Source organism: Bufo bufo, chromosome 11, assembly GCF_905171765.1.
Source record: "Bufo bufo chromosome 11, aBufBuf1.1, whole genome shotgun sequence".
NCBI lineage: Eukaryota > Metazoa > Chordata > Amphibia > Anura > Bufonidae > Bufo > Bufo bufo.
In genome coordinates, this window is record NC_053399.1 from 88683753 (window position 1) to 88755841 (window position 72089).

Below are 72089 nucleotides of genomic sequence, written 5' to 3' on the forward strand. Positions count from 1 at the left end.
CTGGGACATGGGGGGAGGAGAGGCACTTGATACTGGCACTTTGGGGGGGGGAGATGGCACTATGATACTGGGACATGGGGGGGAGGAGAGAGGCTCTTGATACTGGCACTTTTTTTGGGGGGGGGTGGCACTGATACTGGGACTGCCATACATACGTGTAATTTTAGTAGAAAACTGTGGCTGAAATGGCCTTTAGCAGCGCTCTCTGAAATGAGCGTTGCTAAGGGCCACCCGTCTTCTATTTGAAAAGGGGAGACAGGCTGTGCGGGCACTGTGCTTCTGCCTCCTGTGCCTCCGCGGTGGCCACAGGCGTCTTAAAATCTAATTCTCGGGTACACTAACTAACCTGCCTTCCCTGCGATAATTACTCACGAAGACAGATGGACCTTAGCATTTCAGGGGGCCCAAGGAAATTCTTGCCCAGGGTCCAATCAATATTAAAGACGGCCCTGCACACAACAATGCCATTCGAGGCCGGCTGCGTGGTCCCACAACAAGTAAGTTCCATGTCTTTTTCTGCCTTCGGACCCGCTCACATGGCTCGGTCATCTGTGGCTCGCAATACAATTTTCTTGTGGTGGCTCGCACGCATGGCTTGTGCCATTAGAGTCTCACTCACGTTTGTGTTTTCCCTGACTTTTTTTATTTTCTAGGTTCGGTTTTCATTGTTTTTTTTTTTGTTTTTTTTTCCCATTGTTTTCTTTATAACCAATCATCCCAAGCCTGCCTTTTGCGGACATAATCTTCTCCCAGGCATGCTTACTTCATCTACAAACTGGGGCCGAGGGTGTTGGTGTCCGGCCTAAGTCCTGGATATCGGTCCATCTTCCAGTAGAAGGTACAGTAATAAGGCGCAGCTTACGAAGTCTGTCATGTCTTCTGACACAACAAGTCCTATCACGACTACAGGCGCAGCATACATAGTTTATCACGACCTCAAGCTTATTTTCTGTCACAACTGCAGGTATTATGTGTACGTTCTGTCCTTATTACAGGCAACATTAGCTCATTAATCGAAATAGCCATGTATTCCTGTGGATGGTTCCCCAGGCCTGGTGAGTTTACACATTTCACTTAATTTACTACTTCAGTAAGACGGCAGATGCCATGTTCTGACTTTTGGGCCCTTAATAGAAAGTGTGGCCTAGGGAATAAGTAGAGGTAAAGTATTTTGCCACCAGGAACAGTTGGTGCCCGATCAGGGCCCTTGGCGGATGGTTGGAGTTCATCTAGGCCCTTCCAACAGATTCACCATTGTTTGTTTCAGTCTGCAGCTCTCAGGATTCAGACCTTCTCGTTATAGGGTCATATGTTAGTCAATATAGGAGTAAATCGTTCCTGGTTACTGGCCACTCTTTCAATCGCATCCGCATTAACCATATCCAAGAACGATGTGGCGGTGCACATGACAAAGAGGTAAGGTAGATGGAAGTCACTGATATATACGGTATATTCCGCACCTTCATCGTGAAAGATCTTTTCCGTTCAAAATCGGGTGTCGTAACGGTATGTATATATTACTCTAAACTAAGGTCTGCTCTTTTTGGCCCCTTTAGGCTGCCCTACTACAGCAGTTATGGCATAACTCTACTGCTTGTTGTAGAAAGGGTTAGATAGGTTAGGTTCACCTTTCTGATAGCCGATCCGACCACAAACTAGATTATTTTATGTCATGCAAGTTGTATGAGGACCATAAAATATATTTTGGCTTCATAGACCTGAAATAGATGTATAACGAAGAATATTTGGGAGACCTGCCTTGTAGACCTACAGATACTGTATTTTTCTGTGTGACCATACCAGGGCATAATACCAAGTGTATGTTTACATGACCTCATGTAAATCTCAGGAAACATCACAGGACAAGGATTCCTAATGAGGAAATTATCCATACATTCCCTCAACCCAGGAAACTATATACACAGTTTATCTTGGGGTCACTGTGACCATGTTAAATACATCTATCAAGTAAAGTTTAAAGGGCATTGTTAGAGGGCTGGGATGTGCCACTCCATAAACTTCCCCATACATTAAAAGACATGGCCAAGAACAGGAAGGATTAAGGAAACTGAGTTAATAAAAATAGTTAAGCCAAAAGGTTATACGCTAAAGGTGGAACGTGATGCAAAGCATTTACTTCCCTCAGTTTCAACAGGGAAAAGCTAAAGTGTCCCCTCAACTTTATTAATAGGCTCCAGTGAAAATCCTTGAACTACATATTGGTCCATGAGTCTTATGGCCACACCTCATTGCCATATGGCAGCCAGCAGGTTTGTAAGCCACTGAGGAAGAAGGCAGCTAGCCTTCGAAACGCGTCTGGTGAGGAACAACTGGACCTGATGAAATACCAGCTTTAATTCCTATTATATATTGGACTGAGAAAGCGCTTTCTAAAGGACAACTCTATTGCAGTTTCCAGGAGCAACTGAACTGCGGGTTTTTCTGGATGCACTATACTGATTGACGGGTGAGATCCTCACCACCAGTACTGACCCAGACAGGTGGAACACCCATTCTAATCAGAGAAACCTGACGCAGCTCTGCAGTGTGTTACAACGAAGCACTCCCGTTCACAGTCGGGTGGACATACCACTGCTAGTAGACAAACCTAGCAGATTTTGATTGCGCTACTGAAAGACAAGTTCACCCCGGATCTCTACCACGTGGGACGCCACGGTGAGAGCAGGACTGTACGTGAGTAATCTGGTGCTGTTGCACAATCATCGGCACATTACTGTGGATACATTTATATTACTTCTCAAATTATCTTGCCACAATTGTTGCGGCTGACTCTGTTGAAATCTACTATACTCCTGGTAAATTGCGCGGACCAAGCCGATTTCCAGGCTATATGCTCCAACAGTAAAAGACTGTTTTCTAGGAATAAAACTATCAGTGGGATGCAACAAGTTATTTATTAATGTTGATTCTCCAGAGATTTATTATATTTATATTCACTAATTAATTGTACACTTATATATTTATTTATTTAATATATTTATCCTACAGGTATTTCACTATACGCACTATATGTTAATGTTTTATACCATGCACTATCACTACTAATTTTGATATTCACACGTTTATTGTCCATTTATTTATTAAATTATAGATTCTGGAGATATATCTGCTGTACCACTGTTCTAGATAACAGAATTATATTAGTTTTTTCATATATGCCGGACCGGTTTTCCAGTTTCTATTAGCTATAACAGTGGATGAATTGCCTTTTTAATATATATTTTATGTGAGTTTTAAATATTCTGTATTGGGGACACAGCTATGGTTTAGGTCTTACTACCTATTGCGTATGGTTATAATATTATCGCTACCCATCCGCTTTTATACTGTCCTAAATAAACTAATAAATTGACATATTATTAATATATTGTTTGAGTCGCTTTGCCTATCTTGTGAACTGGATATATGAGTGCCCATTCTATTTTTATTACTATTGTAAGTAAACAAAAAGATCTGGACACATCTACTGTATGTCCATGCAACATGGCCATCAACCACATAGAAGGTCTATTAAAATGTCTAAATAGGCCTATTTCAGCCATGTCGAACTTTGGTGACCATTGTTGGAACATCAACACCAATCAAAAATCCATTCATAGTCTTCATCTGTTGCCCATCTTTCAGTTTTTCCTCTGTATCTGTTTCTCGTATTCTGGACCTTTTGTCCTCTGCCATCCCACACCAATGTTTTTGTTTGTCGACCGGGTCAAGGTTCTAAAAGTCACTTTAGTTTCCCAAATTTTTATTTGGCTATTCTTCAGAGATTCATGCCCTTCAGAGATTTCATCTTTACCATTACCTACCTCCTTCTTCAATTATTAACTAAACCTGCATCTCCTAGACCTTTGCCATCTCTGTCTGCGACTTTCTAGTGGACAGCATTCTGTGGATAACCTACAGCAAAGTCCATACCTACGTGGTCAACACTCATTCATGTGCAGCGAGCCCTTGAGTAGTTGGTGCAGAGGATGGGAGCGGTAGTGGCTCTGATGAGATGTCACGGTGTACTCCCTTAGGCATCCTGGGGTTTGGTGTAGTGAAAAGGTGGTGTGAAGGAATTAGACAGACTTCGGAGAACATCAAATAACAGAGGATAACTTGCGGTACATCCAACCATAGTAGGCACAAGGTGTAGTTTGTGTCACTAGATGATGAGGTATGGTGGCAGTTGATGGCACTTAGAAGTATACTAGCTGACAAAGTCTCTCGGTCCTGATTCCCCTTTACTACAGCTATAAACTGGTACCTGTAGCTGTAGGTGTCCACTATTTAATGCAGGCTTTCAGGTTTGTCTGTCCTGAACTGTGGTGAAGGGTGCCTTAACGTGTTCTCCCTCACCTTTCAGCAGTGTAAAGCTGTGGTAGCTGATTCCTCTGCTGTCTGAAACTCCGTAGCTTGATGAGTTACTGCAGCCCTTGGACCTTTCAGTCTCTTTGGAGCAGTGTTCCTCACAGATGAGCCGATTTCTGGTTAAGGCCCTATGGAGCAGGAGCTGATGGACATGCTACCTGTCTCCTCACTAGCCTAGCTAGCTTTTCTTCCTGACAGGAAGTAGTACCAGCCCACTACTATGAAGGGGGCTGGTACTATACCTATGACCATACCTTATTATTGCTGAAACATACGGCAGATGCACAACATGACATTAATACAAAATATATCAAGCAATTGCAGATATCCCCATGCCATGCGCATGGTTAGACCTACTTCTATGTGCATGCCTAGGCATTTATTGAAATGTTACCCCTCTAGCACTTGTAAGAAGTGTCAGTGGTCATCACCTGGGACAGGAATGGAGCGGCAAAGATTGACAGGCTGTCATGGAAAGTCATGGCAAACTTAATTTTACTCTCATAGAGGTTCTCAAGTAAAATGGATGCACAATGTTGAGACTCTGCTACACATGTACACTTCTTAGTTAAACATCTATTCAGATAGTCCTGTTAATAGTGGTTGTTGGAATACTACAAATTTGAGACCTCCACTTAGTTTGCTCCTAAGTTTTCTGACTGTAGTCTCTTAATAGCAGGAAAACATCTTTCTCCACATCTAACGCAATGTCTCCTAATGGTTGAGGGGACACATTCCTCTCCCACCTGCAACTGTCACCTTTGTGGCTCACTCATCTAGCCATCTCTGACGAAATTTACTAGACCATACCCTTTTCAGCTTTTGCTTCACTGAAGGTATATTTCAGCAATACCTCTCTGGTCCTTGAAAGACGCATTCAACCTATATCTACTATGTAATGCACCCTGTTACAAGACGCTGGACCTGCTTCTGTATCTGGGCCCTATGGTGATGCTTCAAAAGCGCCTTCCATCATAGAGCATAGTCACCATGAAGATACACCCATTAGGAAGATCCTGCTGGTGGGAATGTTACATAGAACTCTTCATAGACAAGGGTCTTGGAGGCTCCAGCAGCATGGTGCACGGATAACCATCTTGGTCCTAGATGCCACAACTTGCCCTCTCCACTAGCACTCGCCGTCAACCAAGCAGGGTACAGAATAGCAATCGTGATAGCAGCACAATAAGCATCATACATAGTGAACTAAAGAAGCATATCCGGGCAATTTACCCTGGTGGTGACCCACCTCAGACATTGATTGGCTAAGCAGGTAGTCCTAGCAATTTCCTGTGGGCTGAGCCTGGGACCCGAGCAGCAGTGAATTGGGGAGTTGGGTAATATTCGAATTTTGAACCCATTGGAAAACCGTTTTAGGTTTCATACACACAGCCGTATATATTTTGCAAACTGCAGTTCCGCATAATCCGCCATTTTTCTAAAGGTACTGCCTATTCTTATCCACAAAACGGACAAGAATAGGACATGTTCTATAATTTGCAGATTGGATGCGGATGCAGCTAGTCCCTGAACAGCCTTTGCAGAGGATGGGAGTGGTAGTGGCCCTGATGAGATGATGTGCCAGGGTGTACTCCCTTTGGCCGTTGCTCCCTGGGGATCAGTGCAGTGAAAAGGTGGTATAAGGAAACGGGCCAGAAGTAGAAGAATAAAAGTCTCTCTTTACTTATAGGAGTTGTAGTACATCCAGCAGTAGTTGTATGCAATGCAATTTCTCTCTCAAGATGAAGAGGTATGGTGGCTTTCAAAGTGACAGAATATGGCACATCTGGTTTGCTATCTTGCTGATGTCTCTTTCCTGAACCTCCTGGCTAACAGCTGTAAGCTGGCACTTGTGGCTGCAGGTTTCCACTCTCTAATGCAGGCTTTTTTAGTTGGCCTGGCCTGGATGTGATCTAGCTGATGGATGTCTGAGTTGTAGTCCCTCACCTGCAGCAGGGTCTGGATAGCTTCAGTAGCTGTTTACTTTGCTGTCTGTCACAATGTAGCTTAGCATAATATCTGTAGTTTTATCTTTGAATAATCTCTGGAGTAGTGGTCTCACAAATGAGTTGGTTCTCTGGTCCCTAAGGAACATGAGCTCCAGTTGTTTCAGGGGGATCCTCCGTTCTCGTGATGGGTGGGGATCCCAGCGGTAGGCCCCCACCGATCTGATCCTGTGAAAAGGAGATAACTTTTACTTACCAGAATACACCTTTTTAATTCAAGGAATATTTTGGAAAGTTTCTAGGGGTGTCCAAACCATGCTGGTTGAAGCCATGTTCTATGGAGACACCACAATATATGCCCCTTTTTAGAGCATGAAGCTCTGTGATTTTAGGCTTTGTGTTTGTAGAAAATAAATAGCCCCATAGTGAGACTGATGAAGAACAGACCCGTCATATAATGTTTGCAGTGATTCCCATGTAAATCCCAATAATGTGCTCATTCATATAGAGAGGCCTAACCTGCAATCTGGAAACATCTGTTGCCTGGTTCTCATTGTCCAAGTGCATGACTATAAAATGTCCCAGTGGGGGATTACCACTTTGCCAGGGGTCCTTCTAGACACAACTGCACTTTCACTAGAGGTCTGTAAGAAGCCCTGTCAGGGCCTAGAGGACCTCTGGGAACAATGCTAAAAGTAAAAGTCTCTTCTCTATGACCCCCAGCATGTTTGTTTCCTTGAAGACCCCTGCTGGTGAGATAACCATTTAGAAGGAGATCGCTGAAACAAGCCGTACACATTACACTACTGATGGTCAAAGCCACCAAATTGAGCAGGACCATCTAATGTGTATGGAGGCCTTCTGACTGTCCCTCATGTTAGATCTCAACATGCCCAATCTTTTTGTGTTCAGGGGAGAAAAGCCACTTCCGGAGTTGTCTACGGAGGCTGAAGACGGTCATACACGTTGTGATGTGATGTTTTAATTTTTTAATTTTAATATTCTAGGGATTTAAGTCAATTTTGAGGAACAGGTGCGGACCCATTCATTTTTAATGAGGCCGGAATAGCTGTCCGCAACCACATTTCCGCCAAAAAATAGAACCTGTCCTATTCTTGTCCGCAATTGCGGACAAGAGGAGGCATTTTCTATGAGAGTACCGGCGATGTGCAGTCCGCAAAATGCGGAACGCACATTGCCGGTGTCCGTGTTTTGTGCATCCACAAAACACATACGGACGTGTGAACGGACCCTTAGGCTTATTACTAGTATGGGACGCCTTCCGTGATCTCAGCCAGGGGAAGGCGGCCCTGGCCAGGAAGTGCGTGGCTCCCAGATGGCGTGGTCACATTTGACCGAGGCATCTAAAGGGTAAAATGTCTGCGATCGGCATTATCGCAAACAGTAGAAACTCTGAGGTTATGGCACCTGCTGGGCTCGAGAGCGGGCCTCATTTTTAAAGATCGGACTACCGCCATACATATACGAAAGAGTTTTTTAAAAATTGCCTGTTCCTGTGCACACATATGTGTCTCCACAGTGACAGACTACTTGCCATCCTATTCCCTTCCATCTGTCCACTATTTCTTGCTGACCTACCAGATTTAAGTTCAGATGAATAAGGGCTTTAAAGGAAAGCAATATGACTACAGTGTTTGTTTGCAGTCTGTTACCATGGAGACAAATAGATCTGCCTAGAAACTAAAGATATTAAAAAATACATTTTTACCTCATTTTTAATTTTAGATGCATTGTCGCAAGTACACAATGGTTGTGACGGTGGACCTTGCTTTTAAGGTGTTGAATAGACTCGCCCTCGAAACAAGACATTGATGTAGGTGGTGTTTCCGTCTATTCTGCCGCCATTACCATAGGACTGACACATTGCATTGCTACTATTTCTGTTCTCCTGTTCATGGATTTATAGCAGATGTTTATGGGATGTTTTCCCTGCAGTCTCCAGTGATATTTCCCCAAAGTCAGATTTTTCTAAAGCAATTATGTATTTATCCTTTAAGTGGCATTGCCTCTTTATATGGCCATACCGCTATTCTAATAACAACGAAGCGCCAAGAGTCCTGTCCTATTTATAACCCCCTGTACCGCTATAATATGGTGATTTGTAGGAAATTCATCTATAACTGCATACAATCTCAGCTGTAGAGCAAAAGTACCCCATCTGCTCTAAACTGAGCAGGGCTTGGTGGGCTAGTGGGGGCAAAGCTTAGTGGTACAATGGTGTGGACCTTAGCAATGCGACAGGGGGCCCCTAGACATGCGAAATCTGCCCCGACCTCTCCTTACAAGTATTAAATGCTTGAAGCATCTTTTCTTGGAACTCAATGTGGAATTCCTCTATTATTCCTCTTGGTAATGTGTTAATAGACTGACAACTGGACATTACTATTCTGCTTGTCAGTAGGATATGTTCTTGTCTTACTATGGGTGACCAACCTAAGGGTACCTGCACACCGTGCGGACTATGTGCCGTTTTCTTCTGGTAAGAGAGTTCAGGGGACTTCCATCCTTAGAGATAACCCAAAGTCAAACCGGTTAGTTGGCACAGGGGTTCCAAAACCACTGCCCTTTACATTATTCAAAAAATAGCATGTATGTGTTTAGGAGATCTGGGGTCTGTATTTAGGGACTCTGGTCTAAGGTCTGTATTAGTCTGGAGTTATTTAGAGGGTCAGATCTGGGTCCGGTGTTTTTAAGGAATTGCCTCTGGGTCTAAATTTACTTAGGGGTCGGGCCTTAGATTGTATTTGTACAGAGGGTATGGTCTGGGGTCTTTATTAGATTAGGGGGATGGGTCTGTATTTAGGTGGTCTAATCTGAGGTCTGAGTTTAGGGAGTCTTTAGTCTGTATTTGTTTAGAGAGTCTGGTCTGGGGTCAGGACTAGTTTAGGCGGTGAGGTCTGGGGTCTGTCTTAGGGGGTCTGTTTTGTATTTATTTAGGGGGTTCTGGTACGGGTCTGTTATTTTTGTGGGAATCTGTATTAGTTTGCTAGGTCTGGTCTAGGGGCTGTCATAGTTTTTGGTCTGTATTAGTTCAGTGGGTTTGGTCTGAGTTCTATATTTATTTAGGGTGTCTGGTCTTGGGGACTGTATTTGTACAGAGGGTATGGTCTGGGGTCTTAGATTAGGGGAATGGGTCTGTATTTAGGTGGTCTAGTCTGAGGTCTGAGTTTAGGGAGTCTTTTTAGTCTGTATTTGTTTAGAGAGTCTGGTCTGGGGTCAGGACTAGTTTAGGCGGTGAGGTCTGGGGTCTGTCTTAGGGGGTCTGTTTTGTATTTATATAGGGGGTTCTGATAGGAGTCTCTTATTTTTATGGGACTCTGTATTAGTTTGGAAGGTCTGTTCTGGGGGCTGTAATAGTTTTGGTCTGCATCAGTTCATGGGGTTTGGTCTGGGTTCTATATCTGGTCTGTTTTAGCTCAGGTGGTCTGGTCTTGTGGCTCTTTTCGTCTGGGGGATCTTCTTTTTTTATTATTAGGAAATGTTTAAGTATTAGGTGAGGGGGTCCAGCCTGGGGAGTATGATGGAGGTCATACGCAGTACTTGGGATTTATATGGCATAGGTAAAAGGTCCCCTAAATAAATGGGGGGGGGGGGTCATACAGGAAGCGGTTTCGAATGACACACTGAAGGCATCTTGACACTTAATAAACCACTTTTCAGTGTCTCCCCAATGTCCCTTCTCAGATGTTTACAGGAGTAAGTGCTCTTCATGAATCTTCCGCTCTCCACGGAGATTCTGCCAACGCATCTGTGCACGGAAAAGAAGAGATGTTATGTCATTACACGTCTCGAACAATCCAAGGCTGAAGATCTGGCCTCAGGGATAATGTACTTCCATGTAATTTGGCTGGAGGCTGACCGCAAATGTTACTGAGGTTTAACCATCGCTGCTCATTACCATACCTAAAGAATGTCCCTGCGGAGAAACGTACGTGCTCTGTGGACCTCCTATGAACACTGGCAGTGAAACTAGAATGGAAAATGACTCTTTTTACTTCTAGGACCTTTCAAAGAATATGTAACTAAGGCAGAAAAATAAGGAGTGCGGATAAGGCTACCTCTGCCCCCCACGTCTGTACAATCACAGAAATCATAACAAACTCTTCATCCAGAAATCCACAATTTAATCCATGGTATAGGTACAAACTACCAGCACTTTCAAGGAGTTTGAGGGTTGTCACCAGCGAAACATTTTCTTTGTTGCTAAGGAACAGTCCAAACACATGTGTAACGCCCCATCCTTGAACGGTGCACCCTGTTTCATCTTACATATTTATTGCCATATCCTGCACAATGTACATTTCTTTTCCTTGCGAATGACTGTTAAAGTGTGATGTGCCTGGTTCACCAGCAGATGGCGGCGATCTTGGCAGAGCTAGTTTCCCTAGAATGGAACCTTCTATCCATTCTAGCCCTCTCTAGAGAGGGAGGTGTTAGTTAGAAGAGAGTTCAGAGAAGCCCCTGTAAGGGGAAGGAGCAGGCCCTCATCTCTCCTGGACGAGCCTGCAGAAGTTGCGAGTACCCCCTGTAAGGGGAAGGCTGCGTGTCGGCCAGCAGAGTACTGCCTGCTCTGCTGAGCATAGAGGCCCAAGCTACAAGCCTCAGAAGCCAGGAGGAAAGGTTCCCTGGACCCAGATACACACAAAGATAAGGATAGAGTCAGACTACAGAAGATTAAGTTGCAGCAGAAAGCAGCAAAAGGAAAAGTTCCTATTTAATCCTGATAACATAGCAGAGCTAAAAGAGTTCAGATGTAGCAGAGCTGAATGTGTTTGCCATCCAAAACTTATGCCAAAATCTGCTGATAACCAAGATATAGTTGGAAGATTGTTTCCTGATGAAAGTTTATGCCAAGTAAAGCTGTTAACTACTTCAATACCAGTATGGACTCAATTTATTCTACTCATTCTTCAACTGTCAACCCTATTAGCACTGCTTCGGACGACCACGCTTGGGGTTCCGGATATCCATGTAGGAGCACCGTGACAAGTGCATCGCTGCACCTACAGTAAAGGGACACTATAGGCAAACCTTACACTACTCCACCATCACCTTCTACATAGGGGGACTTAATCCCCCTTTGCCGAAAGGCAACTGGCATCACGAAAAACTCTAAAAACTCACCTAACACCTGTAGAAGAGACCCCTGCCGTGGGATCGGCCCGCTGCACATGGTCATTACATGGCCAATAACATAGCAGAAAAATTATTTACCAGAAAGACTCCTTTATAGATATTAACAAACAATGGGACAGGTTTCTCATTAAAGGGGCTATCTAACACTGAACAACCCCCCGCAAGGGCCTGCTATTGGCTGCTGCACCCTCCTGTCGATGGATGCTGTTATCTGCACGTAGGGGAAATGCAAAGACGGGCGTGTAGCGATTCGGAAGAAAACTGGCGTTGGGGACCAGGTAAGTATTGTCAGTATCGTGGTTATGGGCATTATTGCGGGTGTTTAAGGCTGGATAACCCCTTTAAAGTGGTTTTCCATGGCTTTAATAGTGATGGTGTATGCTTAAAATAAGTGATCAGCTGAATGAAGTAACCTCAGTGAGCCATCAAGCTCCATGTCCCTTTCATTGTTCACCCAACCACAGTGCCATACACACTGTTGTGGCTGTGCCTGGAACTGCAGCTTCTCCACATTCCAATACCAGGCACAGCCACATGAAGGGGGCACATATCTGGGCATAACTACTGTGAGGGGGCACATATCTGGGCATAACTACTGTGAGGGGGCACATATCTGGGCATAACTATTGTGAGGGGGCCCCTTTTCTGGGCATAACTACTGTGAGGAGGCACATATCTAGGCATAACTTCTTTGAGGAGGCACATATCTGGGCATAAGTACTGTGAGGGGGCACATATCTGGGCATAAGTACTGTGAGGGGGCACATATCTGGGCATAAGTACTGTGAGGGGGCACATATCTGGGCATAAGTACTGTGAGGGGGCACATATCTGGGCATAAGTACTGTGAGGGGGAACATATCTGGGCACAACTACTGTGAGGGGGCACATATCTGGGCACAACTACTGTGAGGGGGCACATATCTGGGCACAACTACTGTGAGGGGGCACATATCTGGGCATGACTTCTGTGAAGGGGGCACCGTGTGGGCATTACTACTGTGTGCTGGCACAAAGGGGAATAATTACTATGTGGGGGCATTAAAGGAACTGGGTATATACAGGGAGTGCAGAATTATTAAGCAAGTTGTATTTTTGAGGATTAATTTTATTATTGAACAACAACCATGTTCTCAATGAACCCAAAAAACTCATTAATATCAAAGCTGAATATTTTTGGAAGTAGTTTTTAGTTTGTTTTTAGTTTTAGCTATTTTAGGGGGATATCTGTGTGTGCAGGTGACTATTACTGTGCATAATTATTAGGCAACTTAACAAAAAACTAATATATACCCATTTCAATTATTTATTTTTACCAGTGAAACCAATATAACATCTCAACATTCACAAATATACATTTCTGACATTCAAAAACAAAACAAAAACAAATCAGTGACCAATATAGCCACCTTTCTTTGCAAGGACACTCAAAAGCCTGCTATCCATGGATTCTGTCAGTGTTTTGATCTGTTCACCATCAACATTGCGTGCAGCAGCAACCACAGCCTCCCAGACACTGTTCAGAGAGGTGTACTGTTTTCCCTCCTTGTAAATCTCACATTTGATGATGGACCACAGGTTCTCAATGGGGTTCAGATCAGGTGAACAAGGAGGCCATGTCATTAGATTTTCTTCTTTTATACCCTTTCTTGCCAGCCACGCTGTGGAGTACTTGGACGCGTGTGATGGAGCATTGTCCTGCATGAAAATCATGTTTTTCTTGAAGGATGCAGACTTCTTCCTGTACCACTGCTTGGTAGGTCTCTTCCAGAAACTGGCAGTAGGACTGGGAGTTGAGCTTGACTCCCTCCTCAACCCGAAAAGGCCCCACAAGCTCATCTTTGATGATACCAGCCCAAACCAGTACTCCACCTCCACCTTGCTGGCATCTGAGTCGGACTGGAGCTCTCTGCCCTTTACCAATCCAGCCATGGGCCCATCCATCTGGCCCATCAAGACTCACTCTCATTTCATCAGTCCATAAAACCTTAGAAAAATCTTGAGATATTTCTTGGCCCAGTCTTGACGTTTCAGCTTGTGTGTCAGCCTTTCTTACCTTGGCCATGTCTCTGAGTATTGCAAGCCTTGTGCTTTTGGGCACTCCAGTGATGTTGCAGCTCTGAAATATGGCCAAACTGGTGGCAAGTGGCATCTTGGCAGCTGCACGCTTGACTTTTCTCAGTTCATGGGCAGTTATTTTGCGCCTTGGTTTTTCCACACGCTTCTTGCGACCCTGTTGACTATTTTGAATGAAACGCTTGATTGTTCGATGATCACGCTTCAGAAGCTTTGCAATTTTAAGTGTGCTGCATCCCTCTGCAAGATATCTCACTATTTTTGACTTTTCTGAGCCTGTCAAGTCCTTCTTTTGACCCATTTTGCCAAAGGAAAGGAAGTTGCCTAATAATTATGCACACCTGATATAGGGTGTTGATGTCATTAGACCACACCCCTTCTCATTACAGAAATGCACATCACCTAATATGCTTAATTGGTAGTAGGCTTTCGAGCCTATACAGCTTGGAGTAAGACAACATGCATAAAGAGGAGGATGTGGTCAAAATACTCATTTGCCTAATAATTCTGCACGCAGTGTATAGTTGAACTTTGGGTAGAGTTAACAGCATAGTCTAGCATGAAAACATTGCCGCATATTATCCCTCTTTGCGATTTTCTGAAGTTGGGAGGTATGGGTGTATCTTTAGTCGCCAGCCGCAGAATGCATGCACAGAATCTTCCCCTCATTTTTGTGCAGCGCACATGGAGAAGATGTCCCATGACAGCCCACCTTCACTAGAAGTTAGCTTTGTAAAGTCTATGCTCATTTAACTTTTGAATAACATTTTAAATAACGACCGGAGATACCCCTCAAACATGGCACCAGTCGCCTGGCCTCGCCTATCCCAGTCTGATATTGCTGAGTTTACTCTGAAATCCTTCTTTTCTTGGGTCTCCCTGACTCATGCAGTCCGGTTTCCTCTGTGGTGGAGTCAGGATGCTTCCGCTGGCGCTGAGGTGCTAATATTAACCACACAGACACATGTTCCTTAGAGCGGATTGTTTGTTTGTGCTCCCAGGGATGGACGATAACCTTGAGATGCGACCGTGAAATGCGCAAGGGTTATCATAAAGAGCTGTGGGAGAGTAATAACCTTATATCCTGCACCGGGTTCTGATTACAGCCATTTAGTAACCGTATGAGCAAAGTTGTTATTATGGAGAATTTTACAGACTTGCACATTTGTAATACTTTTTCACAGTCCTGATGCTACTGGGCCCCAAAGCAAAATCTGTAGCAGAACCCCCATTTACTGTGTGCCATTCATGGTGTTGTCTCATGTGGTTTTGAGCAGAAGCTTACATCCTGCAGGAATGGGATCAATCGTGTTGAAATCCAACCCCATTGGGAAATAAGTCCAGAGAGTCTGTGTGCTTCTTCTCAAGTGCAACCCAATACAGGCAATGCACTGAGCTGGCTTCTCTAGTCTCCTCCAGGCCAGAAGAAGGTTCTGTGCAGAGGAAAGTCCTGAAAGTCTCTCTTTCATTCTCTCTCTCAAAAGGCTGGTACCATGGCCAAAAGGCTGGTGGCCCATGGTCTGTGACTCAGTTGTCCGGTTGGTCATGGGGCTGATGGCCCAGGGTTTGTGGCAGATTACCCCCTTATCAGCATCATCTTCTAGTCATTTGTGCAGTCAGGCAGAGTCTCTTCTAATAAACACTGGTCTCTATCTGTAGACAACTAGGGGCTCTAATTGCTCTCCTTATGTACAGAACCTTTTAGTGGGAGGAGTAGAGAAGAGAATCCAGCCTAAACAGAAACAACGTTGCAATTTCAGTCTGTCATAGGCTTGCATGGAGTTTTAATACAGGTCTATGGGAATAACTAAGCAGTTTTTCAAACATAAACAAGACTTTAGACGTAAACAACAGAGCTAAACCAGGCAGTCAAAGGCCAGTGTGTCTGTTTTTTTCCCTCCAAAACTTTGCATAGTCCCTTATAGTAACTGGGGAAGATTTCTAACTTCTCAGTGCATAAATAGAAAGTCCCCAAAGTCTCTCAGTATTATCTGGTTGAGCATTAACCATTGCAGTGCAGATATAGTCCAATAACCGTGCAATTGAGCAGAACATAATACAATAAACATATAAAATGCAGTTAAACAATATAAAACAGTATAAGTTTAAACAACAGCATAAATCATAGTGCAAGTTAACCCTTCCAAGTGGACTAAAGTAGTGAGTTGATGGCTTGATTTCCAAAGCACCCTTCCTCTAGGGCCCTTCACTTGCTTCATGCTACCGAAGCATAGCCATAGGCATCCATTTAACCCAGTGCTTTTCAAATAGTGGGGCGCACCCCCCAGGGGGGATGCCAGGCTCCGTAAAGGGGGGTTCGTTCAGGGCCGGCCTTTGGGGTGTGCGGCTGCACAGGGCGCCATAGCAACAGGGGCGCCGGGCGGCCGACAGCTCGCAGTGTAATATGCGGTAGGTAGATGAGCGCTTCCATTGTGGAAGCGCTCATCTCCCGTCTGATCAGAGGCCGGCGCAGGCGCTGGACGCGATGTACGGAGCGGGGGCCGGGGGAGGGACTGGGAGGAGGAGCTGGGGGCCGGCAATAGCGGTGGGGCGGTGCGGTCACTGTACTATAGCCCCCCCCCCACCGCTCCCTCCGGTATACTAATATAAAATGTATTATTGAATTAAAAGTTTTAAACATGCCCCCCTCACTCCTAATAGTGCCGTATATCCGAATTTCTTCTGTATAATGCCGGCAGGCAGGCCGGGCGGCCGGCGCGTCCCTCAGTGATGTCACGTGCCTGCGCCGCCTGCTTTATGAATGAAGCAGGCGGCGCAGACAAGTGACGTCATTGAGGGACGCGCCGGCCGCCCGGCCCGCCTGCCGGCATTATACAGAAGAAATTCGGATATACGGTACTATTAGGAGTGAGGGGGGCATGTTTAATAACTTTAGGCGGCGGCGGCGGGCACACGGAATCTGTGGATGGCACAGTTAAGGGGTGGGGGTCTGTGGATGGCACTGTTATGGGCTGGGGGGGCACTGTGGATGGCACTGTTATGGGGTGAGGGGTCTGTGGATGGCACATATATAACAGTGCCAGCCACAGATCCCCCTGTAACAGTGCCAGCCACAGATCCCCCCATAAGTGTCCGTCATCCACAGATCCCACCATAAGTGTCCGTCATCCACAGATCCCCCCCATAAGTGTCCGTCATCCACAGATCCCCCCCATAAGTGTCCGTCATCCACAGATCCCTCCATAAGTGTCCGTCATCCACAGATCCCCCCATAAGTGTCCGTCATCCACAGATCCCCCCATAAGTGTCCGTCATCCACAGATCCCCCCATAAGTGTCCGTCATCCACAGATCCCCCCATAAGTGTCCGTCATCCACAGATCCCCCCATAAGTGTCCGTCATCCACAGATCCCCCCATAAGTGTCCGTCATCCACAGATCCCCCCATAAGTGTCCGTCATCCACAGATCCCCCCATAAGTGTCCGTCATCCACAGATCCCCCCATAAGTGTCCGTCATCCACAGATCCCCCCATAAGTGTCCGTCATCCACAGATCCCCCCATAAGTGTCCGTCATCCACAGATCCCCCCATAAGTGTGTGTCCGATCCACATTTCTTTCTTTTTTTATTCTCTTATACGTTAATAAGGATACAGTGTTATGCAGAGGTGTACTTATAACAATTTTTTAGACAAATGATACTATTTACAGTCTCGCGGGGGCGCGAAATGTTTTCTTCTTCCTAGGGGGGGCATGACAGAAAATAATTGAGAAGCACTGATTTAACCCAACAAAAGCCAGAAGAGTGTAATTTTAGCCTCCATTAGCAAGTCAGTGTCAGCCGACCTTTTTATTTTTTTTAACCTCTTCCTGTACATGTACTGCACTGCAGGTAGAGCACAGTATGTATAGCGCATGTACAGCGCTGCGATGGCGCATGAGCTGTGCCAGCTGTATTATAAAGTCATAGGTTGGACTTCTGACCATGTATAGCAGGCCAGAAACATGAGAGATTAAAGCCTCATTCACACGTGTTTTGGTCAGTAATTGTGAGCCTAAACCAAAGCCTCTGCAGAGATAAGTTATAAGGGAAAGATCTGTGTTTAGAGCCGCACCAGGTTTTGACACAAAATCCCTGATGGAAATCAGTGACGTGGGAATGAGGCATACGTTTGTCTTTTAAAAGCTTAGCATTTTGAGATGGCTGACCTTGAAAGAACCAAGACGTTTCGAGACAGAAGAAGCGTACAGGAAAAATGTATGATCAAGACAGTGTATATATTTAGTCTCCAGGCACATAGAAATAATGGACCACATATCAGATAACAACGTAGATGACAACGGTGGTGGTGGTTACCTTTGAGGTCTTTTACTGCCAACCAAGCAGAGCCTAAATGTGAAAGGTGACAACCCACAATGACTGATTTACCTTCATGAAAGAGTACTGTGAAGTCTGGACAACAGGATACAACATCTAAGACTACCTTAAGCTGGCTTTTGAGACAAGCTTTTTCTGTTGGGAACCGATTTGTTGGACCAGGCCCAAGAGCTGAAAATCTCTCAAACCTTTATAGGCTCCGCACCCAGCATGACACACCTCATAGAGTCTAAAGAGAGTTTAATTGCCCCATTCCCTTCACACTACGATTCACAATTTGTTAGTTTAAGCTGATGAGCATTGAAAACAATGGGAGGTATGTCAACGCAACTCAACGGAGAAGTGATTGTTTCCCGTAGCTCAATGTGTGCCATTATAAGTCCCCAGATGTTTTTTTTTTTTTTTTTGTGTGCATACCCCATATATTTCACCCACTCACTTAACCTGACTTTTCCCAGCTTCCTGTTTTGTTCTTTTTCTCCTTTGTACTTTTTGTTCTTTTTTTCTTTTTTTTTTTTAAAGTTCATTTTTGGACAAAATCAAGGGGAAGCTGCTTCCATCATGGGCAGCATAGTCGGATATTATTCCTTACAAGCTAAAAATGGGCTATAGGCCGGGTGCCATTGTTATCATTGGACATATTTTGCTGAGAGGTTAGAAGAAAAATATCTCATTTGGGGCATCTATGATATTTCATTTGTAAGACTAATTTGAAAAATACAGGGTAAAGAGCCACTAATCTTGAAACACAATATATAAGCTCAACATTAAAAATGTCTCCAAGAATAGGAATATATGAGAAGGATGACTATGTACAATGCATCTTACTTTATATTTCCGAAACTTACGATTTAGCAATTATTTCTGAAGTGTTTTGATGAGGAAGCTTTACCCATAGGTGTGGCTGAGCCCCACAAGTATGGACAAGCCAATACATATAAGATAAACAACATGGTCCAAGCCTTCTGATGATCATTGGAGAGCCTAAAGGTTGGAAACCCACTGATAAAACAATTTGTAGCCTATCCTAGTTCAAAAAATCCTTAAATTCATATATGATTTTTTAAGGAACATCACCTGTAAGGTTTCATAAGGTTGCATGAGACTTGAATGTCTTACTGGCCCACATGATTGTTCAAGATGGTTGTCATAGTGGTGTAAAGAAATTATAACTAGCTTGCCTGGCCACTCAGGTTGGGAGAGTCTTTAGAACCATCAGGTCTTCACCTTTTGACGGGGTTGACCAGCCTAGACACCAACAACCCAGTTGTTTGGAAGGTGGGCCCCATAATGCCTCATAATGCCTTTCAGCAGTCCTGTCATTTCAGTGCTGCCCATTCCCAGCCGTTGGCTTGATCCCATGACAGTTGTAACCAATCGCTTTCCTCAGCGGTCACGCATTCTTGAATGGCACTTCAATGCTAGTGATTGACTGCAGCACTCACGGGACCAAGCCGGGCCTGGAAACGAACCGCAATGGGACAGCAGCTTTTAGACAGCAGGACTGTATACAAGCTATTTTCTTTTTTGGAGGGGGGGGCTGATGTCGCCGTGTGCTCCTTTGTCTCGTTCTCACAACCGAAAACGACCGCCAGAAGTACAATCGGGAAATCCCTGGTGTAGTGTGCGTCGATGTGTGCGCAATTCCTCCAGAATAACATCAGAGACGTTCTCAAGTAGGTTCCAATAATGTGCCTGCCTCCCAGCGGCTAGGCGTGGTTTATTTATACCAGAAGATGAGAGGTGGTCTTACAATCATGACCAATGAAGAGACAGGTTATGGTATGAAGTGATTGGCTGGAAGGCGGTCTTACAATCATGACCAATGAAGAGACAGGTTATGGTATGAAGTGATTGGCTGGAAGGCGGTCTTACAATCATGACCAATGAGGAGACAGGTTATGGTATGAAGTGATTGGCTGGCAAAGATGTGAATGATCGCGCAAACTTATGTTCGCGTGTTCACACACATATTCGCGCCCTTTCCATTGCCGCGCTTATCCTCGTGGATGAAGAAACCCCCGCTCGACAGTCCCCATCCCTCCCTCCTCAGCCGGCGCCATGACAATGGTATCCTGCAGTAAAACCAGGCCGGGCACAAATCGGCTACAGGTCGGGACGACCAGACCATCGTGCGAAAGTCTCTGCGCAGATGCGAATGCGAACGAATCTGCGCATCTCCATAGGATAGATGGAGACCATACGGCGAACAATAATTTTTCCACAACAGGGCAAACCTTCCGACAACTGGGGTTGTCGGCTTCTAGGCTAGACAACTCCTTTAACTATAGAGCTGCACTCTACTGCTGGGAGTTCCCTGAATGTGTCTGTATAGTAGTCGCTGACCCTCAAAAGAAGCAAGGTGGAGAACAAAAAAACTAAATGAAGCCAAGTAGAAGGCAAATAAGACAGTCGGTGCCTATGCAGGACCCCTATTTCCTATGGGCACCCTAGGAGCAAACTAAGACTACCCGGTGTCAACAGTGTTTGGTGGTATTATTTGAGAACTTAATTATAGTAGTATACAGAAAACAGATGGCAGCATTATGTGGGCTCTCTAAGAAACTTTTTAGATACTTTATATTACTGTATTTGGGCACTAGTTGGTGGTGGGCTATGTATGGCATAATTATGAAGGTACTATAATATGGTGGTATCATATTAAATGGCCTGGCAAAACTATCTAAAATTGGCAAGCAGGGGGCATCCTACATTACTTGTTGCCCAGAACTCCATTTTCTGAAAAACTGTCCTTGTCTACAGATATAAGGAAATAAAGCAAAAAGTTTGCAGCCCTATAGTATAGAACTGTGCGAGGCCACGCACGGTGTACATTCCAAAGCTTAAGCCCTTAGCTAGATACCGTCAAAAATACGGAAGCCCTTTATCAACTCATATCTTCCACTTACATCCAAATTACACTTTGCGAGACCTATTAAAGCAAGATAACCCCTTTTTGAGCCGGTGCCACACGGCAGCACATTGACGTCGGATAAGATTGGCCTTCCACAAAAGTTGTTCTACTGATAAAGAAGCTTAAATTAGACCAGGGGTCGACAGTCCCATTGTTTGCCCCGGCTCATATCAGAGTTGGCTTGTTCTTCAAGTGATGTGATGTCTCAGTACAGTTTTGACGCCTACGTCTGTGATGTCAGCCAAGGGGCTTATTTCTGAATCCATCCGGTTTGGGAACTCAGACGATATAAAACTCTTCTTCAGTGAAAAACATGCCCTGCTTATGACCCCCTCTGATTAACTCCTACTACTCGGACACAAGCAAAAGCCCTCCGAGCTTTTACATGTTTCTAATTTGATGTAGCTTTTGGCTTCCATGTAGTACCATGCTGTGTACTGATGAGGGGCGAGAACCCCAAAACAGCCCTCTACAGATGGACGTCTCTTCCTTTTAGTTTGGCTAAAATGCACAGTCATGTTTCAAAGCTTGTTAATGGGTCATACATTGACTTACAAGGGAACTACCTACAGGTGGCACTTGAGAGACAGGTTTCTTCCTTGTAGAAGAGAGCTAATTTGCATCAACTGATATAAACATAGCTTAAACATTTTGGGGGCTATGGGTTGATCCCACATCGGTCTCATTTCTAATAAAGTCAAAATTTTATTACCAATACTTAAAATTTCTGGAGATGTTTCCAATGAGCTTCGAACTTTACGAGCCCGAACTAGTTACTGGAAGACTTCAAAGGAACACTTCCATGAGGAGTATTTTTTAAACTTAACATTAATTAAAAGATTTTAGAATTTTGGGCATTTTTTTAAATTATTACAGAATACTGTCCTTTGATTGCAGTAATCTCAGAGAGATAAAAGTTCTTAATGGGAGGGCAAAGTAATCTCAGTTTATGACTGCTACACAGGAAAAGGAAAATAGATTGACTGAGAATAGCTGGTCTGTTTTCTCTAGAGATAAATATGCAAAATGAGGATTAGTATAGCCCTGACCAATCATACTACACGGAGAGTATAGGGGAGGTGTGGTACTCTAATTCCGTCACCACCCCTCACTCCTCCCTGGTCTGACTGATGGTCTGACAAACAGTGAAAGAGTGTTAAGTGAGACGCTCTGCCATGCTAAATGGCCAGACAGAGAGTCAGGACAGAAACTAGTATACATGGACAAGCTTCAAAAAATGTATCCATAAATCATCTGTGGCAGACTACCCAGGAGAGGAGGATTGGAGTGGTTGTTTCAATCCTGAGGGTGGTAGTAGTACTCACAGTTGTAATTTCCCCATCTCTGGCTCTCCCTGGGGCCACACAGTGACAGAAGGGTGCACCCTTTCTTCCCTCGGGGCACACCCTGGTCCTGTCAGGTTGTGATTGGGGTGCCCTTGATGTAAAGTGTTTTGGCAGGGGCGAGGATAAAGTGGCCGGCAGTTGACGGAGAAGTCAATAACGAGGCCGCAGGATAGGAGGAGTAGTGCATTAAAAGTATCAAGGCACAGTTCCAAGCAGATGGCAGTGCAATTCCTCCCTAATAGCAATGTATGGATAGCAGCGATGATGGGTCTTGTGATATTCCTGCTCTCTGACTCTCTAAAGTCTCTCTCTTTCTAAAGTCTCTATAATTCCCTGGCTGAGGAGTACAGAATTAAGATACTGCTGTCCAAACCGTCTCAAAGCATGGAAGGGTTCCTCGAACAGCAGCAAAGTCTCTTTCTGCCATAAGCAAGCACAGTACCTCGCTGACTGGCCTTGCAGTTTCTGGACCTTCTTCTCTCTTGGGGGCACTTTAATGTGACAATTGTTCTTTAGCTGTAGAAGTCTCAGAGGTGAAGATTATCTGAGCTACAACCTAGTTCTGAGGTGTAAGCACATGTAGGTCCTCTCTTCCCCGGCTAGCACTAGACTCTACTCTAACCAGGGGGCATACCCAGGTCCATCTCCTGGCACCCTAAAGAGGTTGAGTCAAGGTGTTAACCCTGGGTATAAAAATACATACATTCAAAACATTTTACTTAACAATTTAACATTACAACAATTAACCTTTTGCAGTCATCCCATTCTGGGGTACTGCACACCCACCTATTTTTTTAGAAATAAAAATTACATAAAATATGCCGATTATATAAAAAATATAGTGTAAGTGTCCCTTTAAGAGAATTGACACATGGATGACCCAACAACCTTATAGAGATTTGAGATATTAAGCTCATCAACCAACAAACGTCCTATTTAGATTTTTTTTGTTTTTTGGCCAGTTCCACAGCTTCCTGGCAACTAAAATAGGTTCATCCAGCGGTCACATCGAGACATATCTGTCACCTCATAACCACTGTTTTGATTATGGGACAGTTTTATTTTAAGCGCAATATACTAGTTATTAATAGCAGAAATGAGACTACTTACAAAGGGCCTGTGAGGAGGGAATATTGATGTGGCAAGTTACGTCTGGTTTGAGTGGTTTCCATTTACAATTTTATAGGAAATTATGGTAAAATGATACCATTTTCACCTATGGAGGTCACATTACGGTGATACTATAAAGGGGGGCATGCCTTTTAGCTAAATTATTCTCAAATCCCCTTCCAGGTGCTGTTCCTAACCTGTAAATCATAGAGTGCTCTGTGGGCCAGGTCTTCTTCACCACTTTTCAATACTTACTTGATTCACTCTGTACAATGTTCTCCAGGATTGGTTACAAAGATCAACACAAGACCTCTTCCCACCTCATCTTATTCTGCGGGTACAGAGGTGTCCTTTCTTACCTTTCTTCTTGGCTCGAGATATCACGAGATGAGTGGCATGGGATGGCCAGTTTTAAAAGATGATATTGGCCATTGATAGTAACTCATAAGGTTTCTTTTTCTCAAAGCTGGTCATCTCACATCGCTCATTTTAGGATATTGCAAACCGAGGAAAGGTAAGGAAAGACGCATCTTTTCAGACTCTTGGGAAGTTTGCACCCTAGCTCCTAGCTATCATTCTGATATGATAAAATCTGAGACTCTCAGCCAATATATTTTGATCAAAACACATCTGTGCCCGCCTACCAGCCCCAGGGTGGTTTCAGTAGATAACCCTACCTACAGTATGCTGTATGGGCACCTACATTCAGGAGAGCAGACCCTGCACATATAGTGTGCTGCTCCTAGTCACCTCTATGTGCATCAAGCATCCAATGATAAGAAGAGCCCGCACAGCTATATGTACCACCTAATCATGGTCGCCTGTGGGATAGGTGGGGCAAAAGTGTACAAAGAATTCTACTCCCAAGATAAAATATATGGGCTGGGCCTGCTCTCCTGAATGTAGATGCCCAACGGCATAGGTAGGTTTACAGTGGGACCTGCCTGAATGAGACCACCTTGGCGCTGGTAGGTGGGAACATACAGTATGTGTTTTGATCAAAATAGAGTCTCAGATTTTATCCTATCAGAGTGAGGGCTTAGTCCATATATAATGTTTTCATCTTTTGTGTTAGTGCATTATTTTCCATGATATTTATTTTAAAATATAGCCATGCACATCCGCATATTCATTTATTATATCGTGCAGGATGTTTTGTATCTTTTTCCTGCGATTTTTGAATTTTATGATCTAGGTGTGAATGCGCTCCTATTATCTGGGGAGTAGCATTCTTGTGCACTTTTTCCCTCGCCTATCCCACAGGCGACCTTGATTAGTTGGTACATATAGCTGTGTGTGCTCCTCCTCTCATTGGTTGCTTGGTGCAAACAGGGGTAACAAGAAGCCGCACACTATGTGTTCAGGGTCTGCTCTCCTGAATGTAGATGCCCAACGGCATAGGTAGGTTTATAGTAGGACCTGCCTGACTGAGACCACCTTGGCGCTGGTAGGCAGGCAGAGATGTGTTTTGATTCAAATATATTGGCTAAGAGTCTCAGATTTTATCATATCAGAATGAGGGCTTAGTCCATATGTAGTGTTTGCATCTATTGTGTTAGTGCATTATTTTCCGTGATATTTATTTTAAAATGTAGCCATGCCCATCCACATATTCATTTATTATATCGTACAGGATGTTTTGTATCTTTTTATTTGTGCATTATTTTCTGTGATTTTTCTGTATGCTGTCTAGTCCAGGGATGGGCAAACTGTGACTCTCCAGCTGTTGTAAAACTACAAATCCCAGTATGCCCAGTCTGCCTACAGCTATCGGCCTACAGCAGGGCATGATGGGATTTGTAGTTTTACAACAGCTGGAGAGCTGCAAGTTGACCATCCCTGGTCTAGGCTGATACAAGCATTACTTTTGCTTGTGGACCTAAAAGCTCTCTCCGATTATCCTATAGGCCAGTTTTTCCCTCTCCTCTTAGGCCTCTTGCACACGACCGTATGGCTTTATCAGTATTTTGAGGTCCGCAAAATACGGATGACCTCCGTGTGCATTCCATTTTTTTTGCGGAACGGAACAGCTGGCCCCTGATAGAACAGTATTATCCTTGCCCGTTATGCGGACAATAATAGGACATGTTCTATATTTGAACGGAAAAATTGAAATACGGAAACGGAAGACATATAGAGTGCCTTCCGTTTTTTTTGCGGATCCATTGAAATGAATGGTTCCGTATACGGAACACAAAAAAACGGAACGTAAACGGACAAAAAAAAAACTTTGTGTGCAAGAGGCCTTACTTTGACAATTCTATGCTGGACTCCGATACACACTGGGCTATTGTTGGACAACATTGTGATGTGTTTGAGGCGCTCCTTTTCTCCCCTTAGTGTTCAGCTGACAGCCCATTGAAGGTGGATGGGCACCTTGAAAGGGTTTTCCACGACTTATGTATTGATGGCCTATCCTCAGGATAGGTCAATTGGTGGGGACCCAAAAATCCACACCACTACCAACTGTTTCGGGAAGCTGTTGGTGCCAGAAACTATATAGAAGATGAAAGGTTCTGTCCACTGTGCAGTTTCTGGCGCCGGTGTAGTGTAGTTTAGCCCCCTTTGGACTGTATACAAAGTGAACTGGGCCTTCGGCTTCTGGTTCCATCTACTAGCATAGTTTCTGGTGCTGCCAGCTACCCGAAGCAGCAGTTTCGTGGGGGTGCTGGGTGTCAGAACCCACCAACCTACTATTGATGACCGATCCTTAAGATAGGTCATCAATATAGAAGTCCGGGAAAAACACTTAATCTCGGAAGACTCCTTCTGAGGAGGGATATACAGTATGACCTGCTGTATATGAATAATACTAATGTACTGTGACCACAGATGCCTACCATGTTAGCAGTAGTATGTGGCTGCAGGATCAGGCTACACATAGGACTTGCATAAACCTAGAGTACATAGGTTTGCATAGGAACTATATACACAAAAAGATATGATATTTTCACTCAAGAGTTCTTGCAAAGTTGGATAATTTCTTAATTTTGGCTTCGGACAAAACGGCTTGAAAGGTGGGCATAGCCGTTAAGCATCAAAAGAACTGTGTCAACAATTCAACGAGGAGCAAGACATAGAAATACTTGTATGTTTAGTTCGAGTTCTCCATCCCTCATTCAGTTGTGGTCGTCACTGGGGCATGAAATGCGCTGTCAAGTCCTGACATAGAACAGCACTCGCACCATTTGCTATGAAAACAACAGCTAAATCATATCAGTCTGTAGCCCATGGCTTATACTGTCTCATATGCAGCGACCCAGGAGAAGCTGGAGCAGAGGATGGGAGTGGTAGTGGCTCTGGCTTACAGTCAATTACGGTGGCTTTTTTCACTCCATTGCTCCCTAAGTCTGTGCACTGAAAGGAGGACACACCTTTTCTTCTCCGGGGGCACACTCCTGTTCTGGGGCTGGCTCCTTCTTGATAGTAGTTGGGGTGCGTGTGATGTAACATTTTTATATGGGTCCAAGGCAAGACCTGCACAGTGCAATGGACAGGGTATGGTGTATAAGTGTCTCCCTTTACTGTAGTGCATAAATGGGAGTAGTAGTACATCCACCTATAGCAAAACACAGTTCCAACTGTTCACAGTGCAGATCGGAGTTATGGCCCTCTTTCCTCCTTAGCTTGCTAAAGTCTCGCTCAGTAGAATTTATGGCTGGCAACAGTGCTATGCGTGCAATGCGCACGGAGAAGTACAGGCTAAATAATCTACAGGTCACTCCTTAAGTGTGTAGGGTGTCTTAACTGTAATCCCTCCACTGCAGTAAAGTCTGTATTGCCTTCAACTGTAGTTACTTTACTGACTCCATTGCATGGCCATACAGATTTCTCAACCTTTCTCGTCTCTTTCTCTCTTTCTGTAGATCATCCAGAGATCGGCAAGTCTCTGTAGCTTTATTCCAGTCCTGTAAGGAATAGAGTACATAGAGTTGCTTCTTCAATTTTCTTTTGCTGACTCACGACACACACTGACCGAGCTAGGGGCAGATCCAGGATAAAAACCCAGGCTTCCTGTAGTCATTAACCCTGGGTTTGCAATCTATACACAACTATGGTGGGTGCACAATACATAACATAACAATACATTACATGTCATTACCTAACACTTAATTACTCTGGGGTGCTGCACATATACAGTACTACTGCACCCAGCCACATGTCTAAAAGGAATACATCTCAGTAACTGCATAACGCAAAATACAGGCACTAAGGCCGGCCAGTTAGCAAGCTTTGGCACCTGTTGTAATGAATTTCTGTGCCACCTCTAGAGTAAGACGAGAGGATTATCCCTGTCATCTGCTCAATATCTGATTTATTTCTTTCAGAAATTCCTAAGGTGCTTGAAAAATCCCAGAACAAAATGGAAAGTGCAAAAGTAAAACAAGAGGTAAAAATTTATTGTGCCAAAAGTACTTTGATCCACTCTCTTTCAGTAAATCACTGCAGATCCACTCACTTTCAGTATATTATTTGTATAATATTGTGACTCTTTTAAGGGACCTGACAGCAGCATTCACCCCTATAAACTACTCCCATCACCATTTGTAACCCTAACCCCTATAAACTACTCCCATCACCATTTGTAACCCTAACCCCTATAAACTACTCCCATCACCATTTGTAACCCTAACCCCTATAGACTACTCCCATCACCATTTGTAACCCTAACCCCTATAAACTACTCCCATCACCATTTGTAACCCTAACCCCTATAGACTACTCCCATCACCATTTGTAACCCTAACCCTAACCCCTATAAACTACTCCCATCACTACTTGTGACCAGAAAAGGTCTTTCTAAACTCATAATAAATTGTAATACCTCATACATTCCAAAAAGTACGTAGTCGTGTGCAAATGAGGGATCAAGTCACCACTGGGCATATCTAGACCATCTAAGATTAGCTTCACATCTGCGGCAAGGGTCTCGGGATCCAGCACTGCCGGATACTGACGCCTGCCAGCAGTGGTTTTTGTCAAGCCGATTCCTGGCCTTATAGTCCTGGTCAATTTTAAAAAGGTTGCCCACAATTTTTTTTCAGATTCCCCTCCAGTGAAGAGATCTTTGCTCTGGGTCTGTGGATCCTGAGCTGTTTCAAAGTACCGGAATTCAGTGCCGGAACTACTCAATTCTGTCTATGGTGTAGTGGACGGAACTGGTTATCATCCATTTCAATAGAAGCAGCGTGACAGTTACCATATTCGACCACTACACCATGAACGGAGCTGTGAAGTTCCGGCGCCGATCGGTCAGGGTCCAGTCATATCCCCACCAATCAGATATTGATGACCTATCGCATGGATAGACTTCTAATGTCAACTTAGACATTGGTGGCATATCACTATTATATGCCACCAAGGTCAGATAGGTGTGGGTTCCACCTCGGTAACCCCGAAGTTAGGAAGTGTATACCGAGCATGTGTGGAGTGCTCTCCATTCATTTCTATGGGAGTTCCAAAAATAGCGAGTGTGGTCAGCTATTTTCGGAAATCCCATCATAATGATTGGAGACCACGTCATGCAAGCGTGGACACTGCTCCATTCACCTCCACGGGACTGCCGGAAATATCCATACAAGTGCTCTTATTTTCAGAACTCCCGTAGAAATAAATGGGGAGTGTGCCACACGTACGCAGTGTGCACTCCTTCATTTCGGGGGGGGGGCACATTCTGTACACAGGAGCAGGTCCCAGAGTTGAGACCCCCACCTAGTGATAGGTCACCAATATCTGAGGTCACACAACCACTGTAATACATCAAAATCAATATGGAGAAATTCTAGAGCGTGAAGAATATTTCTAGAAATGTCCTAGAAGTCCATGGTCCTGTCTATCGGCCCATCCAAACCTCGTCACTAAAGAGTTCTGGGTGGGCAGCACACATTCATGCAGCTTATATGCCCTCCTATACATGTGTGGATCTCTTCTAGGGTGTCGGTCGGTCTTTATCACTACCACTTACAACCACAAATCCAAAAACAAGCAGATCCAGAAATTTTGGATTATCCGGGCTACTGTAACTTGTTTTTCTCCATTCATTCCAAGCATGTATAGGGTTTCTTGTCCTGAATTCACCCCAATGCTCTTCGAAGTCAGAAGATTTCTAAGCAGGCTAATGGTTGTCCACTCAGGGCATCTTGGAAGGAGGTATCGGCAGTACGTGGTTAACCATTGACCTCCATACCTGTATTTCTTGAACCAGACTCCTTCTGGTGGAGCTACCTCAAGATAGTGGGGCGTCCAATGGTATTCTATCTGGGCTTTAGTTTTCCTTTCTGAATATGTTGGGTTGGGCACATATTTGGGGCATATTGAGTTGCAGTCCCTATGGCAATAACAGGAGTCGGTATCCATAGCGACCATATGGTTTATGTCTCCAGATGCCGGTGACCTTAGTACATACCAGACACTTCACTCCTCTGCAGTCCTATATGGTCCAAGACAACCCTGATGGCTCATAAAGACCCATACAGAGATCACAGAGTCCTGCAGTGGGGTGTAGGTCTACACAAAGCAGAAACTGGAAGTCGAAAAGAAAACCAAAGCCAATGTTATTTCAGGCTGGGAGATGCTATTGAATCTGCCAGAGCTGGGAGAGCACAGAGCATTTCATTTTCTGCAGGGAAATAATGCGCAATGTTTACGCGGCTTCGCTGTTGCTCATTATATTTTATAATGTGTTAGGAAAGCATCGATAGGATTTAGGGAGGATTTTTTTTCATAACATTACACGTGCATAAATAATTGCATTTTGCTTTTAAAGGAAGGATCACAGTCTGTGAGATTAGCAAGGTGTGGCTGCTTTCTTCCAAAAACAGCACCACTCCTGTGGATGGGCTGTGAGCGATATTGCAGCTCAGTCCAATTGATTTAAATGGGGCAGAGTTGCAATACTGCACACAGCCTAATGGACGAGAGTGGCACTGTTCATGGAAGAAAACAGTACTGTTTAGGGCTGAAGCTATCGATTATTTTAGTAATCAAGTATTCTACCGATTAATCCAACGGTACTCTAATAAGACAAAACTCACTAAAAGAACATTTTCCTTTATTAAAAAAAAACTCATCAGTCCCCCCTGCCATCAGCTTCCCCCCAGTGCCATCAGCTCCCCCAGTGCCATTAGCTCCCTCATGCCATCATCTCCCCCCATGTGCCATCAGCTTCCCCCCAGTGCCATCAGCTCCCTCATGCCATCAGTTCCCCATGTGCCATCAGCTCTCCCAGTGCCATCATCTCCTCCCATGTGCCGACAGCTCACCCCAGTGCTATCAGTCCCCAGTGCCATCATCTTCCCTCCAGTGCCATCAGCTCCCTCATGCCATCAGTTCCCCATGTGCCATCATCTCCTCCCATGTGCCGTCAGCTCACCCCAGTGCTATCAGTCCCCAGTGCCATCATCTTCCCTCTAGTGCCATCAGCTTCCCCCCAGTGCCATCAGCTTCCCCCCAGTGCCATCAGCTTCCCCCCAGTGCCATCAGCTTCCCCCCAGTGCCATCAGCTTCCCCCCAGTGCCATCAGCTTCCCCCCAGTGCCATCAGCTTCCCCCCAGTGCCATCAGTTCCCCATGTGCCATCAGCTCTCCCCAGTGCCATCAGCTCACTCCAGTGCTATCAGTCCCCAGTGCCATCAGTTTCATCATGCCATCAGTTCCCCATGTGCCATCAGCTCTCCCCTGTGCCATCATCTCCCCCTATGTGCCATCAGCTCACTCCAGTGCTATCAGTCCCCAGTGCCAGTGAAATCAAATACTTACCTTTCCTGCTAGGGTCGCCACTGACACTCCAGAGCGCTTCCATCGTCTTCTTTCCGCGATGCACTGGGACCTGACATCATACAGCGTCAGGTCATAGTGTGCGCTTACGTGCACTACATCCCGACAATGTGTGTACATCAGGAGGACAGTGCAGCGCGGTGCCGGGCCGCAGGAGACCACAGAGCAGTGAGTAATAGCAAGCTCTTCACTTACGCTCTGTGATCAAATGGTACAAACAAATAGTCTATGCCAAAGATTTGCATTGAGGATTTTTTTGTGTCGGGTTTCTCGATTGATTCGAGTAATCGTTTCAGCCCTAGTTCTGTTTTTTCAACTTTAACCTCTAACTGTATACATGCCCAGAGAGAGCCCAAAATCTCTGTAGCCTAGGGGCAGATTTGGCAGTTATGTTTCGGGGTCCCCCATCGCACCGCCAAGCTCTGCCCCATCACAACTCTAAGCAACCGCCATCACACTGCTAAACTCCACTCTCTTGCACCGCTTATCTCCAAACCATCAGCCCACTAAGCCCTGCTCTCAGCTTACCAGTACGGCCTGGGCACTTCTGCTACTGCTCTACGGCTGGGAAGGGCCCCCAAATCAGGGCCCCTGCACAGCTGAACCAGTTGCATTTTTGCAGATCGGATGTGGCCCTATTCACACCATGTGCTGTCTGTATCCATATGTCTGTTCAACGGCCCTGCAAAAAAGATACAACATGTCCTATTCTTGGCCATTTTGCAGCCAAGGATAGGACATTTCTACAGAAGTTAATAAATGGTGGTGTGCACTCGGACGGGATCCGAGTCTTGCAGATTCACAGACTGCAAAACACTTACGCCCCCATGTCCATGAAGCCTAAAAACGACAAAGGGTTGTGGCTTGCTTAAAGGGAATGACTACATGATTTACTCCTAATATTTTTATAGTATTTTTAGTATGTTATAGATTATCCTATCATTAACGAAACGTGGTATCAGGTCACTTGACCCAGCCTCTACTTCTGTAGGGTGGACCATTAGGTAAGGCAGTGATCACACATCAGTGTTTTGGTCAGGGATTCCCATCAGTGATTGTGAGCCAAAACCAGGATTGGAGCCTCCACAGACATAAGATCTGCACCTCCTCTGTGTTTAGAGCCGAGAATGAGGCATAAGACTACATATGGCTTATTTGTAGTCTGTAACCATGGAGACACAGTAGAAGCTGTATTTAGAAAATAGTAATAGACTTTTTTTTTACCAGGATTATCTAAATAGTGGCTTTATTTTATATTTTTATAGGTATTTAAAAGGGTTGTCCAGATTTTTTATATTGATGAAGTATGCTTAGGCTAGGTTTAGATCATTAGGGGGTCCAACTCTTCCAGCGAACAGTATTGTGTACCACAGACAGTGAGATACATTTTGTAGTGTCTGTAGTGCTGTGCCTGTTAATGAACACACCACCCTGCGCTCTCATATCAGTGATGGTGCCAGGGGTTGATCCTCCACTCATCATCCTAAGAGTAGGTCCTCAATATAAAATCCCAAACAACTTATGTTTGTAAAAGTGTATCTACCCTTTACTGTAACCTTGTCGTCTGATATAGTCTTTATAGTCCTTCATCTGCGTTATTAGATACCTTCACCTTTGAAAGGTCCTCTTTTTTTAAGAGCGCTTCAAGGCTCAGTCGGGATTTGTAACATCAACAGTAACCTTATCTCCATCTACAGCCTGAAGACCAAGTAATACCCAAAGCTCCTCTCTTAACCACATCAAACCTGTCATTTACTGTCAGGAACCACGGATTGTCTTTCTACCATCAACTCAATGTCTTGGAGCCATTGTCGGCTGTAGATGAGTTTTTCTATTCCTTCAAATCTTTATATTTTCCTGCAAGTGGATGAATGGGTTCCTACTTTCACAAGTGCACATTCTGTCTTAAAGGGGTTTTCCATGTGTTTTAATATTGATGACCTAACCTCATGATAGGTTATCAATATCAAATTGGTGTTGATCCAGCTCCCGGAACCTACGTCGATCAGCTCACCAAGCACAGCGCCGTCTATTGTATAGCGGCTATGCTTGGTATTGTAGCCTAGGCCCCCTCACTTCAACTGAGCTGCCCCAAGGCCTGTGATGGCTAACCTCCAGCACTCCAGCTGTGGTAAAACTACAACTCACAAGATGCACATTCAGTGGCGTGTCTAGGGTGTTTGGCACCCAGGGTGGGTCCTTTCTCTGCAGTATATCCCTCATTGTACAACCTTCACACTAGTTTTGTACAGATGTGTGCCCCCTCACAGTAGTTATGCCCACATTGTGCCCCCTCACAGTAGTTATGCCCACATTGTGCCCTCTCATTGTAGTTATGCCCACATTGTGCCCCTAACACAATAGTTATGTCCTCTCTGTGCCCCTGTCACAGTTGTAATGCCCTCTTTGTGCCCCCTTTACACTAATAATCCCCATTGTGCCCCCTTCATAGTAATAATCCCCATTGTGCCCCCTTCATACTAATAATCCCCATTGTGCCCCCTTCATACTAATAATGCCCATTGTGCCCCCTTCATAGTAATAATGCCCATTGTGCCCCCTTCATAGTAATAATGCCCATTGTGCCCCCTTCATAGTAATAATGCCCATTGTGCCCCCTTAACGGTATACATGCCCAGAGGGAGCCCACAATCTCTGTCTGTAGCGTAGGGGCGGATTTGGCAGTTATGTTTTGGGGTCCCCCATCGCACCGCCAAGCTCTGCCCCATCACAACTTTAAGCAACCGCCATCACACTGCTAAACTCCACTCTGTTGCACCGCTTATCTCCAAACCATCAGCCCGCTAAGCCCTGCTCTCATCTTACCAGTACGGCCTGGGCACTTCTGCTACTGCTCTACGGCTGGGAAGGGCCCCCAAATCAGGGCCCCTGCCCCCTGCACAGCTGAACTAGCTGCATTTTTGCAGATCGGATGTGGACCTATAAACACCATGTGCTGTCTGCATCCATATGTCTGTGTGCCCCCTCACAGCAGTTATGCCCACATTGTGCCCCTATCACAATAGTTATGTGCTCTCTGTGCCCCTGTCACAGTTGTAATGCCCTCTTTGTGCCCCCTTTACACTAATAATCCCTATTGTGCCCCCTTCACAGTAATAATCCCCACTGTGTCCCCTTCATAGTAATAGTCCCCATTGTGTCCCCTTCATAGTAATAATCCCCATTGTGCCCCCTTCATAGTAATAATCCCCATTGTGCCCCCTTCATAGTCATAATCCCCATTGTGCCCCCTTCATAGTCATAATCCCCATTGTGCCCCCTTCATAGTAATAATCCCCATTGTGCCCCCTTCATAGAAATAATCCCCATTGTGCCCCCTTCATAGTAATAATCCCCATTGTGTCCCCTTCATAGTAATAATCCCCATTGTGCCCCCTTCATAGTAATAATCCCCATTGTGCCCCCTTCATAGTAATAATCCCCATTGTGCCCCCTTCATAGTAATAATCCCCATTGTGCCCCCTTCATAGAAATAATCCCCATTGTGCCCCCTTCATAGTAATAATCCCCATTGTGCCCCCTTCATAGTAATAATCCCCATTGTGCCCCCTTCATAGTAATAATCCCCATTGTGCCCCCTTCATAGTAATAATCCCCATTGTGCCCCCTTCATAGTAATAATCCCCATTGTGTCCCCTTCATAGTAATAATCCCCATTGTGCCCCCTTCATAGTAATAATCCCCATTGTGTCCCCTTCATAGTAATAATCCCCATTGTGCCCCCTTCATAGTAATAATCCCCATTGTGCCCCCTTCATAGTAATAATCCCCATTCATAGTAATAATGTGCCCCCCTTCATAGTAATAATCCCCATTGTGTCCCCTTCATAGTAATAATCCCCATTGTGTCCCCTTCATAGTAATAATCCCCATTGTGCCCCCTTCATAGTAATAATGCCCATTGTGCCCCCTTAACTGTATACATGCCCAGAGGGAGCCCACAATCTCTGTAGCCTAGGGGCAGATTTGGCAGTTATGTTTTGGGGTCCCCCATCGCACCGCCAAGCTTTGCCCCATCACAACTCTAAGCAACCGCCATCACACTGCTAAACTCCACTCTGTTGCACCGCTTATCTCCAAACCATCAGCCCGCTAATCCCTCTCATTTTACCAGTACGGCCTGGGCACTTCTGCTACTGCTCTACGGCTGGGAAGGGCCCCCAAATCAGGGCCCCTGCACAGCTGAACCAGTTGCATTTTTGCAGATCGGATGTGGACCTATAAACACCATGTGCTGTCTGCATCCATATGTCTGTGTGCCCCCTCACAGCAGTTATGCCCACATTGTGCCCCTATCACAATAGTTATGTGCTCTCTGTGCCCCTGTCACAGTTGTAATGCCCTCTTTGTGCCCCCTTTACACTAATAATCCCTATTGTGCCCCCTTCACAGTAATAATTCCCATTGTGCCCCCTTCATAGTAATAATCCCCATTGTGTCCCCTTCATAGTAATAATCCCCATTGTGCCCCCTTCATAATAATAATCCCCATTGTGTCCCCTTCATAGTAATAATCCCTATTGTGTCCCCTTCATAATAATAATCCCCATTGTGTCCCCTTCATAGTAATAATCCCTATTGTGTCCCCTTCATAGTAATAATCCCCATTGTGCCCCCTTCATAGTAATAATCCCCATTGTGTCCCCTTCATAGTAATAATCCCCATTGTGTCCCCTTCATAGTAATAATCCCCATTGTGCCCCCTTCATAGTAATAATCCCCATTGTGCCCCCTTCATAGTAATAATCCCCATTCATAGTAATAATGTGCCCCCCTTCATAGTAATAATCCCCATTGTGTCCCCTTCATAGTAATAATCCCCATTGTGTCCCCTTCATAGTAATAATCCCCATTGTGTCCCCTTCATAGTAATAATCCCCATTGTGTCCCCTTCATAGTAATAATCCCCATTGTGTCCCCTTCATAGTAATAATCCCCATTGTGTCCCCTTCATAGTAATAATCCCCATTGTGTCCCCTTCATAGTAATAATCCCCATTGTGCCCCCTTCATAGTAATAATCCCCATTGTGTCCCCTTCATAGTAATAATCCCCATTGTGTCCCCTTCATAGTAATAATCCCCATTGTGCCCCCTTCATAGTAATAATCCCCATTGTGCCCCCCTTCTTACTAATAATGCCCATTGTGCCCCCTTAACTGTATACATGCCCAGAGGGAGCCCACAATCTCTGTAGCCTAGGGGCAGATTTGGCAGTTATGTTTTGGGGTCCCCCATCGCACCGCCAAACTCTGCCCCATCACAACTCTAAGCAACCGCCATCACACTGCTAAACTCCACTCTGTTGCACCGCTTATCTCCAAACCATCAGCCCACTAAGCCCTCTCATTTTACCAGTACGGCCTGGGCACTTCTGCTACTGCTCTACGGCTGGGAAGGGCCCCCAAATCAGGGCCCCTGCACAGCTGAACCAGTTGCATTTTTGCAGATCGGATGTGGACCTATAAACACCATGTGCTGTCTGCATCCATATGTCTGTGTGCCCCCTCACAGTAGTTATGCCCACATTGTGCCCCTATCACAGTAGTTATGTGCTCTCTGTGCCCCTGTCACAGTTGTAATGCCCTCTTTGTGCCCCCTTTACACTAAAAATCCCCATTGTGCCCCCTTCACAGTAATAATTCCCATTGTATCCCCTTCATAGTAATAATCCCCATTGTGTCCCCTTCATAGTAATAATCCCCATTGTGCCCCCTTCATAGTAATAATCCCCATTGTGCCCCCTTCATAGTAATAATCCCCATTGTGCCCCCTTCATAATAATAATCCCCATTGTGTCCCCTTCATAGTAATAATCCCCATTGTGCCCCCTTCATAGTAATAATCCCCATTGTGCCCCCTTCATAGTAATAATCCCCATTGTGCCCCCTTCATAATAATAATCCCCATTGTGTCCCCTTCATAGTAATAATCCCCATTGTGCCCCCTTCATAGTAATAATCCCCATTGTGCCCCCTTCATAGTAATAATCCCCATTATGCCCCCTTCATAGTAATAATCCCCATTGTGCCCCTTCATAATAATAATCCCCATTGTGTCCCCTTCATAGTAATAATCCCTATTGTGTCCTCTTCATAGTAATAATCCCTATTGTGTCCTCTTCATAGTAATAATCCCTATTGTGTCCTCTTCATAGTAATAATCCCTATTGTGTCCCCTTCATAGTAATAATCCCCATTGTGCCACCTTCATAGTAATAATCCCCATTGTGCCACCTTCATAGTAATAATCCCCATTGTGTCCTATTCATAGTAATAATCTCTATTGTGCCCCCTTCATAGTAATAATCCCCATTGTGCCCCCTTCATAGTAATAATCCCTATTGTGCCCCCTTCATACTAATAATCCCTGTAACGGACCGTTTCAGCAGACAAGAGGTTAAAATCCGTTTAGGCGATATGCCCCTTTCTGAGAGACAGGCCCAGCTACTGCAGAACACCAAACTCCCGAACTGGATACAAAATAGCACTCCAAACTGGAACCTCACGAATAGCTGCTAGCAGACGAACAGGAATCAGCTTACACTCCTGGCAATCAGTCTCTAACAGCATACAGCGGATCCACCCAATAACGAGACAAGGCTCCGTGTTGAGGGTCAAGCAGTGGTCTGGGGTGCTGGTACACCCAGCCTGGTTTTTATTACAGTCTTTTCAAATACAGGACCGCCCACAGGGAGGTATAAAACAACCAATCACATATCAGTTACATCCCACATATTCCCTCCCCTTATCCTGAGAGGAAACTCAATTACACATACAGTTAAAACATACTTTCTACCTAACTTTCATAACTCTAAAACCATACATCACATTCACATAAAAATTACATATTCACAATCAATCCATTCAGGGGAACAACATATTACAAAATGGCATGAATCAGACCAGGGGTTGAAAAGTTAGTAAAAGTATCTTTTGGGCCCTGGCTGGCAGCATGGCAATCTGGCTCAAGCAGGTTTTACAGAGACAATACATCCCCACAATGCATCATGGTTTCCTCCTCTCTGCCCTGGAGACACCCAAGGCGTAATCCAATTATCTCTCAAGACAAAGAGAAGTCACCAATACACATGTGTAGACAACAGGACAGACATCACCATTTAAACACACAATGGGACAATGGCACAATAGAAACACACCCAGCATATTCCTCCCAAGCTGACAAGTTACACTTATTATAAATTGTTACAACTTTGTGAGTTTACATTGGCCATACATATAACTTACATCAATTTAAACAGTATAACTTGGGGACAAACCTATCCAAAATTCACTTCAATAGGTTCAGGGGTTTAAAAGTTAGTATGGGCCATAATCCTGAGGCAAGAGGCTGATAAACAGGCCTCTCCAAAACCCAGTGGCGAGGTTGGTTTCGCCACACATCTCCCCCCCCTTCCCAGGGAAGACTAACCAGATACCTGACCTCACGCCGGTCGGTACCTGAGTTAGTCTGGCAGCCCACCCACAACCCAATACTAGACCTGTTGCATTTGGTAGCCTGTCTCTGTCCAGTGAGTCCACCAAGGTTATGTTGGAAGCTGGTACTCCCGGTCTCTGTGTTGCTCCCTGGCTTAGAGTCTGGTTGTTGGAGGGGGAGACCGACTGTCTCTACCCCCTGTGCTGTAGGTGCAGAGACCACGGTCCCATCTGCACTGTTGTGGGGGTTACTGTCTCCCCCTGGTGCGTTAAGCGGCCGCTGGGGAGAGGGGGTAACAAGCTCCTCTCCCATACATACTTCCAGCCGCTGGGGAGGGCGACCGACCGTCTCCGCTCCCAATACAGTGTCCTGCTGCTGGGGAAAGGAGACTGGGCTCTCTATTCCCTGCTGGACACTCTGCCGCTGGGGAATGGAGACTGGGCTCCCAATTCCCAAAAAATCACTCTGCTGCTGGGGGGCAGGAACAACTACCTCTGCCCCCTGTAACTCAGCCTGCCGCTGGGGAGGGAGGACGCTGTTCTCCTCTCCCTGCACTTCACACTGCCGCTGGGAAATGGAGACTGGGCTCCCAATTCCCAAAAAATCACTCTGCTGCTGGGGGGCAGGAACAACTACCTCTGCCCCCTGTAACTCAGCCTGCCGCTGGGGAGGGAGGACGCTGCTCTCCTCTCCCTGCATTTCACACTGCCTTCCCCGCATATCACTCTGCTGCTGGGGGGCAGGAACAACTACCTCTGCCCCCTGTAACTCAGCCTGCCGCTGGGGAGGGAGGACGCTGCTCTCCTCTCCCTGCACTTCACACTGCCGCTGGGGAATGGAGACTGGGCTCCCAATTCCCTGCAATTCACACTGCCGGTGGGGAATGGAGACTGGGCTCCCAATTCCCTGCTGGACACTCTGTCGCTGGGGAGAGGAGACTGAGCTCTCTCTGTCCCGCAACTGTAACTTCCGGTGGAGGTCCACCCAACGTGGCAGCTTACCGTCACCTTCTGCCCGGTATAGTAGGGTCTTGAACACTAGACTCCTCACGAACTTCACGTATTTCTCAGCTGGATTGGGTCCGAAGAAGTTCAGCCGCAACCACATCATACGGTCAAATTCCTCCACAGAGTATCTGTACTCCACTGCTGGTTCCATCCTGGTGCTTTTAGGGTCGCTGTACTGAGACATGCGTTGCCCTTAAGTTGTAAAATCCCAAAAAAAATGGTGTCTCCTGTAGCTGTCCTTCTGGCTGTAGGAACGATCCCGCTGCTTGCCACCAATGTAACGGACCGTTTTAGCAGACAAGGGGTTAAAATCCGTTTAGGCGATATGCACCTTTCTGAGAGACAGGCCCAGCTACTGCAGAACACCAAACTCCCGAGCTGGATACAAAATAGCACTCCAAACTGGAACCTCACGAATAGCTGCTAGCAGACGAACAGGAATCAGCTTACACTCCTGGCAATCAGTCTCTAACAGCATACAGCGGATCCACCCAATAACGAGACAAGGCTCCGTGTTGAGGGTCAAGCAGTGGTCTGGGGTGCTGGTACACCCAGCCTGGTTTTTATTACAGTCTTTTCAAATACAGGACCGCCCACAGGGAGGTAAAAAACAAAAACCAATCACATATCAGTTACATCCTACATATTCCCTCCCCTTATCCTGAGAGGAAACTCAATTACACATACAGTTAAAACATACTTTCTACCTAACTTTCATAACTCTAAAACCATACATCACATTCACATAAAAATTACATATTCACAATCAATCCATTCAGGGGAACAACATATTACAAAATGGCATGAATCAGACCAGGGGTTGAAAAGTTTGTAAAAGTATCTTTTGGGCCCTGGCTGGCAGCATGGCAATATGGCTCAAGCAGGTTTTACAGAGACAATACATCCCCACAATGCATCATGGTTTCCTCCTCTCTGCCCTGGAGACACCCAAGGGGCACCCAATTATCTCTCAAGACAAAGAGAAGTCACCAATACACATGTGTAGACAACAGGACAGACATCACTATTTAAACACACAATGGGACAATGGCACAATAGAAACACACCCAGCATATTCCTCCCAAGCTGACAAGTTACACTTATTATAAATTGTTACAACTTTGTGAGTTTACATTGGCCATACATATAACTTACATCAATTTAAACAGTATAACTTGGGGACAAACCTATCCAAAATTCACTTGAATAGGTTCAGGGGTTTAAAAGTTAGTATGGGCCATAATCCTGAGGCAAGAGGCTGATAAACAGGCCTCTCCAAAACCCAGTGGCGAGGTTGGTTTCGCCACAATCCCCATTGTGCCTCCTTAACAGTAATAATGCCCATTGTGCCCCTTTCATTGTAGTAATGCCCTCGTGCTATGTGCCCCCTCCATAGTAGAAATGCTGATTGTGCCCCGTCACATTAGTAATGCCCTCTGTGCCCCCTCTATAGAAGTAATGCCTTCTGTGCCCCCTCCATAGTAATAAAGCCCTCTGTGCCCCCTCCATAGTAATAAAGCCCCCTGTGCCCCCTCCATAGTAATAAAGCCCCCTGTGCCCCCTCCATAGTAATAAAGCCCCCTGTGCCCCCTCCATAGTAATAAAGCCCCCTGTGCCCCCTCCATAGTAATAAAGCCCTCTGTGCCCCCTCTGTATTAAAAAAAAAAACCACAGTAACTACTCACCTTGTCCCGTTCCTGAAGCTCACAGTCCTCTCTTCCCTGCAGGCACAGATCGCTCTGCAGCACTGTGTGGGCGGAGCTTATGCAGATTTACGGGCTGCAGGCTCGTAGCTGAGCGGTGAGTGACAGGACCGCAGTTCCCAGTGCTCCAGCAATGAGCGCTTCCATCTGGCACCCCGGGCGGACCACCCCCCACTCCCCCTCCCTTAGTACGCCACTGTGCACATTTGCTTGGCTGTTCCCAGAACTCCATAGAAATTAATGGAGCATGCTGGGAGTTGTAGTTTTACCACAGCTGGAGTTCCGGAGGTTAGCCATCACTGCCCAGGCCATGTGACCGATGAACATGATGTCACTGGCCTACAAAGAGCGTTGTGGTCTATTCAATCAACTGATCAGTGGGGATGCTCACAGTATGACACCCACTGATCTGGTCTAGTCAAAGAGGAGGAGCTGCTGCCGATACAAGTCAGTATGGCCACCATAATCCTAGACAAGGAACGGCATCCCTAGCCCAGCTGAGATCTCATGCTTGCACTGCTGCGTCTACCTACAGCGCATGCGCAGTGCACCACTGAAGTCTGACTTCTCTGCACATGCACCAGAAGTAAACTAATTGTAGTTGTGTAGTGGTGACCCTTAAGTTGGCCATGTACTCCAGATAGCTGTAGGTGAACGCTCAGTTGACCCTCCACACACCCTCACGGTCAGCTGGGCCAAGTGCATGGGCTTTCAATGGGGACAGGGAAGTAAACTGCCAATAGACTCCTCTGGTGGGGACCCATCAACCCTCAGAACAAAAGAATCAATGTGTTAAAATCCAACTCTTCCTTTCCCTGACATCTGGGGAGACTCGGGGGGCTCCCATATACTTTAGATGGTAGCATTAATCTGATATGTGTGGTCACTTTTAGCGGTGAGAGGCAACCAGGGGTGGATTGGGAACCTAAAGTGGCCCTAGAAAAAATTACCTAAAAGTGGTCCCATGTTACAGGAGGGTGTAAATTGACAGGAGGCATGGCAAAAAAAAGTAGGGGGGTCAGCAATACTATAGCTTGAAATTAGGGATGTCCCGATACCATTTTTTTTAAGACTGAGTACGAGTACCGATACTTTTATTTAAGTACTCACCGATACCAATTACCGATACAAATTTTAACAATAAAATACACACACATGTATTTTCTGACCACTGACCAACCAAAAGGGCCAAAAACAGAACTATAACAATCAAAGGAGACCTTACACTGTATGGGGGCAGCCACAAAGAGACGTTATACTGTATGGGGTCAGCCACAAAGAGACGTTATACTGTATGGGGTCAGCCACAAGGAGACGTTATACTGTATGGGGGCAGCCACAAAGAGACGTTATACTGTATGGGGGCAGCCACAAAGAGACGTTATACTGTATGGGGGCAGCCACAATGAGACGTTATACTGTATGGGGGCAGTCACAAGGAGACGTTATACTGTATGGGGGCAGCCACAAGGAGACGTTATACTGTATGGGGGCAGCCACAAAGAGACGTTATACTGTATGGGGGCAGCCACAAGGAGACGTTATACTGTATGGGGGCAGCCACAAGGAGACGTTATACTGTATGGGGGCAGCCACAAAGAGACGTTATACTGTACGGGGGCAGCCACAAGGAGACGTTATACTGTATGGGGTCAGCCACAAGGAGACGTTATACTGTATGGGGTCAGCCACAAGGAGACGTTACACTGTACGGGGGCAGCCACAAGGAGACGTTACACTGAATGGGCGCCACAAAGAGACGTTATACTGTATGGGGGCAGCCACAAGGTGACGTTACACTGTATGGGGTCAGCCACAAGGAGACGTTACACTGTATGGGGGGACACAAGGAGACGTTATACTGTATGGGGGCAGCCACAAGGAGACGTTACACTGTATGGGGGCAGCCAGAAGGAGACGTTACACTGTATGGGGTCAGCCACAAGGAGACGTTATACTGTACGGGGCAGCCACAAGGAGACGTTATATTGTATGGGGGCAGCCACAAGGAGACGTTATACTGTATGGGGTCAGCCACAAGGAGACGTTATACTGTATGGGGTCAGCCACAAGGAGACGTTACACTGTATGGGGGCAGCCACAAAGAGACGTTACACTGTATGGGGGCAGCCACAAAGAGACGTTATACTGTACGGGGGCAGCCACAAGGAGACGTTATACTGTATGGGGTCAGCCACAAGGAGACGTTACACTGTATGGGGTCAGCCACAAGGAGACGTTACACTGTACGGGGGCAGCCACAAGGAGACGTTACACTGAATGGGCGCCACAAAGAGACGTTATACTGTATGGGGGCAGCCACAAGGTGACGTTACACTGTATGGGGTCAGCCACAAGGAGACGTTACACTGTATGGGGGGACACAAGGAGACGTTATACTGTATGGGGGCAGCCACAAGGAGACGTTACACTGTATGGGGGCAGCCAGAAGGAGACGTTACACTGTATGGGGTCAGCCACAAGGAGACATTACACTGTATGGGGGGACACAAGGAGACGTTACACTGTATGGGGGGCAGCAGCCAGAAGGAGACGTTATACTGTATGGGGGCCACAAGGAGACGTTATACTGTATGGGGTCAGCCACAAGGAGACATTACACTGTATGGGGCAGCAGCCAGAAGGAGACGTTACACTGTATGGGGGCAGCCACAAGGAGACGTTACACTGTATGGGGGCAGCCACAAGGAGACGTTATATTGTATGGGGGCAGCCACAAGGAGACGTTATACTGTATGGGGGCAGCCACAAGGAGACGTTATACTGTATGGTGTCAGCCACAAGGAGACGTTATACTGTATGGGGTCAGCCACAAGGAGACGTTATACTGTATGGGGTCAGCCACAAGGAGACGTTATACTGTATGGGGGCAGCCACAAGGAGACGTTACACTGTACGGGGGCAGCCACAAGGAGACGTTATACTGTATGGGGGCAGCCACAAGGAGACGTTATACTGTATGGGGGCAGCCACAAGGAGACGTTACACTGAATGGGCGCCACAAGGAGACGTTATACTGTATGGGGTCAGCCACAAGGAGACGTTATACTGTATGGGGGCAGCCACAAGGAGACGGTATACTGTATGGGGGGCCACAAGGAGACGTTATACTGTATGGGGGCAGCCACAAGGAGACGTTATACTGTATGGGGTCAGCCACAAGGAGAAGTTACACTGTATGGGGCAGCCACAAGGAGATGTTACACTGTATGGGGGCAGCCACAAGGAGACGTTACACTGTATGGGGTCAGCCACAAGGAGACGTTATACTGTATGGGGGCAGCCACAAGGAGACGTTATACTGTATGGGGCAGCCACAAGGAGACGTTATACTGTATGGGGGCAGCCACAAGGAGACGTTATACTGTATGGGGCAGCCAGAAGGAGACTTTATACTGTATGGGGGCAGCCACAAGGAGACGTTACACTGTATGGGGGCAGCCAGAAGGAGACGTTATACTGTATGGGGTCAGCCACAAAGAGACGTTATACTGTATGGGGCAGCCACAAGGAGATGTTACACTGTATGGGGGCAGCCAGAAGGAGACGTTATACTGTATGGGGGCAGCTACAAGGAGACGTTATACTGTATGGGGTCAGCCACAAGGAGACGTTATACTGTATGGGGCAGCCACAAGGAGACGTTATACTGTATGGGGGGCCACAAGGAGACGTTACACTGTATGGGGCAGCCAGAAGGAGACGTTATACTGTATGGGGCAGCCACAAGGAGACGTTACACTGTATGGGGGCAGCCAGAAGGAGACGTTATACTGTATGGGGTCAGCCAGAGGGAGACGTTATACTGTATGGGGGCAGCCACAAGGAGACGTTATGCTGTATGGGGGCAGCCACAAGGAGACGTTATGCTGTATGGGGGCAGCCACAAGGAGACGTTACACTGTATGGGGGCAGCCACAAGGAGACGTTACACTGTATGGGGGCAGCCACAAGGAGACGTTATACTGTATGGGGTCAGCCACAAGGAGACGTTATACTGTATGGGGTCAGCCACAAGGAGACGTTATACTGTATGGGGGCAGCCACAAGGAGACGTTATACTGTATGGGGTCAGCCACAAGGAGACGTTACACTGTATGGGGGCAGCCACAAGGAGACGTTATACTGTATGGGGCAGCTACAAGGAGACGTTATACTGTATGGGGGCCACAAGGAGCCGTTACACTGTATGGGGGCAGCCACAAGGAGACGTTATACTGTATGGGGTCAGCCACAAGGAGACGTTATACTGTATGGGGGCAGCCACAAGGAGACGTTACACTGTATGGGGGCAGCCACAAGGAGACGTTACACTGTATGGGGTCAGCCACAAGGAGACGTTATACTGTATGGGGGCAGCTACAAGGAGACGTTATACTGTATGGGGTCAGCCACAAGGAGACGTTATACTGTATGGGGGCAGCCACAAGGAGACGTTACACTGTATGGGGGCAGCCACAAGGAGACGTTACACTGTATAACAACAGAATCCTATATCAAGCTCGGAAAACCATCGCTGCTAAATGGATTCAGCCGTGTCCTCCTAGCTTTGCAGAGTTTGTGGCTAGGATGAATGTGGTTATAAGGCTGGAGAGGGGAACGTATTTGAAGCGAAACGGTCTGTTGAAATTCGACTCCGTATGGGGACCGTGGATAGATAAATCTGGGGTGTGCAGTCAATGGCTGTCCTTGCATTGTGGTAGCTGGATTATTCCAGGTCGTTCTTAATGCAGAGGTGGCGCTTGTGCGCTTGCAACTAACAATGTATGAATATCAGTCAAAGAAATGTGTACCGGGAGTGTGCCACTGCCTCCTTATTCTTGAATACAGGGGTTAAGGTTACCATCCGTACATATCACTCAATGTGCTTTGTGGGGGGAGTTTACTGTTATCTCCCTTACCTTCGCTATTGAAACCATAATTACCACCTTGGCTAGTCTGTCCATGGACTTGGCATTGCGGGTCTGCCGGTGTCTCCTAGGTCTCCGCTGTTGAATTCATTACTGTACTCTTTGTATTGCACATATTCTAATGTATTTGACTAATATGTTAGATTTGCTGCTCATCTCCTACAATGTTTGGGTTATGGGGGATTTTGTTATTGTATTTAATGAAAACATTTGTTTTTACTTTTACTTCAATAAAAATTCTGATTTAAAAAAAAAAAAAATATCTCCAAAAGCCTTGCTGTTCATCAGTCCACGGTAAGACAAATTGTCTATACATGGAGAAAGTTCAGCAACTTAGATGAAGATCAGATCACATTTTATGACCAATTTGTGCAGAAATCCATATCATTCCAAAGGGTTCACATACTTTTTCTTGCAACTTATGTACCCAGCCAGCGGCAGAGATGGGGCTTGGACAGCCCCCTGGGGATCGGCCCACCGGGAAATTTCCCTGTAAGGTCTATGGCCAATCTGCCCCTGGAGCCAACTCAAACCACTTTCAACCAGGACCCATAAGGAACACCGCAGCTTTGGTTCTCAAGTCTTGGAGAAAGGTTTTCAACATAGAGTCCTTTAGTTGGCTGCATTGCTATTTTGGAGGACTCTTATCTTTTAAATGAACTTTTAGAACAAGGTAAAGACAATATATGGAGTGCTCCATGAGGCTCTTCAGCAGATCTGAGAGGTTCCTTTAAAAGGAATGTTTTGTTCCAATGTTATTTGATAAATTGATAAAAGAAGCACAATGGCTTATCCAGCGCCAAACCTGATGATTAATCACGTTTCAGAACGTCTTAATCAAGTGTGTTTATGAAGGTAAAGTGCTTAATACACATTCCTACCACCATTATTGAGGAGCAGAATGGTTTAAGAGGTATTGAGCTGACTCATACATCCGTGACCTTACGTTGTATTTGGAGGACCTCTCCTAACATGTCTGTCGCCAATACTCACATTCCCCACATGCTGCGGTATTTCTCCAGTCACCTCTCGGCATGTCTGCCGCGCTGCGGCCGGATATCCGGCCTGTCCCTATTTTAGTAAATGGGGCTAGGGCGGACTTCAGGCAGCACACGTGTGCAAACGTTAGTACGGATCCGGCAGCCTGTTCCCCGAACAGCCTGTCAGACAAGCCTAACGTGAGTGTGAAAGAAGCCTAATACTGATGACCTATCCTCAGGTTAGGTCATCATTATCTAATTGGACCCCCGCCAATCAGCTGTTTGAGAAGGCACCGGCGCACTTGTGAGCACCACGGCCTTCTCTGTTCTTACCCAGCACAGTGCTGTACATTGTATAGCGGATGTGCTTGGTATCGCGCTCAGCCCCATTCACTTGTATGATGCTGAGCTGCACCTAGAACATGTGACCGATAAACGTGGCGTCACTTGGCCTAAGAAAAGCTGAGAGAAGGCCGCAGAGCTACTGTGAGCACCACGGCCTTCTCTGTTCTTACCCAGCACAGTGCTGTACATTGTATAGCGGATGTGCTTGGTATCGCGCTCAGCCCCATTCACTTGTATGGTGCTGAGCTGCACCTAGAACATGTGACCGATGAACGTGGCGTCACTTGGCCTAAGAAAAGCTGAGAGAAGGCCGCAGAGCTACTGTGAGCACCACTGCCTTCTCGAACAGCTGATCAGTGGGGGTCCCCGGTGTCAGACCGCCTCCGATCAGATACTGATGACCTATCCTGAGGATAGGTCATCACTATTAAAGTCTCGGAAAACTCATGTAAGAAAGAAATGCTGGTGGCCACGTCACATGTGTGATGAATTTTATGGAACTGCTATTGTATACTCTATGCAATGGCGGCTCCTCTGGCTCTCCTCCTTTTATGGTCATAATGGACCACCGGTGGACCCAAGCTCTGACAATAATGGACTGCTAATTAAACAGGGCCCTTAATGTCCTGTATACACAGAGTGATGGTGTGTGTGTGTGTGGCCACTTCTGGTTGTGCATCTGATTTTGCTCTCATGATCATCACCTCTTCTTCTGGACAGGTCATCAATATCAGGTCAGTAGGGCCTGACAACCAGCACCTCCCACATCAACTAGCAGGAGCCAAGGACACGAAAACAAACGCAGTATAAGGAGCCTGGGGCAAACAGATCCATACGATGTGTTGTGGTGATGCCAGGGTACTGCAGCTGAGCTCCCGTTCACTAAAATGGAGGCTGACCGGCATTAAAAAGAGGCTTTTGAAGTTTTGATATTGATGGCCTATTCTCAGGATAGGTCATCAGTACCAGATCGGTGAGGGTCTGTCTCCCGACACCCCTGACAATCAGCTGCTTAAAGAGGCTGCAACACTTTGGTGGGTGCTACAGCCTTATTCTAGGCCAGTGACATCACGTTCCTCGGTCACGCGGCCTTGGTGAATCCAAGTGAATAGGCCTGAGCTGCAATACCAAGCACACCCACTATAAGATGTATGGCTCTGTGCTCCGTAAGATGCAAGGAGGACACGGTGCTCCGTCTCTTCAACCAGCTGACCGGGGGGAGTCCAAATCCTGACACCTGAGTTTGTTAAAAACCCAGAAAACCCCTTTAATCCAGTATGGCCTCTACACACTGTACTGCATGGCAGGATAAATACCTATGTGATGCTACTGTTAAAAATATACTATACCCTCTTGGAGATAGCTTTACTTTTTAGGTGCCGACTCCATCCTTCAAGTCATACTTACTTGGTCTCCTTCTTTCCGGAGATCCATGGAAGTCTTCCTATGTCCACCAGATGTTATGTGCTGCCTAGGAACATGTACATGTAACTCTCTATACAAAGTTATGTCTTGTACAGGTTCCCAGGCACCTCCGTATTTGCAGAAACCATAATCCAACTCTGTAAAATAAGATCTCATTCCAAGGAAAAGTACAGAGTGGAGCAAGAACCTATCCAAAATTTACTTCTGACCAAAAATCCTATTAAGTTGCAAGCCAAATAATAAAAGCAATCCACTGCTGGGGATACAGTTTTGATCCTACAGTAATGAGGGTTTATAGATTAAGAACTGGTGTTAGTAGGGTAATATAGATGACTCACTTAGACTGGGCATATCTCCTGAGCCTCAGCATTCGTACAGAGGCGATGGGTGTAACTCATACAGATGTTTTGCAATAAATATATTTGGTCAAGAAGTACATGCCTAAAGGAGATGGCAGTGTTGGAGTGAGGTTCCTTGGGCCCACCAGAGGAAATTATGTTTGGGATCTAACCCCTATATCACCAATAATATCTAATAGGTTTTGAATCAAAGAAATAGACCTGGTAGGTGATAATCTCCAAATGCAGCTCTAAATGGATTTTATTTCTCCTGGACCTTTGGGACCCACTATTGTATAAGAGCTTGGGCCCACTGGAGGATCCTCTGGTGGGCCTTTCCGACTCTGAGGGATAGTATTAGTTGCTATGAATTCTGGGCCATATACCAAAAATATATTACATTTAATGAAGTGAGGTCTATGATACACAGTGAATTCAGTTGTGGTTTGAGTTATCTGGTAAATTTTTATTGGTTTAGGTCACCCACCTTTTATGTTCTACAGTCCGATTCCGAAAACGCTCATTGGCAGCTGGGCCAAAAGCCCTGTAGCAGCTGCCCAAGCTGACCACTTACAGTTATGCCACTACATGAAATATTGGAAGTGGCTGAACAAGAACATACCCACTTTCACAATAGATCCAGATGCCTGGTGAAGACCTCACTACGGGATTGAAACACATTGCATCTTATAAATAAAGACTCCACTTCTTCACAACTCTTTTAGCCCAATTCCACATTTCCAGATACAGTCAGGTCCATAAATATTGGGACGTCGACACAATTCTAACATTTTTGGCTCTATACACCACCCCAATGGATTTGAAAAGAAACAAGATGTGCTTTAACTGAAGAATGTCAGCTTTAATTTGAGGGTATTTACATCCAAATCAGGTGAATGGTGTAGGAAATACAACAGTTTGCATATGTGCCTCCCACTTATTAAGGGACCAAAAGTAATGGGACAATTGGCTTCTCAGCTGTTCCATGGCCAGGTGTGTGTTATTCCCTCATTATCCCAATTACAATGAGCAGATAAAAGGTCCAGAGTTCATTTCCAGTCTGCTATATGCATTTGGAATCTGTTGCTGTCAACTCTCAAGATGAGATCCAAAGAGCTGTCACTATCAGTGAAGCAAGCCATCATTATGCTGAAAAAACAAAGCAAACCCATCAGAGAGATAGCAAAAACATTAGGCGTGGCCAAAACAACTGTTTGGAACATTCTTAAAAAGAAGGAACGCACCGGTGAGCTCAGCAACACCAAAAGACCCGGAAGGCCACGGAAAACAACTGTGGTGGATGACCGAATAATTATTTCCCTGGTGAAGAAAACACCCTTCACAACAGTTGGCCAGATCAAGAACACTCTCCAGGAGGTAGGTGTATGTGTGTCAAAGTCAACAATCAAGAGAAGACTTCACCAGAGTGAATACAGAGGGTTCACCACAAGATGCAAACCATTGGTGAGCTTCAAAAACAGGAAGGCCAGATTAGAGTTTGCCAAACGACATCTAAAAAAGCCTTCACAGTTCTGGAACAACATCCTATGGACAGATGAGACCAAGATCAACTTGTACCAGAGAGATGGGAAGAGAAGAGTATGGAGAAGGAAAGGAACTGCTCATGATCTGAAGCATACCACCTCATCAGTGAAGCATGGTGGTGGTAGTGTAGCGTGGGCATGTATGGCTGCCAATGGAACTGGTTCTCTTGTATTTATTGATGATGTGACTGCTGACAAAAGCAGCAGGATGAATTCTGGAGTGTTTCGGGCAATATTATCTGCTCATAATAAGCCAAATGCTTCAGAACTCATTGGACGGCGCTTTCCAGTGCAGATGGACAATGACCCAAAGCATACTGCAAAAGCAACCAAAGAGTTTTTTTAAGGGAAAGAAGTGGAATGTTCTGCAATGGCCGAGTCAATCACCGGACCTGAATCTGATTGAGCATGCATTTCACTTGCTGGAGACCAAACTGAAGGGAAAATGCCCCAAGAACAAGCAGGAACTGAAGACAGTTGCAGTAGAGGCCTGGCAGAGCATCACCAGGGTTGAAACCCAGCATCTGGTGATGTCTATGCGTTCCGGACTTCAGGCTGTAATTGGCTGGAAAGGATTTTCAACCAAGTATTAAAAAGTGAAAGTTTGATTTATGATTATTATTCTGTCCCATTACTTTTGGTCCCTTAACAAGTGGGAGGCACATATGCAAACTGTTGTAATTCCTGCACCGTTCACCTGATTTGGATGTAAATACCCTCAAATTAAAGCTGACAGTCTGCAGGTAAAGCACATCTTGTTCGTTTCATTTCAAATCCATTGTGGGGGTGTATAGAGCCAAAAATGTTAGAATTGTGTCAATGTCCCAATATTTATGGACCTGACTGTACATCTCCAGGTAAACTTTAGGAACTCACAGCCGTGGTCACTTCGAGAGTAACTCTCCACAGGTATTGACTTGTGCTGCATCACATGCACAATCCACATACAGTACAGACCAAAAGTTTGGACACGCCTTCTCATTCAAAGAGTTTTCTTTATTTTCAGGACTATGAAGACATCAAAACTATGAATTAACACATGTGGAATTATATACATAACAAACAAGTGTGAAACAACTGAAAATATGTCATATTCTAGGTTCTTCAAAGTAGCCACCTTTTGCTTTGATTACTGCTTTGCACACTCTTGGCATTCTCTTGATGAGCTTCAAGAGGTAGTCTTTCAATGTAAAGTCTGGACGGATCCGCTCAGGCTACTTTCAGACTTAGAAATTTTTCTAAGTTATAATGCAGACGGATCCGTTCTGAACGGATGCAAACGTCTGCATTATAGGAGCGGATCCGTCTGATGAAACATCAGATGGACCCGCTCCGAACGCTAGTGTGAAAGTAGCCTGAGTATGTCACTGTATGTGACATGGGAATGATTGATGTGTATGGACCTGGTGACTAGTGAAGACCCACTAGACCAAGTTCCATTCTGGCACAAGCTACTGCAGGCAGGCAGCGTAAATTGCTTAAAAGAAAAACAAAGTTAATGTTGGTTATGGGCCAACTTAGGTCATTTGAGGGGCTTTTTGCTGGGGACAGAGGTCAGTAGGGAGACCATGACTGGTCTGTGGGCTATACAGCCCCATACAGCAAGTCATGATGTCTTATTGCCTTGTGATGTGTTCTTCTTAGGCCACGGCCACCTAAGAACACACAAGGCATCATGACTTGCTGTAGATGGGGCTATATAGCCCACAGACCGGTCATGGTCTCCCTGCTGACCTCTGTGAGTGAAGACCCTAGACCAAGTTCCATTTTTTTTGTTCTATTTTAATAGTATGGGCATTTTCAGTCGGGGTGATACCCATGATGTTTATATTTTATTGTTATTTAGGTATTTATATTTTTAATTATAGCCAGCCCCAGCCCCAGAGCCAGTCAGCTCCAGAGCCAGCCAGGCCTCAGGCCCAGTCAGAGCCAGCCAGGCCCAGAGCCAGCCAGCCACAGGTCTCCAGCCAGCAAGCCCACAGCCTGCCAACCAGCGAGCCCACAGCCAGCAAGCCCAGAGCCTACCAATCAGGAAGCCACAGCCTGCCATCCACCAACCGTAATTAAGGTAGAAGCCAACTTGGCCTAGGTAGCAGTGAGCTATGTTGTGTTGTTATATTGTGAATAGGAACCATAGTGTTGGATAGACCCCCCTCCAGGACCCATTAGAAGCCATTGTAGTCTCTAATGTGACCTGGGGAGGACTCTTTCTAAAACACTCTCTGAGATGTCCTCTGCCAGAAAGGCCGCCCTTGATGGCCCATTAGAAAGAGTCCCCTCCGTTGTAGTCTCTAATGGGGGCTGGAGGGGATTCTTTCTAATGGACACTGAGATGGCCTCTGTTAGAAATACCCCCATCCAAGTCTATTAGACTGACTCCATTGTAATGGGGCCTGGAGGGGATTATTTCTAACACACTCTCTAAAGGACACTGAGATAGCCTCTGCCAGAAAGGCCGCCCTCGATGGCCCACGATCGTTGCCTCTGCCTCGTACACCGCCTCCCTGTTAAATAAAGACCCTTTATTTATTTAACTGATCCCTGCACCAATATCCCTCAGCACTGGGTTGATGCTTCGCACCCTCCGACGTCCCACAACGAGCAGGTGCTAATGCTTGCCAAATGACATGCACGCATTAGATCTCCCAATAGGAAACCAGTGTAGTGCGTGGCTGGAGGCGGGATAGGGGCATGACTGGAGGTGGGGCATGGGCGTGGCTGAAGGTGGAACATGGGTGGGGCCTGGAAGGGGGCCCTTGATTTATTTTGCCCGGGGGCCCTGAGGGTTCTCAGTCCGCCCCTGCGCCCTTAGGAGTAGTCCAAAGTCAAATCTGTTGGTTGACACAGTGGTTCCACAGCCACCAACATTCTCTCTTTATGGGGGTGAATGATCACCCCAGAATAGATCCTGTCACCACTGTTTAAACAAGACAATGTGCTGCCCACAAACCCTTTTAGGTGCTGCATGGAAGATGAAATCACCCTACATTCAAGCGTTCATTGGCACCTTCACACTGGGCAATTGTCAGGAATTTGTATGGAAGTTCATTCCCGATATTCGCAGCCTGTGTAAAATCAGTCCTACAAGAAAGCCAAAAGTCTTTGATGTTTGACTTGCAATCCCCAGACCTGAGTTTTGTAGAAGCATTGTTAGGGTACTGTATGGCATTATTATTTTAGGCACCATACAGGTCTATTAGAGTAGTGGCAGCATTATGTTGTCTGTTGTGCAGCTGTATTATTCATACAGGAAGGGTCCTGTGACTCTCTACGAGGCCTTCAAGTAGTAGACAGCAGGGCCGTATTCCTAGACACTCCACAGGAACAGCGCGCACAAGTGCAGTTGCTATGCTGGAATGCAGCGATGATGTGTGGGTGTGTGGTTTTTTCACAAGGGTGGATTAACACATGGTCCTGAAGAGACTGTGCCAAGGATTCTCGGCCAAGGAGTAAAAACCTGCCAAGCAGGGAGTCCAGATGTCGTCCAGGGGCCGGGCTGGGTCAAACCACATAGGATCCTGCTGCCTAGAAAAAGATGCTCTGTATAAGCACGACAGTCAAAACCGGGCACCATGTATGCGATAATACCACTACATAAAAGTCATGGAGAGGACTGCTTGTATAGTGGCCATCTCTGTACTAACATGCGTACAGGGTTCCCCTTAAACATAAACAATGACTGCCTGTTCCCCTATATACAGTGCCAGACAAAATTATAAGTGGCATCATAAACATGGCATCACAAATAATGCCAGTTAGAGTTTTCTTATAAACGGTGCCTACCGGAGTGCCCCCTTTAAATATTACTAGCCAGAGCTCTCTTGTAAACATTGCCTGCTAGAGTTTCCCTATTACCAGTGCCCACCGCAGTATCCCAGTAATCAGTGCCCACCAGAAATCCCTCATAAACATGGCAGCTCTCCAATGGTCAATGCCAGTGAGACCCCAAGCAGCCAACGAGAATCTCTCTCTCACTAAAGTCTGCCCATCGTTTTAGTGAAATGTCACTTTGATTGGCGGGTGGTCCAGGTACTGAGACCCCCACCAGTTGCTTAAACAAAAAGGGCTGAAGCATTTAGCTGAGTAATGTCGTAGTTGCCATACACTTGCCATGATTGTCCTGGCATGTTGATGGCCAGCTAAAAATGAGCCAAGTTTTTTTTTGGGGGGGGGAGGGGGGGCAAAATTTACCAACATATACAGCCAGGTCCATAAATATTGGGACACAGACACAATTCTAACATTTTTGGCTCTATACACCACCACAATGGATTTGAAATGAAACGAACAAGATGTGCTTTACCTGCAGACTGTCAGCTTTAATTTGAGGGTATTTACATCCAAATCAGGTGAACGGTGCAGGAATTACAGCAGTTTGCATATGTGCCTCCCACTTGTTAAGGAACCAAAAGTAATGGGACAATTGGCCTCTCAGCTGTTCCATGGCCAGGTGTGTATTATTCCCTAATTATCCCAATTACAATGAGCAGATAAAAGGTCCAGAGTTCATTTCAAGTGTGATATTTGCATTTGGAATCTGTTGCTGTCAACTCTCAAGATGAGATCCAAAGAGCTATCACTATCAGTGAAGCAAGCCATCATTAGGCTGAAAAAACACAACAAACCCATCAGAGAGATAGCAAATACATTAGGCGCGGCCAAAACAACTGTTTGGAACATTCTTATAAAGAAGGAACGCACCGGTGAGCTCAGCAACACCAAAAGACCCGGAAGACCACGGAAAACAACTGTGGTGGATGATCGCAGAATTCTTTGCCTGGTGAAGAAAACACCCTTCACAACAGTTGGCCAGATCAAGAACACTCTCCAGGAGGTAGGTGTATGTGTGTCACAGTCAACAACCAAGAGAAGACTTCACCAGAGTGAATACAGAGGGTTCACCACAAGATGTAAACCATTGGTGAGCCTCAAAAACAGGAAGGCCGGATTGCAGTTTGCCAAAACACATCTAAAAAAGCCTTCACAGTTCTGGAACAACATCCTATGGACAGATTAGACCAAGACCAACTTGTACCAGAGTGATGGGAAGAGAAGAGTATGGAGAAGGAAAGGAACTGCTCATGATCCTAAGCATACCACCTCATCAGTGAAGCATGGCAGTGATAGTGTCATGGCGTGGGCATGTATGGCTGCCAATGGAACTGGTTCTCTTGTATTTATTGATGATGTGACTGCTGACAAAAGCAGCAGGATGAATTCTGAAGTGTTTTGGACAATATTATCTGCTTATATTCAGCCAAATGCTTCAGAACTCATTGGACGGCGCTTCACAGAGCAGATGGACAATGACCCAAAGCATACTGCAAAAGAAACCAAAGAGTTTTTTAAGGGAAAGAAGTGGAATGTTATGCAATGGCCAAGTCGATCACCGGACCTGAATCCGATTGAGCATGCATTTCACTTGCTGAAGACAAAACTGAAGGGAAAATGCCCCAAGAACAAGCAGGAACTGAAGACAGTTGCAGTAGAGGCCTGGCAGAGCATCACCAGGGATGAAACCCAGCGTCTGGTGATGTCTATGCGTTCCAGACTTCAGGCTGTAATTGCAACCAAGTATTAAAAAGTGAAAGTTTGATTTATGATTATTATTCTGTCCCATTACTTTTGGTCCCTTAACAAGTGGGAGGCACATATGCAAACTGTTGTAATTTCTACGCCGTTCGCCTGATTTGGATGTAAATACCCTCAAATTAAAGCTGATAGTCTGCAGGTAAAGCACATCTTGTTCGTTTCATTTCAAATCCATTGTGGTGGTGTATAGAGCCACAAATGTTAGAATTGTGTCGATGTCCCAATATTTATGGACCTGACTGTATATAAGTTATGAGCCCCTTTGGTTTTCTGATTGACTCTCCTCGGGTAGTGGAGCAAGCACTAGAAAGGGTCATACAAAGTCTATGAATCCGTCCAGCACTCACTCAGTACCCCGAAATAACGAGGCACAGCGCTTCTCCCTCTTCGATTTTATGACTGGTGAGGGGTCTCAGCACCCAGACCACCCACCAATAAAAACTTCTGATATATTACTATGACATCAAGCTTTTTATAAAATGAGAGGTACACTTTAATGAATCTGCGTCAAATTCTGTACATGTTACTTGTGGATATTATCACGGATTCGGCTCATATTTTACCCTTTGCATTGCAAAGGGTGAAATACGCCACATAAATCCGCACAAATAACTGATAATGCTGCCGATTTCAAAATCCGCACTGCAGGTCAATTTACCCACGGAAAGTTTCAGCACCTTGTAGATGAGATTTTGAAAATCTTAGGTGCCAGGTTTCGTAATGGAAACCAGATCTCATGGTAGTCAATTGGGTCCGTCAGGTGGTGTTTTTTTTCCCGTCATTTCATAGAAACGGCCCTTCCATTATTTTCACCGATCTGCTTTCACTGATCTGAATCCAGCCTTACCCTATCCTCTCTACCTGCTTCAACATGGAATTTGATATGAGCCGAGTATTGTTTTGAAGATCTGTCACCATGATCAAAACCAGACATACTGCCTGATGGGGCTGATCAAGGTGAATTAAATGAGCCCTCTACGGTTGCAGCCAAATTCATTCTTTTATTTTCATGCAAATGAGGTGCATCCGGATAGGTCATCAGTATCTGATCGTGGGGGTCCAACACCCGGGACCCCCTGCTGATCAGCTATTTGAGCACCGCAGCCTTCTCCAGCTTAGCCTAAGCCATGTGATGTCACGTTCATCGGTCACATGGCCTGGCCTACTTGAGGCTCAGCCCCATTGAAGTGAATGGAGCACAACCACTATCCAATGTGCGGCTCTGTGCTAGCGGAATAGAGAGAAGGCCGCAGCGCTTATAGGAGCATCAGTAACTTTTCAAACAGCGGATCGGTGGGGATCTCGAGTGTCTGACCCCCACTGATCAGATAGTGATGACCTATCCAAAGGATAGGTCATGTGTAAACAAAACTCTCAGAAAACCCCTTTAATCTGCCCGAAGTGTGTGAGATGATGGTAGTGATAGATACATTCTGTGTGAGATGATGGGAGTGATACTGTACATTGAGTGCATAACACAACTTTTAAAAAGCTGAAGGGAGGACAACATCCTTAAGGTGTATAGTGCGCAGTGACAAGTTTTATTTACACTAAGCCACACCTCTAACTCTACCCAATGCCTGCCCAGTCCCCTTAATGCCCCAACACAGTGGTTATTCCACCTTACTACCCCCAAACATGCCCCCCAACAATAATGTTGCCCTCTTAGTAGTCAATAAAAAAGTAAATCTCACCTAGCCCTGTTCCCCTGATGAACAGAGCACATCATGATCTCCCAGGCAGAAGAATGATTCCCGACCTGTGTGCTGTCCTCCACACCTCAGGAAGTGATGTTCTGTTGGGGAGAACACAAGCCGGTCAATGGTGAAGCAGAGAGCTGACGGCTCCCTGCTTCACCTTTGCATTCAACTGTATTTGTGTGCTCAAGACACAAATGCAGTTGAAATAGGGATAGACTTCAGCCCTCCAGGGACCAATGGACAGCCGCCAAAATCCTGGACTGTCCCACCAGATTCGGGACGGTCAAGAGGTATGGTTCAGTGGCTGGGTTTGGGGTGGTCCCAATGCTACGCTGGGTCCCCCAGACACCGTTGAGGTGTCACCACGTGTTGCTGCTCTCCAGAAGGAATGGTAAGGCGTGGTGCACCCCAATGGGAAATAAGTCCAGAGAGTCAGGGTCTTCAGTTAACCAGTGTGCTTCTTTACTGAAGGAATTCAGGTGCAAAACAATACAGGCGGGATATAGAACTGGATCCGGTCTCCTTCCTGGCAGAACAATAATTTGATGCCGTGGAAAGGCCTAGCTGTTCCTCTCTCTCAGAAGGCTGGTACCCTGGCCAATGGCTGGAGGCCCACAGTTTGTGGTTCATTAATCTGGATGGCTGGCTCCTCGGTTACAGAGCTGGTGTCCCATGGTCTGTGGTAGAGTATCCCCATCTCAGCTTCTTCTCCTGGTCACTCCAGTGGTCTGTCATGTATATGCTCTTCTAAGCACTGTTCTCTAACTGCTGAACACTAGGGGCTCTGAATGCTCTCCTTATATACAATTTCTGGCTGAAATAGAACATTGTAGTGGGAGGGGTGGAGTGGAGAAACTCAGCACAAACAAATACAATGTTACAACTCCAGTCTAGAATTGCATTAGAGCTTCAATGATACTCAATGGCAATGACACAGCAGTTTTTCCAGACAAAACCAGGTTTTCAGTATGTCTGGTTTTGGTGGTAAACAAGTCTGTCTCCTAAACATATTATTTTTTAAACCTTATGGTAGCTGTGGAAAATTACCAGCTTCTCATTATTAGCTAGAAAGTCCCAAAAGTCTCTCGGTGTTCATTAACCCTTTCCAGAGTGCTGTGCAAATACAGTGAAAATGAACAGGATATATATTACATCATTCATATAAAATGCACTTACACAGTATTAAACAGTATAAGTTAACCCTTTAAAGTGAAATAAAGTAAGGCGTTGAGGACTTTGCATAGAGGAAATAGGTCCAAATGTCCAGACTTCAAAGTATCCCTGCTCCAGTGGCACATACAAAGTCCTTCCCAAAGCTAAGAATTCTTCGGGAAACTCCACCGCAGGAACATACATGATCCATGAACATTATATGTGATTGTCATAATATGTACCCCTTCATAGAAATATCTCCTAAAGAGTAGGACCTCTGCACTCATAGCCCTGCAGCATTTATAACTGGAACTATCTGTAGCTGGTGACATCATTCACAGCAGATTGAGAAGATCTCATTAGATTTTAGTAAACTCCAGCCAGGGGATGACTAGCAGACATACCGACACTGCATCCATCTCCGGCCAGAGAATGGCTTGATGGATCACTGCTTGGCTGATATTTTTCTCAATGGCTCCAGACTTTCCTGGCGGAGTGCCATGTAGCTTGGCACTCGCTCAGTAGCAATTGTTGATATGAAGAGTAAGACGTGTGAAAACTGTTTCTTCGTATAATTTCTATTTCATGTAATATCACCCTTAGGTAGGGGGGATGGGTGGAGGAATTATTTAGTTTTTTGTTTGTTTTTTGTGTGTGGGGAAGGGGGGCGGATAAGCCTTGAGCTGGAATTTTTAATGCAGACTATCAATGTTAGACGAGCACCAGGACTGAGAGTAGTTTTTGTGTAAATTCACTTAAAAATGTGTGTGTGTATATATATACAATTTAATATTTAAAAGTCAGTGTATATGTTTGATGTTGTAGTTTTGGGCAGCTGGATCAGTTAGTAAGTCTGTTTTATAGTTAAAGGGGTTCTGCAGTTTTTTCAAACTGATGATCTATCCTCTGGATAGATCGACAGCATCTGATGTCGGGGGTCCGACAACCGATCAGCTGTTTAAGAAGGCAGCGGCGCTGGCAGTAGCACCGCTGCCTTCTCGCAGGCCCAGTGATGTCACGACTAGTATCAATGGCCTGTGTGGGGCTGAGGTTAGGGAGGGAAAAAGGGGGGTGTAATATGTGCATGTATATTGTGGGGGGAAGTGTTGAGTGTTGTGCATTTATACCAATGTCTGAGTTAAGTGGGAATGAGGCAGGACCAGTTGATTATATTATTGATTTTATATTATATTGTATATACTGTATATTTAAGCTGTTTATTTCATGCATTAAGCTATCAGGATCAGTAGGAGATAAGTAATATAATGTATGTACACAGTGACTGCACCAGCAGAATAGTGAGCACAGCTCTGGAGTATAATACAGGATGTAACTCAGGATCAGTACAGGATAAGTAATGTATGTACACAGTGACTGCACCAGCAGAATAGTGAGCACAGCTCTGGAGTATAATACAGGATGTAACGCAGGATCAGTACAGGATAAGTAATGTATGTACACAGTGACTGCACCAGCAGAATAGTGAGCACAGCTCTGGAGTATAATACAGGATGTAACTCAGGATCAGTACAGGATAAGTAATGTAATGTATGTACACAGTGACTGCACCAGCAGAATAGTGAGCACAGCTCTGGAGTATAATACAGGATGTAACTCAGGATCAGTACAGGATAAGTAATGTATGTACACAGTGACTGCACCAGCAGAATAGCGAGTGCAGCTCTGGAGTATAATACAGGATGTAACTCAGGATCAGTACAGGATAAGTAATGTATGTACACAGTGACTGCACCAGCAGAATAGTGAGCACAGCTCTGGAGTATAATACAGGATGTAACGCAGGATCAGTACAGGATAAGTAATATAATGTATGTACACAGTGACTGCACCAGCAGAATAGTGAGCACAGCTCTGGAGTATAATACAGGATGTAACTCAGGATCAGTACAGGATAAGTAATGTATGTACACAGTGACTGCACCAGCAGAATAGTGAGTGCAGCTCTGGAGTATAATACAGGATGTAACTCAGGATCAGTACAGGATAAGTAATGTATGTACACAGTGACTGCACCAGCAGAATAGTGAGTGCAGCTCTGGAGTATAATACAGGATGTAACTCAGGATCAGTACAGGATAAGCAATGTATGTACACAGTGACTGCACCAGCAGAATAGTGAGTGCAGCTCTTGAGTATAATACAGGATGTAACTGAGGATCAGTACAGGATAAGTAATGTATGTACACAGAGACTGCACCAGCAGAATAGTGAGTGCAGCTCTGGAGTATAATACAGGATGTAACTCAGGATCAGTACAGGATAGGTAATGTATGTACACAGTGACTGCACCAGCAGAATAGTGAGCACAGCTCTGGAGTATAATACAGGATGTAACTCAGGATCAGTACAGGATAAGCAATGTATGTACACAGTGACTGCACCAGCAGAATAGTGAGTGCAGCTCTTGAGTATAATACAGGATGTAACTGAGGATCAGTACAGGATACGTAATGTATGTACACAGTGACTGCACCAGCAGAATAGTGAGTGCAGCTCTGGAGTATAATACAAGATGTAACTCAGGATCAGTACAGGATAAGTAATGTATGTACACAGTGACTCCACCAGCAGAATAGTGAGTGGAGCTCTGGAGTATAATACAGGATGTAACTCAGGATCAGTACAGGATAAGTAATGTATGTACACAGTGACTGCACCAGCAGAATAGTGAGTGCAGCTCTGGAGTATAATACAGGATGTAACTCAGGATCAGTACAGGATAAGTAATGTATGTACACAGTGACTGTACCAGCAGAATAGTGAGCACAGCTCTGGAGTGTAATACAGGATGTAACTTAAGATCAGTACAGGATAAGTTATGTAATGTATCTACACAGTGACTGCACCAGCAGAATAGTGAGTACAGCTCTGGAGTATAATAGAAGATGTAACTCAGGATAATTACAGGATAAGTAATGTATGTACACAGTGACTCCACAAGCAGAATAGTGAGTGCAGCTCTGGAGTAAAATGATCAAAGTTAAAAAATTCCTTTCTATGTTATATTATGGCATATGCTTAGGATATTTCATATGTTATTAACTGATGTTAATGCTTTGTACTGCAGCTCATCTTTAGTTGTCTGATTGAAGTTACAATATTCTCTACAGTGGCTGGTCAGGAGCACGCCTACACAGAGAACTGCTGGGGCAGCAGCTTCTTCGTTCTAGTGATCAGACCCCGACTGATCAGCAGGTTATAGCATATCCTAGCAGCACGCCATAACATACTATAATGGAAAGCCCCTTTAAATGCACCAGATTCATGCAGAACATCAGATAATCTCATGCCTGTCACTTGAAAAATAATACTTAAAGCTGGAGTTACATGAGAATAGTGATTGTCTAAGACAGTACCATCCCGGAGGCACAGATACACCAACTCAACAACGTATCTAGGAAAATATGCAGCATGGCGTAGTTATAGGTACCATTTAAATTTCTTCCATAGGGATGCACCTGCTAATCCTTCTGTTTTTATGAATACAATGCCAGAACTGTAGTGAAGACTGACACTTGCACAGGCAGAACAGTAAGAGAAAAGTGGCAAGGGAGGAATGCAACTCGGTATCCTGATGCGGAAGGTTTCTGGCAAGCAAGGTGAATTGAAAGGCTTTTTAATGTCAGCCAGAATCAGGTATCATTAGGATTCATGGCCTAATTTCTCCTATTGACCTAATTCTTCCCACCCGCCATTGAGAGGGAAAAACCAGCATTTGCCATGAATGTAAGCTCTGTGCCAAGTAATTTCGTAACGTGCAGGGGACGCTGAGCGCCAGATTTGAGCTCAGAGTTTCCAGTGCCGGATCTGCTGCCCAGAAGGGGATGTCGGAGAGCTGGCGAGGAGGAGGCTTCTGCTGCCTGGATTTACTGTATGTGTCTCAGCTTTGGGAGAGGCTGGAGTGTGATCTCCCCAGGGTCATACTCCGTTCTCGCTGTTGGTAATGCCAAAGAATGAAGCATTTTTACAGCTGGCACCTGTCGCTTCACAGGTCATTATCACCCCATGCGCCTGGATCGGAGTATGTAATATATGGGCAATACACTGATTTTGTTGGATGGACTAGTGACCCTACCATGTACAGTAACATTTACTTAACCCTATGGTTGCACATAGTGGACTCTATTACCAATTGGTAGATATATCCGATGGCTTGAAGCCCCCAACATTCAATTTTGCCCTAAACACAGGTCCCAGAGTTGCCCCAGTGCCTTGTTGTCATCCAGCTTTCTAATTTTTTGCCCACTATGGGGTCTTTCTCCCATTGCTCTTGTTGGTTACATTGAATTCAGACAGTAGGTTTGGGTGAGGTTAAGGGGGTATTCCAATAATTTTAATTTATCACCTTTCCACAGGGTTCCTTCCACTGGGTAGCCCCACAGAATGAACGAAGCAGCAGGTTGGTTGGGATGCGCACAGCCACTCCATTCATCTCAATGGGACCTGCCAAGCGCTGTACTCCATTACCTCCAGCAGAAGAATGGAGCCGGACTGCATATACCAGACCTCTCGGTCTATTCATTTTGGAGGGCGCTATCACTAGGGGAGCCGTCTGGTATTTTTGACCTTAAAAATGGTGCTGCTTCCTTTGCTTTTATTTGTTTGATTCTGATCTTCTAAATTCAAATTACAATCCTGTCCTGGAAACAGGTTCTGGACTTTCTGGATTATCAGACGCAAGTTTTTAAATTGCTCATTTCCTTTAATCTACTAGCTCATATCGCAGAACGCTACTGCAAAAAATAGGGAAGATGGAGATCCTTGTTGCTCGTTGCGGCCTCCATGGATCAGACTTGTTCTTCCAGCACATTCCACAGATGACTGTCGGATTGAGAACTGGGTAATTTGGAGACAAGTCACCACCTTACTGTCTTTGTCTTATTCCTTACTCTTTCAAGTTTGGATGGGATATTATCCTGCCACTGCCATTAGGGGGCACCACTGCCATGAAGGGGTATTTGTCTGTGCATCACGTCGGTCGGTGATGCATCAAATTCAAATCATACTAGGACCCAGGAGAACATTGCCTAGAACATGGAATGATGGAGATTATAGTACTTCCCTCTGGCAATGAGGTTCTTGGTAAACATTTCTGAAAATTACCAGCAGATTTAAGATACCAGACCGTCTCAAAATGTGGAAGGGTGCGCTAGCAATGTTCCCTCTCACAGCAGCAACGTCTCTCTCTTCCATAAACATTCACAATGCCTTGTTGACTGGCTCTAGTGAACGGCCTTGCAGATTCTGCTCTTCTCTTCTGGTGTAGAAAATGCTTACTTGGCTGTAGAAGCCTCAGAGATGAAGGTTCTCTGAGCTTGGGCCTAGATTTGAGGAGCTTGCCAAGTGGGTCCTATCTCTTCCTCAGCTAGGGTCAGAACTGAACTAACTAAACTGGGAGGCAGACCCTGGTCCATCTCCTGGCAACCTAAGGGGATGAACAAAGGTGTTAACCCTTGCTTGTCCATACAGTGATATTAGGTATACAAATACAGTAATTACAATGTTACCCTTTTGCAGGGATCCTATCCTGGGGTACTGCAAAAGGGGTTGTCTCATCAGAGCACCTCATCGTAAAGCAGCCCACTTGGTTTTACTGTAATGGCTGATCAGTGTGTGTATATACAGTACATCTACAATACCATTATATATTCGCTTTCTGGAAGCAGGTGAGAGTATATATTGCGTATGACCTAGACTGTCAGTTTAGACCCTGGAGCTGCAGAAATGCACTCCATGTGTGCGGGGCGATGGCAGCAGCCCAGGAGAGGATACACAATGTACATAACAGACGAAGTAAAACCCGTCCAGCAATGTTTCAGTGTAAAGGAACCATAGGAAATAGTCTCAAGAAATCAAGACGCCGTGTCTGGCCAAAACGCGCAGCAATGAAGGTGCCTGATGTGCTGCAGCGGTATGAGGCTGATGGGTTCAGTATGGCTTCACCCAAAAAGTTGAGGCTAGTTTCATACTAGCATTTACGGATACAGCAGGCTGTCCTGGCTGGGAACAGACTGTGGAAATGCCGTCCAGCCCCATTAACTATAATGGGGTCTGGCAAAGTTCTGGCAGTGGTTTTTGTCCAGCCGATTCCCGCCATTTCGTGCCAGAACAGCCTGCCGGAAGGCCATGCCGCTAGTGTGAAACTAGGTTCTCTGAGCTTGGGCCTAGCTATGAGGAACTGGACAAGTAGGTCCTCTCTCTTCCTCAGCTAGAGTCAAAACTGAACTAACTAAATAGGGGGCAGACCCTAGTCCATCTTCTGGCAACCTACGGGGGTGAGATGTTAACCCTTGCTTGTCCATACAATGCTATTTGGTATACAAATACAGTAATTACAACAATTAACCCTTTTGCAGTGACACTATTCTGGGGTACTGCATGTCTCAATCCATGACAAGCGCCAATTTATATGAGATATCATGTTATTCTGTCAGTGGTTTTAAAGGGGTTGTCTCATTTTGTGCCGGAACAGCCTGCTGGAAGGCCATGCCGCTAGTGTGAAACTAGCCTCTGGACATTCTTCTTTCTAATCTTCACAATCAAGGGCATACCATGGTGGCCCTTAGACAGAGGGGCCAAGTTCTGGATCATTGATCCAGAGGAACTGCAATGTTAGGAAATTACCCCCAAGAGTCCTGAAAAGCACAAGGAGGTCCATGAGGAGGCCCACTTTGCAATGGGGCCCCCCTCCTTACCAGCTCTGTCCACTACATATACACTGGAATAACTTATCGGAAGGGTGCGAGTGTCAGCCTCCACCTTATCACGAGTATAGGCTATTGATGTAAAAACCCTGGACAACCCCTTTAAGATGCTTCATGGTCCTAAAATGATTTCCTTAGTACAACTCCCAACATTCCAGCCGATCTGGAGTGAACTGACCATTGTATAGCATGGGGAGTCCCCCAGAGGATCTTTCCCTACCAAACAACTGCCAGCGTTTGGCAGGGCAGTTAGCAACTTCAGAGCATCTTCATTGCCGAGAACAAAATGGCGGCTTTTTAAAAAATAAAATAAAAAAACGGCGCCATCCCTGTCCACAAGTTGTGTGCAATATTGCAGCTCTTCTCCATTGACTCCAATAGGGCAGGACTGCAATACCAAACGCAACCCAAGGACAGGGATGGTGCTGTTTTGAGAAGAAAGCCACCAAGTTTTATTTTTAAATCCTGGACAACCCCTTTAACCCTTTATGCAACTTAGGTGACAAGCGTCAGGGCGGTCCCAATCCTGACAAGTGCTCAAGGTCTTGCTTGCAAAGCCTCCTCCTTGCCCTTTGCGACGTTTTTGCTCTCCACATTGAAACCTCGCAAAACACATACGCCGCTTGTTTCTGACTCGGTACATAAGTGGTATGCCCCCTACCAGGTTCCAATGAGAATGGTGATGTTGGAAAAAGGGCAAAGTGGGAGGAGTTCGGTAAGCCTTGGGAAGAGAGAGGGAGCACCCTCACTCTGTAATCCCCTAAGGGGTTAAACGGCAAGCAGCAGGTGTAACACCCCAGAGTGGTGTTACTATACTTTTACTCCACTTCTGTCTTTTACTGCTAACACCAATGTCATTCTTGTATTTATTTCCAGGTTCTTCACAAGTGTGCATTGATGATATTGTTATGCAGCTGTTTTCTACATGTAATATGCCTGGTTCACCGGCAGGTGGCAGTGTATATAGTAGATAGATCCTTAGATAGAAGGAATCTTACCATTCAATTCTTCCTCTTATGGGCAGAAGTGGGCCAGTCCTGCTTCCTACCAGAAGGAAAGGGTTGCAGTTCTAGTTTATTCCACTTTAGACTCTATAGTGGAGTTGAGAAGACATGAAAGATATAGCAGCCAGAGGAAATTGTTCTTCGGCTGGAGCAGAAGTCACAAAAGGGAAGTAGCTTGTAGAGCACTGTTAGCGGTTTAATTAATTCTACTGAGTGTCAGGAGGGGGATAACAGTCGAAGGCACCCTAATCCAAGGATACCAGAATCGACCGAAAGTCCAGTAACCAGACCCAAGCAGAGTTTAGCACAGCAGAGAGAAAGAAAGCAGAGTTATTAAGCAAGCCTGTCAGCCCAGCAGAGAAAGAGCGAAAGCACAGTTACCAAGTTTGCCTGCCAGTTTATGCCAAAGCCTGCTGGAACCAAAAGAAAGCCTGAATATTGTCTGGAATCAAGTTTACCCAAGTAAAGCTGCTGTTAAAGTTTACCAAGGGCTGGACTCAAGTTATTCCCCATCCCCTAAGTCAACTATTCCCCTTTATTTGCTTCTGAGCCTAAGCATGGGGTCCAGCTGTATCCAGGTAGGCCCACCGTGACACATATAGGCCTCACCACACCACTCAGGGGCGCCGTGTTGCAAATGGTTATCTCTGATGCCAAAAGTTACAGCAGGAGCCTGTCTCTCAACTCACGTGCCCGCCTGATCATTGTGCCATAGGTGTATGGCGCTTTGCGGGAACTACTGGCCTGCTGCGCGGTACATGTACAGCGCATGTCGGGAAGGGGTTAAAGAGCTACAAGAATAAAATTTAAAAAAAGCATTTTATGCACTACACAAACCCTTTAGCGGTAAGTCCATTGGATACAGGCATGCTGTGGATTCTGTACCTGGTACCAGTACCTACTAGGCGGTTTAATATGGTTGATGCTGCTAATAGGAGCTCTTTAAAAGGGTTATCTAAACATTTATGACAGATCGATAGCATGTGCCATAAATGTCTGATACCGTGCCAGTCCCACCTTTTGGACTTTATTCTATTTCAAGACCGGGTGCCTGCTGTGAATTGAAAACAGTCCTCAGTCGTAAACTGCAGTAGATTGCCCTGCACTAATGAACCTACTCATTAATTTGGCGCCTGTAAACATGGTCCCTCTCATTAACATGATACTGTTGCTTTAAGAGTAGCTGCTTGTATCGGTGATTAGGTGACCTGAGGGGTCGTAGGGTGTGAACTCCACTTGATGGAGTGTCCCCCCTAGGACTTTGGAAAAGCTCATATCTCCACTTAACCTCTAATGAAAACACATACCTGCATGGGAGGCCACATAGGAGCTACACAGTCCTCCCACAGCTACCAGTGCGGCACTTAACTGGTGTAGACTTCTGGTCTCATGGAAGCCAGTTTTCTAATGTTACATTTCTTGGGTAACCAAACCGCAAAACATCTTTAAGACACTATTTTTCTAGAGCAAGGTGCTTGAGAAATTTCCCCCAAATTGTTCCACCACATTTCCCAATTTATAACATACAGGTATGTGCCCTGGCCTAAGGCATTTGAAGATTTGTAAATGACCTCCCTTCAGCAAAGAGCCCAGACCAGCCCCCCTAAAGAAATACAGACCTCAATCCAGCCCCCCTAAACAATTAAAAACCTCAAATCAACCATCCTAGACAAATACAGATCCCAGACCAGCCTCCCTAAACTAATACAGACCTCAGACCAGCCCCTAAACTAATACATGCCCCAGACCAGCCGGTAAACAAATACAGACCAGTCTGCCTAAACAAATACAGACCCCGGACCAGCCGCTAAACCAATACAGACCTCAAACCAGCCCCCTACACTAATACAGACCCCAGACCAGCCCCTTAAACTAATACAGACCTCAGACCACCCCCCTACACTAATACAGACCTCAGACCACCCCCCTACACTAATACAGACCTCAGACCAGCCCCCTACACTAATACAGACCTCAGACCAGCCCCCTACACTAATACAGACCTCAGACCAGCCCCCTACACTAATACAGACCTCAGACCAGCCCCCTACACTAATACAGACCTCAGACCAGCCCCCTACACTAATACGGACCTCAGACCAGCCCCCTACACTAATACAGACCTCAGACCAGCCCCCTAAACTAATACAGACCTCAGACCAGCCCCCTACACTAATACAGACATCAGTCCAGCCCTCTACACTAATACAGACCTCAGACCAGCCCTCTACACTAATACAGACCTCAGACCAGCCCCCTACACTAATACAGACCTCAGACCAGCCCCCTACACTAATACAGACATCAGTCCAGCCCTCTACACTAATACAGACCTCAGACCAGCCCTCTACACTAATACAGACCTCAGACCAGCCCTCTACACTAATACAGACCTCAGACCAGCCCCCTACACTAATACAGACCTCAGACCAGCCCCCTACACTAATACAGACCTCATACCAGCCCCTTAAACTAATACATGCCCCAGACCAGCCGGTAAACAAATACAGACCAGTCTGCCTAAACAAATACAGACCCCGGACCAGCCACTAAACAAATACAGACCTCAGACCAGCCCCCTACACTAATACAGACCTCAGACCAGCCCCCTACACTAATACAGACCTCAGACCAGCCCCCTACACTAATACAGACCTCAGACCAGCCCCCTACACAAATACGGACCTCAGACCAGCCCCCTACACTAATACGGACCTCAGACCAGCCCCCTACACTAATACAGACCTCAGACCACCCCTACACTAATACAGACCTCAGACCAGCCCCCTACACTAATACAGACCTCAGACCACCCCCTACACCAATGCAGACCTCAGACCACCCCCCTACACTAATACAGACCTCAGACCAGCCCCCTACACTAATACATGCCCTAGACCAGCCGGTAAACAAATACAGACCAGTCTGCCTAAACAAATACAGACCCCGGACCAGCCGCTAAACAAATAGAGACCTCAGACCAGCCCCCTACACTAATACAGACCCCCGACCAGCCCCTTAAACTAATAGAGACCCTGGAACAGCCCTCTAAACTAATACAGAACCCATACCAGCCCCTATAAACTACCAGACCAGCCCCTTAAACTAATACAGACCCTGGACCAGCTGTTAAACAAATACAGGCCTTAGACCAGCCTGCCTAAAAAAAGACAGACCCCCAAGACCAACCCCTTAAACTAATACAGACCCAGAGGAGCCTCCATAAACCATCAGACCAGCCCAATAAACTACAGACGCTGGTCCAGCACCCTAAAGTAATACAGACCCCGAAAAAGCCACTTAGCCTAATACAGACCCTAGACCAGCCTCCCTAATCTAACACAATGCTAATTTTATGTTGCGGAATTGCATACTGTAAATCTGCAAAGTTTTACAGTATCGGGAAAGTAGTCCTGTATACAACACTGCACACCATGTATAGTCCTGTATATTACACTGCACCCATGTATAGTCCTGTATATTACACTGCACCCCATGTATAGTCCTGTATATTACACTGCACCCCATGTATAGTCCTGTATATTACACTACACCCCATGTATAGTCCTGTATACAACACTGCACACCATGTATAGTCCTGTATATTACACTGCACCCCATGTATAGTCCTGTATATTACACTACACCCCATGTATAGTCCTGTATATTACACTGCACCCCATGTATAGTCCTGTATATTACACTGCACCCCATGTATAGTCCTGTATATTACACTGCACCTCATGTATAGTCCTGTATATTACACTGCACCCCATGTATAGTCCTGTATATTACACTGCACCCCATGTATAGTCCTGTATATTATACTGCACCCCATGTATAGTCCTGTATATTACACTGCACCCATGTATAGTCCTGTATATTACACTGCACCCCATGTATAGTCCTGTATATTACACTGCACCCCATGTATAGTCCTGTATATTACACTGCACCCCATGTATAGTCCTGTATATTACACTACACCCCATGTATAGTCCTGTATACAACACTGCACACCATGTATAGTCCTGTATATTACACTGCACCCCATGTATAGTCCTGTATATTACACTGCACCCCATGTATAGTCCTGTATATTACACTACACCCCATGTATAGTCCTGTATATTACACTGCACCCATGTATAGTCCTGTATATTACACTGCACCCCATGTATAGTCCTGTATATTACACTGCACCCCATGTATAGTCCTGTATATTACACTGCACCCCATGTATAGTCCTGTATATTACACTGCACCCCATGTATAGTCCTGTATATTACACTGCACCCCATGTATAGTCCTGTATATTACACTGCACCCCATGTATAGTCCTGTATATTACACTGCACCCATGTATAGTCCTGTATATTACACTGCACCCCATGTATAGTCCTGTATATTACACTGCACCCCATGTATAGTCCTGTATATTACACTGCACCCCATGTATAGTCCTGTATATTACACTGCACCCCATGTATTGTCCTGTATATTACACTGCACCCCATGTATAGTCCTGTATATTACACTGCACCCCATGTATAGTCCTGTATATTATACTGCACCCCATGTATAGTCCTGTATATTACACTGCACCTCATGTATAGTCCTGTATATTACACTACACCCCAGGTATAGTCCTGTATATTACACTACACCCCAGGTATAGTCCTGTATATTACACTACACCCCAGGTATAGTCCTGTATATTACACTGCACCCCATGTATAGTCCTGTATATTACACTGCACCCCATGTATAGTCCTGTATATTACACTGCACCCCATGTATAGTCCTGTATATTACACTGTACCCCATGTATAGTACACTGCACCCCATGTATAGTCCTGTATATTACACTGCACCCCATGTATAGTCCTGTATATTACACTGCACCCCATGTATAGTCCTGTATATTACACTGCACCCCATGTATAGTCCTGTATATTACACCGCACCCCATGTATAGACCTGTATATTACACTGCACCCATGTATAGTCCTGTATATTACACTGCACCCAGTGGTGCACCTAGCCTTTCTGCTGCCTGAGACGAAAACTGAAACGTCCCATGCCAATTTCTCAACCTAACCCCTTTGGCGCAATGAAAGCACTCATTGCCCTTGGCCCTTCCGCTGCCTCTTT